The sequence below is a fragment of the Pongo pygmaeus genome, chromosome 3 (genome assembly GCF_028885625.2).
Source record: "Pongo pygmaeus isolate AG05252 chromosome 3, NHGRI_mPonPyg2-v2.0_pri, whole genome shotgun sequence".
In the NCBI taxonomy this organism is placed as follows: domain Eukaryota; kingdom Metazoa; phylum Chordata; class Mammalia; order Primates; family Hominidae; genus Pongo; species Pongo pygmaeus.
Genome location: NC_072376.2, coordinates 130,785,493 through 130,857,581, shown reverse-complemented (window position 1 = coordinate 130,857,581; position 72,089 = coordinate 130,785,493). Strand labels below are relative to the sequence as shown.

General features: G+C 36.3%; 2 long non-coding RNA genes across 2 annotated transcripts; one reads left to right on the top strand and one right to left on the bottom strand.

Moving 5' to 3' along the window:
* Nucleotides 1-19,231: 19,231 nt before the first annotated feature.
* LOC129035821 (uncharacterized) lies at nucleotides 19,232-54,826 on the bottom strand. Its single transcript, XR_008502344.1, has 2 exons — nucleotides 54,741-54,826; nucleotides 19,232-19,710 (listed from the first exon to the last, which is right to left on the bottom strand). It is a non-coding gene; the product is annotated as an uncharacterized LOC129035821 (long non-coding RNA).
* On the top strand, nucleotides 27,110-71,654 carry LOC134739382 (uncharacterized). Its single transcript, XR_010125978.1, has 3 exons — nucleotides 27,110-27,174; nucleotides 60,985-61,120; nucleotides 71,570-71,654. It is a non-coding gene; the product is annotated as an uncharacterized LOC134739382 (long non-coding RNA).
* Nucleotides 71,655-72,089: the final 435 nt, after the last annotated feature.

Genomic DNA, 72,089 nt, shown 5'->3' with positions numbered 1-72,089 from the left:
CTTTGTATTAATTTAAATGCTGATAATTATAATACATTGTAAAGTGGGCCTACAGTAGCAAACGAGAATGGTTAGAGATGTGATCACCCCCACAGAGATGCCTGCAGCACTTGGAGATTTCAGAATGAAAGGCTTGCCTCGTTCTTTGCCCTTTTCAGAAATGATGGCAGTTGGGTTTGGGAACTTTGCTGATGTGCACAGAATGTTAACCTAAAGAACCAGAGGAATTAAAAAAGAGTCTCTGACAAACATAAATTTCTCAACTTTTTTTTTTTTTCATTTTTCTGCATCTTCTCCTGGCCTTGGAGTCTGGAACACCTTTCATTTTTTTTTCCTTTAATGTACAGATTGGCAGACCCCTAACCAGAAAATATTTCAAATTTTATGGCTCTATTTTTTCTGGAGCTGATCTCTTCCTGCCTGAGAGAGACTATTCATCATCCCAACCAGCTTCACATTGCACTACTCTCTCACACAGAGAAAAGAGCAGAGGAACACTGAGAAAGACAGGCTAAAAGGAAGAGACCTTTTTTTCAATGATGTTTGTTTAATTAAAACTTTAGATTTTATTTCACAAATATTTTAGTTATTTATAGAATAGGTAATGTAAATAGTACAAAGTATTTATTTCAAAGACAACCACTAATACCAGTTGTTTTGTAAATACTCTAGACATATTATATGTGTATGTGTATATATATATCACTATGTATCATAATATGCCTATAGTATATGTAATATCTAGTGGTATTATATAATGTTATATATAAATGCATATCCAATATGTAATCAGTAATAGTAACATATATGCATACCGTTCTACCTGCTCTGTTTCTTGTTTTTTCCACTTAGGGTATCTTAGAGATTTTCCATAGTAAAAATATGTAACACTATCATTATTTTTAATGTCTTCATAGTACCTAGTTTAGGAATATGCCATTAAATGTTTTTTACCAGCCTTCAGTGTAGGAGTTCAGTATGGATCTTTGCATTTTTTGTCAATCTTTTTCTAATGGAAACAATGTTATAACAACTATCCTTCTCTGTATCCCATTTTCCCTATATGTTACCAAATCTGCTATAAAGTCCTAGTAGAATTGGTGAAAGAAAGAGTTTGGAAATTTATAATTTTGATAACAACTATGACATCCCTATTCTTAGAGTGTTATTAATTTCAACTCTTATAAGTTATGTTTGAGTTTCATTAATTGATTAGTAAGATTCTTATACATAAGGAAATTAACTTTAAGTTGGTGATATAAGTTGTAATTTTTTCTTGTTTCCCATTTGTCTTTTGATTTTTTTATTATTTCCAGAAAATGTAAATTTGTATGCAGTTAAAAGTATCTTTTCTTTTATGTTTCTGAGTTTTGCAACATCCTCCAGAAAGGCTTCTCTTTTCTAAGATTATATGTTTATGCTTTCTTTTAGTACTTTTAGGGTATGCTTATGTTGAAGTCGTTGAGCTATTTGGAATTGACTTTGTGTAAGGCATGAGTTAGAAAAACATCTTAATTTTTTCTATGTATTTGGCAAGTGATCTGAACTCCTTTATTAAATAATCCATATTCCCCATATGTATTTGAAATACTATTTTTATTATACTAAATTACTGCATGCATTAGATCTAATTATAGATTTTGTTATCTCTCTTTTATTGACCTATTTTGCTCATTGTGCATAAATATACATTTTTAATTACTATAATTTTATAAAAGATTTTAGTATCTAGACAACCAGTCTCTCCCCAATCCTTACTACCAGCCTTATCTTGGTTATTCTTGCAACACACACACACACACACACACACACACACACACACACATTTTAGAAGTGCCTGGTTTTATTTTTTTAAAGTGATATTATTGGGGTCATATTATTTGTTAATTTAGATAAGGGATATCCTTATGATATCAAGGGTTGTAATTCAAGAATGGTATTGTTTTTCATCTTCTGTGTCCCTTGGTAATATTGTAAAGTTACCATTTTATTCAGATCTCACATATTTCTTAAGTACATTTCTAGGTGTTTTATCATTTTGATAGTAGTTATATTTGGCATTTTCTTCCTTCAGCTTCTATTTGGTTGTCTGACTCTATGAAGACTATTGATTTCTGGATATTAATTTCATATTCAGGTGTCATAATAATTCCTCATAAAATTTGTAATAGTTTTTCAGTTGATTTCATTGGCCTTTCCCAGCAAATAATAATATTATCTACAAATAGTGACAATTTTATTTATTCTTGTCCAATTTTTATGTCTCGTGTGCTTCTTTCCCTGAATTCGTTGGCTGGTAGTTGTAGAATAAAGCTTAAAAATAGAGGTGAAAAGGATATCCTTTTTCATATTGAGTATTTTTTTTCTTTCACTTCTTTTTTCAAATTTTTTATTCTATGTTTTTGTAAATAATTCAGAAATAATTTTTTTTTTTTGAGATAGAGTCTTGCTCTGTCACTCAGGCTGGAGTGCAGTGGCACCATCTTGGCTCACTGCAAGCTCCGCCTCCCGGGTTCACGCCATACTTCTGCCTCAGCCTCCCGAGTAGCTGGGACTACAGGCACCTGCTACCACGCCCGGCTAATTTTTTGTATATTTAGTAAAGATGGGGTTTCACCATGTTAGCCAGGATGGTCTCGATCTCCTGACCTCGTGATCCGCCCGCCTTGGCCTTCCAAAGTGCTGGGATTACAGGCGTGAGCCACTGCGCACTGCGCCCGGCCTTTTTTTTTTTTTTTTTTTCCATATTTTTAGTAGAGACGTGGTTTTACCGTGTTAGCCAGGATTGTCTCGATTTCCTGACCTTGTGATCTGCCCACCTCAGCCTCCCAAAGTGCTGGGATTACAGGCGTGAGCCACCACACCCAGCCAGAAATAATTTTTATAGAAAATAATTTTCTTCCTAAAACATAGGCATCCTTATCTTATTGAGGTCTTAATTAGATATTAGATTTAAATTTAACAAACATTAAATTTAAAGTTTATTTAAAGTTATGACTCTACCGTAGACCACCAGTTTTTACTGGTAACATGGTAACATTTTGTTAGTAAGCACATTTTGTTTGGCATTTTCTCCCTGTTTCTTCTGTTCTCTGTTTTAGAAATCTTTCCAGTATCTTCTCTGGTTTGTTTCTAATTAATATACTCTTGTGAATGAGGTGAAGTTTTTTTGTATCAGCTACTTGCAACATGTCCATGTGGAGATGGGGACAGGGTTGTATTCCCTGTAGCAGGAATTTTCCCCATAACCTATGGTTATCCATAGGTGAATTCTTTTCACTTGTATGTTACCCCAGCTCACTGATATTGGCACTTTAGGCACCTCCTAACGCAGTCTTTCTCCTTCCCTGTCCAACTGACAAATGGTGTTCTGCAAATTGGTTATATTATTTGGATCCTTGTTCAGTGCCACTTTCTCTGCTTCTTAAAATCAGATGACAGACTATATACAGGTAGTCTCCCTCCACCTCCTTGCTTCCCTGTTGTTCCAAACAAAATATTATGGATCTTGAATATCAAACGTTTCCCTTGTTTAGAGAGTCACGGTCTGAAACTTTGTCTCAGCTGCTTTCTAGCATTCTCTCTCAAGTTTTTCTGTATCCTACTTGAACTTTGCTGCTTTCAACAACCCTTCATCAAATTGTGTAGTTTTAGTTTGTGGAAATCTTCTAGTTTCATTGAAATTGGAGTTTGCATTTCTGTTTATCTTTTTCATTATTTTGGATGATTTCTAAAACAGAATGGAGAGGGGGGAGAAATTATCTTATTAATGTGTTGTTATAAAAATATCCAGAATCTACAAGGAACTTAAATGAATTTACAAGAAAAAAACAAACAGCTCCATCAAAAAGTGGGCGAAGGATATGAACAGACACTTCTCAAAAGAAGACATTTATGTGGCCAACAAACATATGAAAAAAAGCTCATCATAACTAGTCATTAGAGAAATGAAAATCAAAACCACAGTGAAGTACCATCTCAGGCCATTTAGAATGGCGATCATTAAAAAGTTAGGAAACGGCCAGCCACGGTGGTTCACGCCTGTAATCCCAGCACTTCGGGAGGCCAAGGCGGGTGGATCACGAGGTCAGGAGATCCAGACCATCCTGGCTAACGCGGTGAAACCCCGTCTCTACTAAAAACACAAAAACAAAATTAGCCGGGCGTGGTGGCAGGTGCCTGTAGTCCCAGCTACTCCAGAGGCTGAGGCAGGAGAATGGCATGAACCTGGGAGGCGGAGCTTGCAGTGAGCCAAGATTGCACTGCTGCACTCCAGCCTGGGTGGCAGAGTGAGACTCCGTCTCAAAAAAATAAAATAAAATAAAATAAGTTAGGAAACAACAGATTCTGGAAAGGATGTGGAGAAATAGGAATGCTTTTACACTGTTGGAGGGAGTGTAAATTAGTTCAACCGTTGTGGAAGACAGTGTGGCGATTCCTCAAGGATCTAGAACCAGAAATACCGTTTGACCTAGCAATCCCATTACTGAGTATATACCCAAGGAATTATAAATCGTTTTACTACAAAGACACATGCACACGTATATTTATTGCGGCATTATTCACAATAGCAAAGACTTGGAACCAACCCAAATGCCCATCAATGATAGACTGGATAAAGAAAATATGGCACATATATGCTGTGGAATACTATGCAGCCATAAGAAAGGATGAGTTCATGTCCTTTGCAGGGACATGGATGAAGCTGGAAACCATCATTCTCAGCAAACTAATATAGGAACAGAAAACCAAACATCGCATGTTCTCACTCATAAGTGGGAGTTGAACAATGAGAACACATGGACACAGGGATGGGAACATCACACACCAGGGCCTGTCTGGGGTGAGGGGCTAGAGGAGGGATAGCACTAGGAGACATACCTAATGTTGATGATGGTTTGATGGGTGCAGCAAACCACCAGGGCACGTGTATACCTATGTAACAAACCTGCACATTCTGCACATGTATCCTAAAACTTAAAATATAATGAAAATGAATAACTAAATAAGTAAATAAATGAATAAATGTAAATAAAATCAAATTTTGAAATAAAAAATAAAAATAAAAATATCTATACTATTTTGGAAATTCAATTTTTCTAAGGACTTACTACTTCATAATATCTACTAAGTCCAATTTAACTTATTTCTTTAGTTTCTCAATCTTGGCTATAATCAAATTTCAGGACCAGTTATGTTTAAACCTAGGTAAATGTAAAGACATACTTTAGGTGAACAGTTGCAGGACAACTTGGAGGCACCGTGTTGCACGTGGGAGAAAGAATGTGTAATAAGGAGAAGTAAGGGGTGTATACTATGTTGTTTTCATTCCAGGATTAAACTAGAACTTTGATATTGTGCATATATGTATGTAATTTATTTGGTTACAATAGTTTTATAATTTTGTGATGTTATATACTGTAATTTATAATATTAGACTTGTTCAGAGCTGTTCAAATAAGAAGAAAAAGTGATGGTTCTTTCAGTTAAACAAAAATCAGAAATAATGGCTATAAAAGTCACTATCAAATAATAATTTAATGCAATTGCCAGTGTTTCATAAGTTCAGTTCTCCAGGCTGAGAAAACATATTATCAGGAATTATTCTGAAGAAGTTATCAGATTAATTGTGCCATTGTTACCTTTATTGGTGTCTCTAAATTAGTACATTAGATGTTAATTTCAAAAGCAAACTAAAATTAAGTGAGTCCTTTGTTGAGGCATATCCAACCCTTTTATTAAAAGTTGAATCTAAACTATTCTAAGTTCTAGACTGAATTTCTAGTCACATTTAATAAGGCAAGGCTAAATGTTGCCTTAATTTCTGCTCTTTTGATAAAGTTATCTAATCTTATTAAGCACACAAAATCTGCTTACTGGTGGAAAATACTTTTAAAAAGCAAAATGAAATACATTTGATGAAAGTACTTATCAGGAATTAGTTGGTAAATGTCACCATAGAATTCTACACATATTACATGAGTAATAGAAATTACTTTGCAAAGAATCCCCTAATAACACAATTACTTATTGACAATTTGACTTTAAACACTGCTTGCTGAATTGAAGTAAAAATTTACAATGTCAGAAAATGATAGTTAGAATTTATTAATAATTTCATCTCGATGAGAAGTAAATTACAAAATATAGCCATGATATCTACCAAAATATGAATAAATTATTCTATAATAGCAATAATCCATTATGTACAGAGCTAAAAGAAGCAATATACAAACTGGAAAGAACATGGGCTTCTAATACAGATTTATCTGTGCTCAAATTCCCGCATCCTGCTTCATTTCCTATAGGGAATGTGACCTTGGTGAAGTTACTTGACAGTCTCTTTATTTTTGATTTTGTGATAATAGTTGCCATCTAACAGCATTCTTAGGAAAGGTACAAATATTAGACCATTCCAGTTTGAAAACAAGGTTTGGGCAAAGGAAGGAGTCAAGTACCTATCACGATATGTTGACATTTACATTATTGTGGGACTCAGTATTACAGGGTTTTACAGTAATTTATTTCCCATTTGTCTTTACTATTTTATCTTCATTCTTCATTAGTTCAAAACTTTAGCAAAAAAGAAGTGATATTTATGAGACCCCTGAAAAGCTAAATAGAAAAAAACAGCAACAATTAAAATTAGGACAATAGGCTGAGGAGGCTCAAATTCTGGCTTTACCACCCACCACATGGGGCAGTTACTTAACAAATGTGTGCTTTAATTCCCTCCTCTATCAAATAGGGATAACAATAGTAGCTATCTTCTTGTGGCTTATTACATACAATAGTGAACAGTCCTAACTTACAAAGCTTATTTGTTCTGTGAAAAAGTTAGCAAAACCATTAATTGTACTGCGAATATTAGGAGAGCTTTAGTTTTACAAAGAGGAATTCGACCATGGGCCTCCCAGGACAAAGTTGTAAGCAACAATTGTATGGATGTTCATTTAATGTTTGAGGCTTTGCAGCACTGGACCACCAACCACAGACTAATCTAAAAGTCCTCTTTTAGATTAGAGAAATTTTGGAGTTTTGGTGCCAGGGAGACTGTCAAAGCAGTGGATATCTGCTTCACTAATAGTTTGACAATTCATGAGTTAGAGAATAGCAATAACCATCATAAAAAGTACTATTCCAAGAAAGAAGAAGAAAAAACAATTCAGGCAAAATAATAATTCCGGTCATCCAGATTCCATCTGAGCGTCTTGTACTTGGATTGTGTTAAAGAGCACTTACTAACGGAAATGACAATAAGTATTTTGAATAAACTACATTGAAGTTCTACTATGTCACAGCAAGAGTAGAAATGAAGGAAATATTCCACTTGTTAAGTATCTTCTCATCTAAAATGGTAAACACACATGCCAAATGTAACACAATATTTCACTAGAATTCAAAACTAGACATATAATACTCTTTATTCCTGGAAGTAAAGTGGTCTTTATCATTATTCAGCTTTCATTAAACAGAGAAAACTCCACCTGAGATCTCAATTCAGCATCTAAAGAATATGTCCTGTGGATATTCTTAGGGCCTTAAGATCTCAAGTAGGTCTTAGAGAAATATCTACCTTTTAATTTTAACCTGTGTATTTGGGATATGAGTCCTTTGTCAGATTTATGTATTGCAAATATCTTCTTTTAGTATGTGCTTATCTTTTTATTCCCTTAATGATGTTTCTGATGAGCAGAATTTCTCTTTAAAAAGTTCGTAGTTTTAATGATGTTCAATTTATTATTCTTTTTTTTATGATTAGTGCTGTTTAAGAAATTGTTGCTTCCTCAAGGCAAAGGAAGAGAATGCCAATATGAATTCATCTGAAGCATAATTTTGTCTGATATATGACATATAAGCAAAAGTACTATCATTTAATCAATCTTGTTGGCACCACATAATTCCCATTTTATTAGAAACAAATTATCAATGTAAGAAGTCATGAATTCTATTATTTTGCTGACAGCATTACACACTTAAGTAGCTAATATGCACAGAATACTCTGAAAATTCATATAAAATATTTTATTTTTATATTGAACTAAAAATTGGTCTAAAAAGTTTTAGAAAGTTTTAATATATATAATAATTAAAAAATCTACCTTTCTGAGCCTTCTAACCTATTGGTGCTGGCTCTTTTCTGCGATACTTCATGAGACATCTAGTTTTTTTCTCTATGTACCCATTCTCCAGGTACTTAGAGGTGGCTATCATCTTCTTACTACGGCTTTGCTTTTAAAGAGCATCACACACCTAAGTAAAAGAGAGCCATTAGTTTTGAGGTGATCAGGGAAGAGAGCCAGCAGGTACAGGAAACAAAAAAACAGACATCACCTTCTTTATTTCTAACACATCTCTCATATAGAACTCTTTGCAAATTCATTTGGTTTCCTGTTCTTATAGACACAGTAATCCATTAATACCATGGATTTGTGTAGAACAATACCAAATCAGATCTGGAGCTTAGAGGTCATTTCAGAAATTTAAGTGATTTAAGAAACCCTGGAACTCATCTGATTTAGAAATGTGTAATCACTAAGCACAAATGTTTGAAGGATGTTTTCTTGGGAGGTTTCCACTTTTATATAAGGGTGAAAAATGTACAGGGTTAATGAAGCCGAGGTGTGAGAATCCCTTGAGCCCAGGAGTTCAAGGCTACAGTGAGCTATGATCACACCACTGCACTGTAGCCTGGGCAACAGAGTAAGAAACTGTAAGAAGAAGAAGTAGAAGGAGAAGAAGAAGAAGAAGAGGAAGAAGGTAGAATCATTAAACTCATACAGGAGAGTTTATAAAAACAGCAACAACGTCAGTGGCTACAGAGAGTCAATTGAGTTAAAGCCTGACAAAAGGTCTCAGTATTTGTTGACTTTTAATTCATTGGTGCAGGTATACAATTTTAGTAAAGTGAGGAATTAAAAACTATATATTAGTGGGTTAATAATAAACTAGAATAGTTATCATGGGTATAAAAACCTTTTCTTTTTAATGGTAATGGAAAAATCTTGAAGCCTGGAGTGTCTAAAAGTGATAATGTGAGGGCTGTTAGCTCACTTGTAAGAGAAAAAGTGTTGAGATCTGTGGTTGTGTTGAGAAATTTGTGCTTAAACATGAAAAAAGTGATACTTAAATTGTAGAAAAAGATTGGCAATGATGAGAAGTGTTTTTATATTCACTCGAGGGTGCTGTCTACTTTGTGGAAGGTTGCCACTTTACATTTTGCCAATCATCTGAGGAGCTGCATACAGAAACCTGAGCTAACTTCTACAAATTTCTGATATTCACACTGTGCTTTGTTGCCCTTACAGATCAGTTTGGCTGAAAGTTTCCTTCAGTTACCCCTGGACCATTTGTAAACATATGAATAAAAAATAGGGTATCCCAGAAAAGGAAGAGGTTCAAGAAAATATGGGAAGATACGGTACTTAGAAACCAGGAAAAGTAGGGCTTGGCCTTAGAAAATAAACTTTGAATCGGAAAACACATGGAAAACAAGAGTAAATGAGATAAAGATTGAGCTACAGAGATACGTAAAGGTGAGAAAAAGAGGGAAAAATATAACTATTTAATAGCACCAACCTCCTTGTAGAGTAAGGAAACTTGATAGTTAAAAATTTAAGAAAAGAATGATCAGTTATATTTAGTTTGGAGAAAAGTGAAGATAATAATTTGCAGTAGTGATTTTAATGATCATAATAATCATGTTATAAATAAAAGGACATAAGTAACAATTATATTAGTGATTAAAAGAAAGTACATTAATACCATGGATTTGTGTAGACAATACCAAGGCACACACACATGTAATTAGGTAATAAAAGGATTATTCTGTTGGACCCTAGGCATGAAAGCATTCTGTTTTCTGCCAGCTAACCCTGAGTCAGGATTTTCTGTGATGCATAATCAATCCAAGATTGAAGATCGATTATTCAGGAGAGCCCAAGTTTCCTCACAGCAGGAGATATTTATGTTCTCCAAATATGGTGAGGTTTCTGGAAGTATTCCTCTTCTTACCATCCAGTTCTTTAAACTTGGGGACTTTCTAAAATGTCATCAATCCAGACTAGGAGTCAGTCCTTCCTTATCAAATAAGGTGGTATTTAAAAAAAACAGACATCACCTTCTTTCTTTCTAACACATCCCACATATAGAACCCTTTGCAAAGTCATTTGGTTTCCTGTTCTTCTAAACGTATCATTTCAAATTTACATTACTTCTTTTAAGAATTACTTAGAATAATTTTTATCCTTTTATATAGTGTATAGAGAGGGGACCTTTCAGAAGTTAAGAATTTAAGTGTTAATTTGAGAGCCCAATTCATGACTGTTTCCAAGATACTAGAAAGACTGAATTAAACTAGATACTAGAAACTAGATAGACTCTGGTTTATTTTATGTAGGCCTACAATATGTCACTGAGTTGGCTTACAAGTGAAACAACTACAATCTTCAGGGAAATTTGGAAGTCAGTATAATGTTTGCTGACATTTTTCATGAATATGGAAGGAGGATACTGCCTCACTTCTTCCCTGATCTTAGTGCTGAGTGGTAGCTTTTCCGAGGCCTAATTTGATGTTCTGTACTGTGGCTGTCCTCCATGCCTATTCCAGAAAAGGGTCCCATCCCTGTAGAGGAATGAGATTTTTTTTTGTTCACTATTCTATGCTATCTATCGATAAATGTACAGGTGAGATTTTAAGCAGTTGGTTTGGGCTATTTACTAAGAATCCAATTAATCACACAACAGACATTTATGGAGTTCCTGTTATATCTCAAGACTAAGGAGCAACTAGGTGGAGAGAAGAGGTACTAGTCTAGGTGGGAAGCATGACAGACAAATCATGACTTTCTTGGAACTTAATAGAAAACGGGCCAGAGAATTTTAAATGATTGGTATGCTATGAAGACAATAAACAGGGTAATGGAATAGAGTGAGTGGGAGAAGCTATGTTAGATTTGGAAATCTGAGAAAACCATTCTATGAAATTGTTGAAACCTGAATGATTAGGAGTCAGTCCTGTGAATGTCTGAGAGAAGAATCTTGTGAGATGAAGGAAAGGTGAGTGCACATGCCCTAATGTGGGATCAAGTTGGTATATTCCAAGAACAGGAAGTGATTGGTGTGGGTAGAGGAATGCGGAAGAAGAGAAAGGTATGAGAAGGTTCGGCAGGTGAGCAAAGGCCAGTTCTCAGTGCTTATGAAAAGTTGGAATTCTATTCCAGGTGCCACTGAGAACCACTGTCAAATTTTGAGCAAGAAAATTGTATGATCTAATTTTATTGCAAAATGATTATTCTGGATGCCATGTGCAGAATGCAGGAAACAGCTGGTGCAGATAGACCAGTTCAGAGACTCTGCCTATAGTCTATGTGATCAAATTATGGAGACTTGTACCAGGAAGGTGGTAATGCAGATAACAGACAATGGTAGATGCAGAATTTATTTTAGAGTTGGATTGGATTGCTTTGCTAATTGATTATATAGAGAGAATGAAGGAAAAAGACAACTCAAGATTGATTCCTGGAATTTTGGCTCTAGAAACCAAGTGAATGATGGCATGTATTCCTAGAGACAAGGATTCAGGATGACTTTCTAATGATTCAAGATTCTGATTTTTGTGGATCTAAAATATTATCCCGGGAGTAATCTCAGGACTCATGGACAGCCTACTCCTCCAGCTTCTCTAATCATTTGGACAGCACATAATTCCTTGTATTACATCTCCTTATCTTTCAGATGCCACAGTGATTTCTGTTTCTTGCACCTGAACTCTGATAATGTGAACTTGAGGAAAAACAAGAGTGTAACTCCATTGAAGACAAGAGAAAATAGTGTTTTCAAATTGTTGACCCTGTTGAATGCTGTTGAGAGACTAAGTGAAATAAATAAAATATGTGGTCTTTGGTTATGTAACGTGAAGGAAATTAGTGATGATGGTAACTATAGTCCAATAGAAGACTGGAAAGAGAAGCCCAAGAGGATGATGTTAAGGAGGAATAAGAAGTCTGAGAAAAGCTATACAAATTAAACCTTTTAAGTAGTTTTGTTGTGACAGGGAGCAGAGAAAGTTTAGAGTAGCTAGATGTGAGCAAGGGTCTAAAGAAGGACATGCTTTGGGTGAGATACTTAACGTATCAGTTATTTTACTGTTGGCTGTAACATACAATTGAAGTTGGCTTAGGCAATGAAGAATATTGAATGGTTCATGTACCTGAAAAAGTCCAGAATTGGGGGCTCCAACTATATTTTTCTTCAGCTCTCAGTTCTGCAGTTTTCGATATTTTTCTATGCACTCAGTTTCAGCTTTTATCATAATAACAAAACAATAGTATCTGATCTTTTTTATCTTCACAGCATACATTTCAGAGTGAGAGGAAAACAAAAGTCCCAACATTTACCCTGATTGGAGCCACATAAATTGAACATAATTTCCAGAGGGATTTCATGAACTAAAATGGCTGAGGTCTTGGTTCTTTTCACACCCCCAAACAATAACTGTGTATAAGCGAATAATGTGACCTGAATTGCTTACACTGTGAAGGTGAAGGTAGGGTTCAATCTCATCCAACATTTGACTGATGGACAACGGGGGTGGAAAGAATGATTAAGTTTCACAACCCAGTACATTTGTTGTGTGTGGTGGAAAAGAAGCTACAGGAAGAAATTAATGATAGAATAGACAATAGACGTCATTTGTGTGTAAGGCCTTCGAAACCTAAGAAGGGTGCTCCAGAACATAGGGGCAGGGGCTGGCATGGAATGGGACAAGACTTTCTTTATTCACTGGGTTAGGAGAAAGGGAGAAATGGTGGCTGGGGAAGAGAGTAGCTGGCTGCATGTGGGAAGACGGAGTTCCTATATGACGGCTTTTATTTTCTCAAAAAAGCGTGAGACAAGATTATCAGTTGATGGTGGAGGAGGCAGAGAGGCAGAGGAATGAAGAGGCAAGAGGAGGAGGTGTCAAGTCATCATCTTGGAGAGTGTGAAAGTGAAATGTGGGGGATACACAGAATGAGGGAACAACTGAGAACCACTATCATATTTCTATTTTTGTTTAGGAGGACTGAAATTCTCCTAGAAACTCACGTTAGCAAACTTGAAGTGATTATTTATTCTGTCTTTTGATTTTTATTTTCCTCACTCCTAATTTCTAAAAATGATATTCCTTAAGATTTTATTTTTTTAGTATCTATTTTTTGGTTTCCCATCCCACCCTCACTCCTCTGGTACAGGCTGTCATCATTGCCACAGGGGGATTATTGTGGCAGCTTCAGTAGAAATCTCATATTCAGACCCTTTCTTCCTTGATCTAATCACGCTGCTATCAGAATAATCATTCTAAGCACAGCTTTTGTCATGTTGTTTCCTTGCTCACCACACCTACCCAGGTTTCAAAGGTCTTCAGATTAGGTCTTCCTTATATTTTTTCCCTCTATTTTCCAATATAAACATTTCTAGTTCTGTCAATCTAGTCTTTTCCTTAGAATTTAATGTCATATCATTTTCTTTTTTGTTCTGTGTTCACTCGTGATCTCCTTGCTGGAACTCACAAACTTGATGTTTTTACTATGTCAAATTACATTCATCCTTTAGGACTTTATGTAGTGATGTAAATATTCTATATCTGCGTAGTCATATGTAACTATCAAGTACTTGAAATGTGACAAGTGAAGAAGTTATGTTTAAATGTTATTTTATTTTAATTAAATTTAAATTTAAATGTAAGCAGCCCAGTGTGGCTAGCAGCTACTGCATGGACAGCACACCTTTAGGATCCACACCTTATCCCACTGCTTCCCTAAAGCCTTTCTGGACCACTTAACCACTTAGCCTTTTGTAGCCACCCTTCTTCTCAGAAGTCCTGCAGCTTTCGTAATCTATGCAGAACAATTTTGTATTTATTTCTATATTTTCTTACTTTCACGCATTCACATTTACTTTATTTCTCTTTTTTTTTTCTCTTTTATTTACAACATAGAACTCATAGCATAACCTTTGGTATATGCTTACTGAGGTTTGAGTTATTTTTATGTAAGGGGATGCTTGTTTCCTATTGAAGCAAAATAAAAAACCAGAGATCAAAAATAGAAGCATTCTGCCAGGACAACCTTCTAGCAGGAACGGAAATTCAAAATGGCCTCTTCTCATTCTTGAATTCTTTTCTCTCTTTTTGGTTGCTCCCACATTTATTCCTGCTTGGATAAATTAAAATATCACTGATCTTGTTTGCTTTGCAAAGACTATTTTCTGATATACAGTGCAATAATACTTTATTACTATTAAGACAATAGTGTTTTTACCACTGCTCTGTGGGATGTTAAAAGTACATTGTTACTTTTCCTCTGGAGTTACTCAAATGTGTAACATTTTCCTGGAAGTTGTGGGACTATTTGATCTTAAGTTACTAGTCTAAATTGTACTCTAGCAATTAAACCTAAAAGTCTTTTAATATGAAGACATTCAGCTTTGTAAGCGGGAAGTAAAGGGGTAATATTGCTGGTCTGGAGTGAAGTTAAATGGATTATTCAGTCATTCTGTTACTACCCCTCTTCTGAAGGGTTATTCAAATCTACTCACATAATACATGTATTTTTCTGCAGTGATTAGCCCACAAGCATTCAGTTGAAAGAAATGTAGCATTCTCCTTTTCCCTCCAATGGGAAGCTGGCCTTCATTTATGCAAATGATGGCACTCATGCTGGGGGCTCACCAGAGACCCTGACACAATTGCATCAACAGAGATATAAATCCCCCCACGTGCCTGCCTTTCCTATTCATGAAGCTGCTTCAGCATTCAGTAATGTTCATTTGCATGTTAACACTAGCAAAAAGTATTCCAAACATAAATGTCCAAATTTTCAAATGGGAGAAGGGCAGGCAGCCAGGAAGAGGAGAAGGGAGGAGGAGAAGCCTAGGACAGACAATTGAGTTTGATTTTGCTTTCTTAATAGTGAGAGCCTAGGAACAAAATCAACTTGCCAACTCACCTTTTCTGAAAAATAGAAAGGAGTCAAACCATTTGCCCCCTTCCAGATTAGGCAACTTAACTTTCTCCCAGTGTTTCCTTAAACTTGGATTTAAACTCTGTCAAACTTGTTTATAAGGTATATCAACTCAGATACTCACTGTGGTTAGCACATATCAGAGTTCATTCCTAAGAATCAGAGTTTTAACTTTCTCATTTGCTTCCTCATGGGCACTTCCTTATTATCCCTTCACACACATACATGTAAACCCTCTATCAAGTAAATAATGTAATATGCTATATGCCATACATCAGTGTTCTGCATATTGACAAGGTGACGTGACTTGGCTAAATTCTATTTTATTTATAATGACTAATACTACTCTATGGTATACGGAGCCCTCTGAATGATTTAAATGCTTTCACTTCTATTACACCATATGAATATAGATGCAATGAAACAATAAGAGAACATAAAATGCAATAGTTTATTTACTTAAATGCAAAAGTTTGGGGGGCTTTTAGGAAAAAAGGGATACTTCAAGCATAGTAGAGCCAAACAGCATATTTAGTTGAATTGTTTAAAAAAACTCTGGAGGAGAAATCAGGACAAGAACAACAAAAAAGAATGTTAAAAGGACAGTAGTTGAAGAGAAATCTGACATTTAAACCTAGGCCCCTAATGGTGCCCATGGCAACTCTTCTGACAACTGGGTTTAAAAAAAAAAAAAAGACAAAAAATCTATTCTCTTCTTTTCTTTCAAGGATAATCCTTGCTTTTTATTTTTTCTTCCTGGGAACCATGACAATTTTTTTTTTCTCTTTTGGGACCATGCAGAACTTTCTGTTATAATCGACCTAATAAATAATGGAGGGTTAATGTCCTTTAGACAACTAGCTGGGAAATTTTATCTTCCCAGAACACATTTTTACACTGGTGTACAAGCACAGAATTATGTGATCTGTGTGCTGAGAAGCGTAAGTAAAGTTAATTGTTTTATATTTAGGATTTATGCTACTTTACTATTATCAGGTTGACTAATACAGCATGAAGATGAGGAATATATTTAAATTTTTCTTTTGAATCCAACAAGTGGAGGTAATTATTCTCTCTCTTTTTTTTTTTTAAAGATAAAGTTCTTATCTATTCTTCTGGCATTCAGGTATCTCTAGTTGTATCATTGCCCAGGATTAGATAAAAATAGTAGGTGTACATTGAAGGTATGACATTTACCTTCTCATTTCAAATATAATTTCCAAGATGAGACTCATTTTTCAAGAATTCTATCACAGCATCAGAATTGCTTCTCATTTAGAGCTGACACCATGTGAGCCTAAACACTGGGGTGGGAACAACTATTTGCAGGAAGATGGTGTTGCTACTGCCCAATGGGCCTTACTGCTATTTTGCACACAACTTGCTCAACATGGTTTTCTTTTTTTTTTTAAGTAGAAAATGGAAAGGATGGTCACATTTTTCACCATCTTGTTTGCAAAGCACAAGTCTGAATTTTAGGAATGCCAGTTTACCCTTAAACTTGCTTTTGCTTTTAAGATAAAAATGCTCATACTCAACAAAATTAGTACAGTTTAAGAATACAGATTGCCCATTTTATGTTTTGAAGAAAAATTTCCAGGAAGATTTAATGTCTGTAAAGTATCTTCCAGGTCATAATTTCCCAAAATATTGAGATTATTTTCTGAAAAGATTAATAATCCTTTAGCGGTAAGGATGTTTATTGAGTATGGATTCTGTGCCAGGGCCATTTTACATAAATTATTTCTTATCCTCTTGACAGATCTATATGATAATATTTTATGCTCATCTTTAGGTGAAGAAAAATAATAAGGAAGTTGTCCTGTCACATAATTCAAATGCAGTTGAGTTGGCATTCAAACCCAAGCCTATCTAAATCCAAATCCTCACACCCCTTTCTATACCTCATCTGACATCTCAGAATCAGCATTATAAATCCCATCTCTTTTCTTGAGCAGATAAATTAAAGCACACTACCAAATAGATTAAAAAGGGCATTGCTTTTTGTTTTCTTTTCCTCTACAATTTTGTTGTTGTTACTGTTGAGTTCATGACTGGAAAAGCCTAACCAATCATAGGGTGTGGAAATGGCAGTTTTCTTCATAAAAATGTCAATGACCAATTTGCCTCTTCATCTCTGATATCAATTGCACCTGACGTTTCCTAGCAGCGAGCTAAAAATTAACTAGTCACAACTATGAAAATGAGAGAAAGATACTGGGCCTTGAAAAGTTGAGCAGCACAAACAGAACAGGTTTTAATGATTATATAAAAATATATACATTGCAAAATAAATGCTGTGTTTGGAAATGGCCATAGAAATGTGTTGCTCAGATCACTTGCTTTGGCGATCACAGGTGATCAACAACCTCAGTCATTGCTGCTCTGTATTCACCACTCTTTCATGCTGAGGTGATACTTTCTCCAGGTGGTCTCAATAATTAACTGAGCACTGTGGGGATACTAGTGCAGGTCCATTCCTGCAGGACATGGGACTCCTCTAATGGCTGGCTGTAGCTTGAGGACTCCCCATGGGCCCAGTTGAAACATTCTCTGAGCTGCTATGAGATTCTTTATAACCAATCTTGGCATCTGCTTCTTGGAGGACTCAAACTGACATATGCGCCAAAGTATTTGAGCTTGGAGATTACACACATTGAATATATGTTTACATCTCATGATACTACTGTTTCTAGGTGTTGCCAGTATTATCCTAATGATCTAAAGAACCGTAGATCTTTTGTAACTAAAAGCATATCAATGAATTTAAATCCTGGTCGTCATCAACATAAGTGCCTTTAAATAACTGTCTATTTGTATAAAATCAAATTTTGGATGAAAGGATTAAGGTTTCTTAAAGGAATACACCACAGTGTTTACTAAATTCTCCATAGACTATATATGTAGAAATATATGACCATGATGAGCTGAATAAATATTCGATAATCAAACTTACCAGTAAACAAGGCTTTAGCTCTAGAGTTATTTAAACGATACACTGAGATTTTTCTCATTTGAACTTCAGTGTCACTATCCGTTTGGCCTAAGCACTGTCTGAGTGCCTTCCCTATTGGAAATCATATTTCTACCTGATCCAGTTAATATTCTTAACACTAGCCTGTTAGTCCCCAGTACAATTCTTCTACTGAATTTCTTTTAAATTTTAACCTTAAATCTAATGATCTTTCTCTATACTAATCACTTACGTAGTGTCACTAACTCTGCACCTAGCTGATTCCTCAACCACTATCTTTTTCTCCTGAAGGACTGGGATAGGAAGGCGTAAATTTTCCCCTCATGAGGAATTGGTTGACTAAATTGTTCATCAATCCAGGGAAGCAAGTACGTTCAGTTCTGTAGCTGTAAGTTTATAACAGTTATACTGACAGCTGATAGGTGCTGTAGAATAATGTCTCTAAAGTTATACAACCTGGTAATTCTAACTCTACCACTTATTAGTATTGTGACTTTAGAAGTTTATAAATCACTTTAAGTCTTAGCCATCTGCAAGTATCTGTTTGTAATAGCATCTATTCACAGAGTTGTTATAATGATTGCATCATGAGCTACATAAGTAAGTAAATCTTACACATACGAGATCTTTACTAAATGTCAATTATTATTATAATATGTTATAGTTCAATGTGTCCAAACATAAATACTTGACTTTCCCTGATCCAGATTTTTTTCCTTCAAAGTATGCTAAAATGAAAACACATCTCCTATAAATTAGGAAATTAAGTAACCATAAAACTATGAGTTTGCTATGTTACTTATTCAAGTTCTGGGTTTGCACTGAAGTTTTGCTTTTTACTCTTGTTTATAAGTGTATATTCCTGTAATGTGATTGTCTTTAATTAAATGCACATTTCATCCATTTTAGTAAAAGAAGGTAAATAAGTACATTAAAACATGGCAAAATCTACAAGTGGTTCTACCTGAAAACCAGGCTGAAGATAAGATGGTATCTGGGATTCTTCAGCTCTCAAAATATAACATGTGCAACTTCTTTTAGTAATTATACTAATTGTGGAATTTAAAATACTTAGTAATCTCTTGTTTAAAATGAATGTAATGAAAAATATGATTGCCTCTCACTTGAATTTCTTATGTCTTTTAAAATGTGTCTTTTCCTCATTGCATTAAAATGTGCAGTGAAGCTTCAATGTTTTCTCAAAGCAAATTACTTTTCAATTATGTAAGAAAGAAATAAAACATTCTGGTTGTGCAAAGTTTCTTGTCCACAGCATTTGAGAATAAATACTGGGCTGAATGGGACTTCTGGTTTGTATATTGTACCTTATTTGGGGGCTCAAGATGTCTTTTTGTGACACCACTCATACAAAAGTATCCAAGTGATCTCTCTTTGATAAAGACTGTTGAATATCAAGTGGGCTACAGGTAATCAGTCAATAGAGCTGGAGTGAAGACAGAGTGAACTTTCAAGAGCAGTTAAGAGTTCAGGTTATTTTCCTCCTTCCCAGTTTATAGACTCCACCTCCTTCACATGGTCCTCTCTTATCTCAATTTCTCTCACATTTTGTTTCTTTCTCCCACATCTCCTTTGTTACCTAATCTTTGGGGTGGAAAATGAATCTACAAGAAGTATCAGAATTTTTCTTTGTTGTAGTCTTTCCAAAAGGTTTTCTGGGTTTTTATTTTTACTTTCGTGTTAACTGGAGCTGTCCTTAGAATTCCAATGAGTAAGCTAAAAGAGAGAGAATTAAAGAAAAAAAGAGGTTAATATTTTATTTATTTTTTGTTTTTATTTGTTGGTCATGGAAGCATTCAGACATACAGAGTGGAGAGAATAGTACTATGAATCTGTGTGTTGTCATTACCCAGGTTAAACAATCACCACTGTGAATAATTTTTGTTTCATTTACCTTTCTCTATTTTCCCTCTGTTTTTGATCCTGAAGTATTTTAAAGTAAAACCCTGACATATTATTTCACCATTTAAGTACATCAGTAAAGATTTCAGCAGATAAAGACTTTTGCTTCTGTCGATGATGGTACTCCGAAAAGTGGAAAACAGTCAGTATAATATTCTTCCATATTCTATGATAACCTTTCACACTAAATATATTGCATATAGTTGTGAAAAAACCTTGCATTGTTCTCAAATACTGACAGTAAGGTTTTCCTACTACTTATCATGCTAGGTGTATTTACTACTTAATGAGAAACCATTTAGAGGACCTGAAATTCTATATTGATAAACTCCCTATAGGATAGATATGGTTTTCTTGTTTTGTAGTTATAACTATTATAATTTGGGGTCCTAGCAAATGCAATAATGCAGGTGTGAAATGCAGCATGCAGCAGCATGTTAACTCTTCAAGTCCTAATGTCATTAGTAAGATGTTTTAAAAAATCCTTCCAAAGAGTTGAACCTCAAGAGGAGAGACAAAAAGAACAGGACAAATGATGTGTTCAGAGACACAGGATCCTATTTGGTGGGCTATGTAAAGGGTTCATGTTTTACTCCTAAAGGTAGAGGGGAGAAGGCTGTCTTGGAGGAGGGAAGACTAACACTAGTCCTAGGAAAGATGTCACTGTCATGCTTTCTCCAGCCACAGTTAGTACAACTAATTCCCAGCTATGGTATATATAATGACCAATTGCACATAAGAAAACACAGATGAGGTTTTGATCTGTTTTCTTTCTGAGTTATTGATAGCACGTGTTGGTAGGTCAGTAAACCGACCCCTGACCATTGCACTCACTCTAAAGAAAGAGTTATAGCACATGTAACCTCTGGGCTAACACATGTTAATCTCAACCATAACTGCAAAAATGCTGGCATTTCTGTGCCTGTTCAGGATCATGTTCATTTCTATGAGGGCAAGGATTTTATCTCTTTTTGGTACGTTCATCTAATCTTGAGTCCCTACTGGATGCATATTTTTTACTTTATTACTTCTTAATAATAAATTAAACTTCTTAAAAGAAGAAATTTATTACTTCTTAATAAATTCTTTATATTAAGTTTCTCTTCACTACATATCTCTTCAAAGGATAGTAGGGTGTTTATCCTGTGGCTCTATTTTTCTATTGCCTTTTGCTCATTTGTTTAGTTGGTTATAAGCTTTTATAGAAGATACATTTTCTTGACTATTTTATTCATTCCAAATTCTACTCAAGAGCCTTTTCCATAAATCTATTAAGATTAGAATTAGAATTAGATTTGATAAAGAGGACATTCAACTCTCTTCTCCTTTCCCTAAGGATACCTCTGATGTCCTTGACTCTTTCGCTAAAATATTTCAAATGTGCCTTTGCTTAATAAACTCAACTATGAGAAGTTTTTCAAAATAGTCTATTTCATTATTCAAAGGCTTAATTTAGTAGAAAATTATATTTTTTATATAAAACTGCCTCTCTAGCTTATACCCATTCATTTTTTTTTCCCTTGGGAAAACCCTTTTGATATCTGTAGACATTTAAAATATCCCTTAACTCAGGGACGTGTAATACAGGTTAAAACTCCTACTAAGTTTAATTACTGAAAAGGATCTTTTCGTGCAAAGCTACTCTCTTGTCTGACAGATTAAGTAAAATTAAATTTTTTTGTACATTAAAAAAGTAACTAAAACAGAACAGAGGGGAAAAAAAGAAAGAGAGAAAGCTTAAGTTTCATCCTTCTATGCATCTCCATAATGCTACCTGAGTGTATTCATAATTGAAGTTAGATTCACCAATATAAATATGCACATACAAAATAAATGTCTTTGGAAAGTCGGAACATAAAAGTAGATTTAAAATACCAAGAAGTAAAAAAAAATTTAGAATGCTGGCTTTGTGTAGATTATTTATTTCTAAAGATAAAAAAGAGTTATACTCTATACAAACCACACATCTGCTATTTCTTTTCTTTCTAACTTCTGAGATTTAAAAAATTTTTAATATTTTATATCTTTGTCTTTATATTTTCTCATGATACCTTATATAGGGATTGAAACATTGGCATTTAATGCTGTTTTGTAAATGATTAGTGATTGATCATTGTCCAGCAACAACAACAAAAAAAATGGCCATATTTAGCAAATCATGACTGCATTACATTTTGATTCTTAATTTAAGAAATATCTATACTTATTTTCAAGGGAGAAAGCTAGACTTAATAAAGTTTCAAGAGTTCTAAATCTTTAACAAACAGAATGTTTCTCAATTTCAAACTGTTTTGAAAGAGGTTGAATGTAGAGAAGTTTAATAAAGTCTAGATTCTTCTGTTTTCTTCTTTTTTTGTAACTAAAGAGGAAAGCTTAAATCACATCTTAATATCAACATGTGGCTCAAGGGGCCAAGAACATTACAATATTTGAAAAATAACGTGAGCTCAATCTATCCTTTTCTTTGTAGCTTCTGATGCAATCAGGAAATGATTTAATGTGTTCCTGTCATTAATAATATAACAAGCTGTAACTAGAATGTACTGAACAACAATCAATTCATTTTGTTTTACTTCAAAATAGGGAAGAGAATGAAAAATAGAGCTCTCCAAATTGCTTAGTAAAATAACTACCCTTTCAAAGTAGCAGCTTTCATTAATTCAGTACATTGGCACTGTGGAACTGTGGTAACATTTAGTAGCTCATTACCTTTCTTGAGAAAAAGTAAAAAACAGTGCGGTTATGTTTGTGTTCTTTTTCACTTGGCCAGCAAGCTATTGTTAGTGTAAATTATCCATAATACAAATGCATATCTTTAATCTTTGTCTACTTTTGCACACTTGTATTGTTTATTTATATATTTCATTTATAACATTTCCTTGAAATCTTGGCAGATATTTGCTTTCGGGACAAGATTTATCAAATTTATGAACTCAACACTCTATCCTCTGTTAAGGTAAAACCTAGGAGGAAAGACAATTCATACTGGGTGAGAGTGATTAATTTGTTAACAAGATTTAGTGACCATTTGTCTATCTTTACTTTGTCTCTGGTCAGAGTTATAAACTAGCATAAGATAGATTTAGTGACTATTTCTCTTTTTCAACTTGACTGTGTTTGTCATGAAAATTATTTTATCCTAAGGGAGCCTATGCCTTTTCATTATACCATACAGTACAGAGTGTTTAATAATATTTCATAGAATAAATAATAAAATATCTTTAGTAAATAAGTGATGAAAGTACTTCATACATATATTTGGTTTATAAAGAAACGGGGGCCTAGAAGGAGAAAGAGTGAAAGAATTTATCCTTAGACTTCATCCTTTGAAGACATCACTTATGGTGTCTGGCAATCTGTTCAATTATTTCTCAGCCAGTACAAGTGTGTCTTCTACAGTGAAGACAATAAGTGATTGAACAGTTCTATTTAACAATAGTCCTCTTAAGTTACTTTCTGACAAACTGGAGCTATGAATAATTTGTTGAATTTTTCAGTACATCACAACATGATTACTCCTTAGCGATAGTGATTCACATATTATTCCCTCACACACATATCTTAAAGGAAATACTAAGGAGAATGCGTTTTTTAAACTTTATTTTATAGTTTCAACTCACACACAACTTGGAAAACTTAAATTAATGATGCCATATCTAACATAAAATCTCTAACAAATGCAGAAAATATTCTACTTTTATATCTAGAGAGAATCTTCCTATATGTTTTTTTAAAAGATATTTCAGAAGCTGCTTCAGTGTGTGTGTGTGTGTGTGTGTGTGTGTGTTTAAATACAAGAGGACTTCAAAAAGTTCATGGAAACTGAAATTAAAAGATAAAAATAAAAAAAATAAGTAACTTTACTTCTCAACATAAGCTCCATCAAGTTAAAGACGCTTTTCGTAGTGATGATATCAGTCATTTATTCCATTCCTAAAGAGCCGAGGGTCCTGAGAATTCTACATGTCAATGGAGTCCTTTTTACATTATTAACAGAGAAAAATGGGTGCCCATTAAAAATTGTTTTCATATTATAAAACAAAAATAACTCAGAAGGAGCCAACTCAGGACTGTAAGATGAATGCCTAATGATTTCCCCTAAAAACTCTCTCAAAATTGCCCTTGTTTGATGAGAGAAATGAGTATGTGCATTGTGGTGATGGAGAGGGACTCCCGGCAAAGCTTTCTAGGGCATTTTTCTGCTAAAACTTTGGCTAATTCCAAACACTTATAACAAGTAGATGTTACTGTTCTTTGGTCATCCATAAAGTCAACAAACAAAATGCCTTGAGCATCACAGAAAACTATTGCCATGACCTTTGTTTTTGACTGGTCTGCTTTTGCTTTGACTGCACCACTTCCATCTATTGTTAGTCATTGCCTTGATTGTGCTTTGTCTTCAGGATCATATTGGTAAAGCCATGTTTCATCTACTGTTACAGTTCTTCAAAGAACTACTTCAGGATCTTGATCCCATTTGTTTATTTTTTTAATTTAAATTCAGCGGGGTACATGTGTATATTTTTTACATGTATATATTGTTTTATAGTGGAGATTGGGCTTCTAGTGTACCCATCACCCAAATATTGAACATTTTACGCAATGTGTAATTTTTCAGTCTTCACCCCCATACTGTCACCTGTTTTGGAGTCCTAGTGTCTATTATTTCCATCTTCAGGTCCATGTGTATCCGTTGTTTAGCTCCCACTTATAAGTAAGGACATGTTGCATTTGATTTTCTGTTTCTGAGTTAGTTTACTTAGGATAATGGAGTCCAGCTCTAACCTTATTGCTGCAAAGAACATGATTTCATTCTTTATAATGGCTACATAGTATTCCGTGGTGTTTATATACCACATTTTCTTTATCCACTTATCTGTTGATCGACACTTAGGTTGGTTCCATGACTTTGCTATTGCGAATAGTGCTGGGATAAACATATAAATGTATGTGTATTTTTAATATAATGATTTCCTTTGAGTTGATATAAAAATAGAAAATTGGATTTAAACTAAAATGCTTCTTCACAACAAGAGAAATAATCAACAGAGTAAAAAAACAACATGCATAATGGGAGAAAATATTTGCAAATTATCTTTCTGATGAAGGATCAATATCCAGAATCTACAAGGAACTCAACTCAACAAGAAACAAACAACTCCATTAAAAACTGGGCAAGGCATTGAACAGGCATCTCAAAAGAAGAGATACAAGTAGCCAACAAACACATGAAAAAATGCTCACCATCACTAATCATCAGAGCAATGCAAATTAAAACTTCACTGAGATATCATCTTACACCATTCAGAACAACTATTGTTAAAAGTCAAAAAACAACGCATGTTGGTGTGGATGCAGAGAAAAGGGACTGCTTATGTGCTATTGGTGGGAATGTAAATTAGTTCAACCTCTATGGAAAACAGTCTAGAGATATCTCAAAGAACTAAAAACAGAATAACCATTTGACCCAGCAATCCCACTACTGGGTGTCCACTTCTTTAACATTTCCATTGAAAACTCTGGTCTTGTCTGCAGCTGGTCTGGGTGCAAAGATTTTGGCACCCATCAGGTGGAGTTCACGCAACTTTAATTTTTTTAGTCAGAACTGTGTAAGCTGATCCAATTGAGATGTCTAAGGTGTTGGCTATTGTTTCTGCTGTTAACATTGGTCCTCTTCAATTAGGGCACAGCCAAAATTAATTTTTTTTCCTCACAAATTGATGTGGGTGGACTGTAGCTGTAGTCATCCTCTTCAACACTATCTCATCGCTTCCTAAAAATGAGTTATTCATTTGTAAACTGCTGATTTCTTTGGGGGCATTGTCCCAATAATCTTCTTGTAAAGCATCAGGGATTTCACCATTCTTTCACTTAAGATTCACCATCAATATGCTGTTTGTTCTTGCTTCAATTTTAGCAGAATTTCTGTTGCCCTGATAGAGGCTGTTTTCACACTGATGTCTTTTTCTTCTTAGTGCTTCAAACTAGATCTGGTTCAGAAATGTGATAACAATAACTTGTACAAGTTATTTTGGTGCAAAAAATTGAAATTCATGCACTGTTTTTTTTGTTGTTGTTTTTGTTTTTGTTTTTTTGAGACGGAGTTTTGCTCTTTTTGCCCAGGCTGGAGTGCAATGGCACGATCTCGGATCACCACAACCTCTGCTTCCTGGGTTCAAGCGATTCTCCTGCCTCAGCCTCCCGAATAGCTGGGATTATAGGCATGCGCAACCGTGCCCGGCTAATTTTGTATTTTTACTAGAGACGGGGTTTCTCCATGTTGGTCAGGCTGGTCTCGAACTCCCGACCTCAGGTGATCTGGCTGCCTCGGCTTCCCAAAGTGCTGAGATTACAGGCATGAGCCACTGCGCCTGGTCCCTGGGTTTTTTTTTTTTTTTTTTTTTTTTGTTGAGACGGAGTCTCGCTCTGTCACCCAGGCTGGAGTGCAGTGGTGCAATCTCGGCTCACTGCAACCTCTGCCTCCCGGGTTCAAGCGATTCTCCTACCTTAGCCCTCCAAGTAGCTGGGACTACAGAAGCATGCCACCATGCCTGGCTAATTTTTTGTATTTTTAGTAGAGATGGGGTTTCACCGTATTAGCCAGGATGGTCTTGATCTCCTGACCTCATGATCTGCTCACCATGGCTTCCCAAAGTGCTGGGATTACAGGTGTGAGCCACTGCACCCAGCCTGTTTTTTTATAATACACATTTTCCATGAACTTTTTGAAGACCCCCTCATATATCAGCTTTATTGCAGCATAGTAAAAATGCTTTTAAATGTATTTGCAAATGTGACAACAATGGGAGAGATTTTCATAGACTTTCTGTTCCCTGCTGAGTAGGGATGTAGGTGGAAAGGATGGTCCTAAAATTCAAAGCTTTTAATGTTATTGTTTAAAACTAGGTCAATTATTAACTTACGCTAAACAAAGCAAGACTAATGAAACTGAAAAATTCCCTGAAGACATTAATAAAGTATTTTTATTGTATCATTTTGTTTCAACTCCACTCTTCTTAACTTTCCAAGAGATTTTCAGGAAAATGTTTTTCTTTTCTGTATAACGCATATTAGTAGCTTATAAATTCTCTACCACTATTTAAATGGAGTACACGTATTCTGGATATTAAGCTTAAAAATAATATTTTCAATAACTTGTGTGTGGTCAAATGAATATTCATATGACAAAAATGTCTCTACTCTTTCATTTCAGTTGCATCTTTTCAACAAAGTTGACTCTCTCCCTACAAAGGAAAGTTTATATCAGCTACTGAGAAGGTAATATGTTCTCCATGATATTTTCTAGTATTTTCAACTATTAATGTCAGTAATATGCATATATTATATGCTTCTTAAAATATGGCTCTGATTATGTTATAAATTTTCAGAATTTGAATTGCTAGGTTAGTAATATGCAAGCTATTCTTCAAACAAGTCGAATAATTTACATTGCCAGCAGTAAAGGTGGAGCATGCCTGTTTGCCCGCAGTCTGATTAACACTGGTTAATATTCATTTAAGCCAATTTTGCAATTGGCAGATTAGAAATGGTATTTACTTATTTCAGAAATTATATTTTGAGCTTATTTACATTAATAAATTGCTCCTTTATGGTATTTTTCTATTTTTTTCTCTTGAAAATCTATTTCTTATTGACTTGGAATTTATACGCACACACATACTTTTTTTACATTTTTTTTTTTTTTTTGAGATGGAGTCTTGCTCTGTCGCCCAGGCTGGAGTGCAGTGGCACAATCTCAACTCACTGCAACCTCTGCCTCCTGGATTCAACAGATTCTCCTGCCTCAGCCTCCTGAGTAGCTGGGATTACAGGCACACGCCACCATGCCTGGCTAACTTATTTTTAGTAGAGATGGTGTTTTGCCATGTTGGTCAGGCTGGCCTCAAACTCCAGACCTCAAGTGATCTGCCCGCCTTGGCCTCCCAAAGTGCTGGGATTACAGGTGTGAGCCACTGCGCCCAGCCACACACACAATTTTTGATTGCTTTTGAATTTGATGGTGTTATTAAAATTGTATACTATTTAGAGATCTTGACAGCCACCCCCAAATTTATCTTCATGTACTCTTTCAGAACCTGAAAAATTACTTGCAAATAAAGTCACAGGAACTGGTATATCTCTACAGATTCCTCATGAAACATTCAGTCATATCTGTTTATGAGATACACAGAAGTAAAGAGAATCATTATACTAATGTTTAAGTAAGCTTTTATTGAAGAATAATATACATACGTTGTGCACAAGTCATTAGTGCACAAATTCATAAATTTTTCAAAAGTAAACTATCATCCAGGTTAAGAAAAAGTACATTTCACATTTTTAGAACCTTAAAAGCCCCTTTTGTGCTTTTTCCAGTCACTACTTCCATAAGGAGTCATCACTATGGGGCTTATGGTATCAGAAACTGATTTCCCTTTAGCTTTACTTAAGTTAAATAATAAAGTGTGTAATCTTTCGTGTCAGATGTTTTTCATTTTATGCTATACGTATGAGATCCATCTTGTTCATTGATTGTTATGTGTAGTTAAAATTCTTTTATTTTTATTGCTATAAAGCATTCCTGTAGATTACTATAACACGTTTATATATCTCCTATGCAGATTAGAGATAATTGGTAGGTCTCAGTATTGGCTTTGTGAACAGAACTCTTAGAAACATTGTTGTATATGTTTTGTGGTAAGGATATGCGTGGGTTTGAGTTTTATATATACTTAGGAATTAAGCTGTGGAGTCAAAGCATTCATGTATATGTTTGGCATTAATAGCTACTGCCAAATCGTTTTCCAAAATGGTTGTTATCAGTTTACAGTCCCTGATATGAGAGATGCAGTTTCTCCATATCTTTCAAATTACTTTATGTATTCATTTGCAGTTGTTGTGTAACACATTACTGCAAATTTAGTGGTTTAAAACAATATATGTTTGTTATTTTACAGTTTCTATAGGTCAGAAGTTAGAGAATGGCTTAATCATATTCTTTTTTTAGGGACTCACAGGCTGAAATTAAGGTGTTTGACAGGCTGTGTTCTCATCTAGGGGCTTGACTCGGAATGGATTCTTTTCCAAGCTGTTCACATTTTTGGCAGAGCTAATTTCTTTGTAGTTGTCTAGTTCTTGACAGCTTGCTTCTTCAAAACCATCAATGAAGAGAGTTTTTGCTCTTACTTCTAGACCTTTTTCAAAAGGCTCACCTGATTAGATCATATCCATACAGAATTATCAACATGGTGAAACTCTGTCTCTACTAAAAATACAAAAAATTGCCCAGGCGTGGTGGCGTGTGCCTGTAATCCCAGCTACTCGGGAGGCTGAGGCAGGAGAATCACTTGAACCTGAGAGGTGGAGGTTGCAGTGAGCTAAGAACATGCCATTGCACTCCAGCCTGGATGACAAGAGTGAAACTCCATCTCAAAAAAAAAAAAATTAGGTTTGGGGGTACATGTGAAGGTTTGTTGCATAGGGAACATGTGTTTTAGGATTTGTTGTACATATTATTTCATGACCCAGGTATTAAGCTCAGTACCAACAGTTATCTATTCTGCTCCCATCCCTCCTCCCACCCTCTCTGATCAAGTAGACCCTGGTGTCTATTGTTTCCTTTGTGTTCATAAGCTCTTATCATTTAGCTCCCATTTACAAGTGAGAACAGTTGGTATCTGGATTTCTGCTCCTGCGTTAGTTTGCTAAGGATAATAGCTCCATCCACGTTCCCACAAAATACACAATCTCATTTTTTATGGCTGCATAGTATTCCATGGTGTATATATACCACTTTTTCTTCATCTAATCTGTCGTTGATGAGTATTTAGTTGATTCTATGTCTTTGCTGTTGTGAATAGTGCCGCAATGAATATTCACATGCATGTACCTTTATGGTAGAATGATTTATATTCCTCTGGGTATTTATCCAGTAGTAGGATTGCTGGGTCAAATGGTAGTTCTGCTTTTAGCTTGTTGAAGAATCACCATACTGCTTTCCATAATGATTCAACAAATTTACGCTCCTACTAATAATGTATAAGTGTTCCCTTTTCTCCACAACCTTGCTGGCATCTGTTATTTTTTTGACTTTTTATTAATATCCATTCTGACTGGTGTGAGATGGTGTCTCATTGTGGTTTTGATTTGTATTTCCCTAATGATCAGTGATATAGAGCTTTTTTTCATATGCTTCTTGGCCGCATGTATTTCTTCTTTTTAGGAGTGTCTGTTCATGTCCTTTGACCACATTTTAATGGGGTTATTTTTCTCTTATAAATTTGTTTAAGTTCCTTATAGATGCTGGATATTAGACCTTTGTTGGACGCATAGTTTGCAAATATTTCCTCCCATTCTGTAAGTTGTCTTTTTATACTGTTGATGTTTCTTTTGCTATGCAGAAGCTCTTAAGTTTAATTAGATCCCATTTGTCAATTTTTGTTTTTGTTGTGATTAATTTTGGTGTCTTTGTCATAAAATCTTTGCCTGTTTCTATGTCCAGGATGGTAGTGCCTAAGTTGTTTTCCAGGATTTTTATAGTTTTGGGTTTTACATTTATGTCTTTAAAATCCATCTTCAGTTGATTTTTGTACATGGTAAAAGGAAGGGATTCAGTTTCAGTCTTCCACATGTGGCTAGCCAGTTATCTCAGCACCATTTATTGAACAGGGAGTCTTTTACCATTGCTTGTTTTTGTCAGCTTTGTCAAAGATCAGATGGTAGATGTGTGGCCTTATTTCTGGGCTGTCTATTCTTTTCCACTGGTCTATGTGCCTGTTTTTTACCAGTACCTTGCGGTTTTGGTTACAGTAGCCTTGTAGTATAGTTTGAAGTCAGGTAACAAGATGCCTTCAGCTTTTCTCTTTTTGCTTAGGATTGCCTCAACTATTTGGGCTTTTTTATGTTCCATGTGAATTTTTAAACAGTTTTTCCTAGTTCTTTGAAGGATGTCATTGGTCGTTTGGTAGGAATAGCATTGAATCTGTAATTACTTTGGGAAGTATAGTCATTTTAGTCATATTGATTCTTCCTATCCATGGGCTTGGGATGTTTTTCCATTTGTTTGTGTCTTCTCTGTTAAGAGGAAAATTTATAGCCTTAAATGCCCATATCACATGTTAGGAAGATCTTAAATTAACAACCTAACTTCACAGCTGAAAGAATTAGAGAAGCATGAACAAATCAACCCCAAAGCTAGCAGAACTAAAGGACATAGAAACATGAAAAACCATTCAAAAGATCAACAAAACCAGGACTTGGTTTTTTGAAAAAAATAATACAATAGATAGGCCAGTAGCTAGATTAATAAAGAAGAAAAGGGAGAAGATCCAAATAAACACAATTAGAAATGACAAAGGCAATGTTACTACCAACCACACAGAAATAAAAACAACTATCAGAAACTACTCTGAACACCTCTACACACATAAACTAGAAAACCTAGAAGATATGGTTAAATTCCTGGACACATACACCCTTCTGAGACTGAGCAAGGAAGAAATTGATTCTCTGAACAGAGCAATAACAAGCTCCAAAATTGAATCAGTAATAAATAGTCTACCAACCAAAAAACTCCTGGGACCTAATGGATTCACAGCCAAATTACACAAGATGTACAGAGAAGAGATGGTAGCATTCCTACAGAAACTATTCCAAAAAATTGAGGAGGAGGCACTCCTCCCCAACTCATTCTATGAGGCCAACATCTACTTGATACCAAAATCTGACAGAGACACAACAAAAAAAGAAAAGTTTAGGCCATTATCCTTGATGAACATCAGTGAAAAAATCCTCAACAAAATATTGGCAAACTGAATCCAGCAGCACATCAAAAAGCTAATCCACCATCATCAAGTAGTCTTCATCCTTGGGATGCAAGTTTGGTTCAATACATGCAAATCAATAAATGTGATTCATCACATAAATAGAATTAAAGACAAAAACCACATGATTATCCCAATAAACACAGAAAAGGCTTTTGATAAAATTCAACACCCTTCATGTTAAAAACTCTCAATAAAATAGGTATTGAAGGAACATAACTCACAATAATAAGTCATCTATGACAAACCCACAGCCAACATTATACTGAATGGGCAAAAGCTGGAAGCATAACCCCTTGAAAACCAACACAAGACAAGGATGCCCTCTCTCACCATTTCTATTCAACATAGTATTGGCAGTCCTAGCCAGAGCAATCAGGCAAGAGAAAGAAATAAAGGACATCCAAACAGGAAGAGAGGAAGTCAAGCTATCTCTATTTGCAGACAGGATTCTTATCTAGAAAACCCTACAGTCTCGGCCCAAGAGCTCCTCCAGCTGATAAACAACCTCAGCAAAGTTGAAAGATACAAAGCCAATATACAAAAATTACTATCATTCCTATACACCAACAACAGCCAAACCAAGAGCCAAATCAGAAAGGCGATCCCATTCACAGTTGCCACAAAAGGAAGAAAATACCTGGGAATACAACTAACTAGGGAGGTAAAAGATATTTGCAATGAGAATTACAGAACACTGCTCAAAGAAATCAGAATAACCTTTTCTATTAACTTAAAGTAAACAGATTAGAGACCTTAATTATCTATGCCCAATCCATTCACTTTTGTCATATTGTATTAGAACCAATTTACAGATGCTGCCCATACTTTAAGGTTGGGGATTACACAAAGTCCATAGACACAAAGATGCTGAATTCATGGATCTTAGAATTCTGCCTTCCACATTTAGTTTTGTTTACTTTTTAATTTTAGCCATTTTGGTGACATTGAATTTTGGTTTTAATTTCCATTTCCCCGATGTCATGAAATTGAGCACATTTTCATATTTCACTGTCCATTTGTGTATCCTCTTTTGTCAAATGTCTGTTAAAGTCTTTTGCCCGTTCATCTATAGGTTTGAGTCTATTGCTTATGGACTGAGAGGATTTCTTTACTGTTTCAGTGGCATGGTATAGTTAATAATAATACTTAACTTTAATGTAGTTTTTCTTATAATTTATTCTTTATGCTTAGTATGTTTTGTAGCTTATTTAATTAATAAATTTTTGCCTAACCCAAAGCCATGAATTTTGTCTCCTATGTTTTCTTCTAAAAGCTTTCCCTTTTGCTTTCCATAATTCATATTAAACAATCTAGAATTGATTTTACAATATTGTGTTAAGGGTTACTTTTACTATGCAGATATCATCTTATGTGTGCACAGAATCAGTAAATGGCACCAGAGGAATCAGGGTTGTAGTGTGTCAACTCACATTTTTATGTTTTTCTGCCTTCTGATACCTACACTCCTGTCATCCTCAAAGCTTTTGCAACTCTCTAATACCTTTAAACAGATAATTTTTGAATTTTATTTTGCTTTTGTAATTGTTCTAGTGGGAGCCATGTCTTTTTGTTTTATTATACATTCATAATATTTTACATATTTATAAAGTACATGTTATTTTGTTGCATGCATAAAATATGTAATTATGAAGTCAGGGTATTTGAGGTATACATCATTTTGAGTTATTTCTCATCTCTATGTGTTAAGAAAAATTCAAGTCCTCTCTTCTAGCTAGTTTAAAATATACAATACATTGTTATTAACTATAGTCACTTAGCTGTTGAATGATAGAACTTATACCTTTCATTTAACAGTTTGTTTATATGTGTTAACCTACCTGTCTTCATCCCATCCAACCACACTTCCCAGCATACAGTATCTATCATTCAACTCTCTATTTTTGTGAAATCAACTTTTTTAAACTCATAAAAATGAGTGAGAGTAGTGACAGTTTTCTTTCTGTGACTTGATTATTTCACTTAACATAATAACCCCAGTTTCATTCATGTTGCTGCAAATAACATGATTTCATTATTTTTTAAATGGCTGAATAGTATTCCATTATGTGTATGTACCACATTTTCTTTATCCATTCATCCATTGATGGACATTTAGGTTGATTCCATGTCTTTGCTATTGTGAATAGTGTTGCAATAAACATGCCAGTGCAGGAATCCCTTTGATATATCGATTTATTTTCCTTTGAATAGATAACCAGTAATGTGATTGCTGGAGCTATGGTAGTTGTAATTTTAGTTCTTTGAGAAATCTCCATATCATTTTCCATAGTGGTTGTACTAACTTAGATTGCCACCAACAGTTTATAAGAGTTTTCTCCACATCAGCACCAGTATGTTGTATATTTTTTGGCTTTTTAATAATAGGCATTCTGACTGAGGTAAGATAATACTTCATTGTGGTTTTGATTTGTGTTTCCCTGATGATCAGTATGTTGAGCATTTGTTCATATACTTGTTGGCTATTTGTATGTCTTCTTTTAAGAAATGTCTATTCATGTCCTTTGTCCACTTAAAATTTGTTTGCTGTTGTTTGAGTTCCCTGCATATTCTAGATTATTAGTCCTTTGTTGGTTGAATAATTTGCAAACATTTTGTTCCATTCAACAGATTAGTACATCACTCTGTTAATGTTTTTTTTTTTTTTTTTTGCTATAGAGAAGTTCTTTAGTCAATATAGTCTTATTTGTCTATTTATGTTGTAGTTTGCTATGCTTTTGAGGTCTTAGCTGTACATTTTTTTTGCATAGACCAATGTCCTGAAGTGTTTTCGTTATAATTTCTTCTAGAATTTTTACAGATTTGAGTCTTACATTTGAGTTTTTAATGTATCTAGAGTTGATTTTTGTATGTTGAGGATAGGAGTCCAGTTTCATTCTTCTGCATATTGCAATACAACTTTCCCAGGACAATTTAGTTAAAAAGGTGTATTTTCCCTAGTATATATTCTTGGTGCCTTTGTCAAAAATCAGTTGGCTGTAAATACGTGATTTTATTTCTGGGTTCTATATTCTGTTTCATTGTTTCTATATTCTGTGCCCATTATTATACTAATACCATGCTGTTTTGGCTGCTATCTCTTTGTAATATATTTTGAAGTCAGGTAGTGTGATACCTTCAGGTTTGTTCTTTTTGTTTAGGATTGTTCTGGCTCTTTGGGCTCCTTTTTTGTCCCATATTAATTATAGGATTATTTTTTATATTTTGGGGAAAAAGACATTGGTATTTTGATAAAATTGCATTGTAGCTGCATATTGCTTGAAGCAGTATGATCATTTTAATAATATTAATCTTCTGATTCATGAGCATGGGATAGCTTTCCATTTGTTTGTGTCCTCTTCAGTGTTTTTCATGAGTATTTTGTAGTTTTCCTTATAGAGATCTTTCACCTTGGTTACATTTATTCCTAGGTTTTGTTTTTCTTACCTATTGTAAGTGGGATTGCCTTGTTGATTTCTTTTTTGTCTATTTTATTATTGTGTATAGAAATGCTACTAATTATTGTATATTAATTGTAAGTGTTCTGCAGCTTTATTAAATTTGTTGCAAATAGGGATGATTTGACTTCCTTTGTTCCAGTTTGCATGGTTTTTTCCTTTCTTTTGCCTAATTGTTTTAGCTAAGACTTTTAGTACTATGTTGAATGGGGATGGTTAAAATCGGCATCCTTGTCTTGTTCCAGTAATTAGGGTAAATGATTTCAACTTTTCCTCATTTAGTTTAATGTTGACTGTGGGTTTGTCATATATAACCTTTATTATTTCGAGGTCTGTTATTTCTATGCCTAGTTTATTGAGAGTTGTTATCATGAAAGATATTGAAGTTTGTCAAATGCTGTTGCTGTGCCTATTGAGATAATCATATGGTTTTTGTCTTTCATTCTGCTGATGTGCCATACCACATTTATTGATATGTGTATGTTAAACTATTACTGCGTTCCTCACATAAATCTCACTTGATTATGATGTATTATCTTTTGGATGTGTTGTTGAATTTGGTTTTCTAGTATACTGTTGAGGATTTTTTGCATCTATGTTTATCAGGGATATTGGCCTGTAGTAGTTTTTGTTGTTGTTGTTGCTGTGTCCTTCTCTGGTTTTGGTATGAAGGTAATATTGGCTTCATAGAATGAATTAGGAAGAGTTCCCTCCTCTTTAATATTTTGGAATAGTTTGAGGATGATTGGTGTTTATATGTATGTTAGAAAAGGCAGTGAATCCATCTGGTCCCGGGATTTTCTTTGTTGGGAGATTTTTAAATTACTATTTCAATACTACTAATTATTGGTCTGTTCAGGTTTTCTATTTATTCCTGATTTAATCTTGGTAGGTTGTATGCATCCAGGAATTTATGTGTTTCTTCTAGGTTTTCTAATTTGTTAGCATATAGTTGTTCATAATTGTCTTTGATGAGCTGTTGTATTTCTGTAGTATTAATGTCTCATTTTTGATCTCTTTGTCTTCTCTCTTATTTTCTTGGTTAGTCTAACTGGTGGCTTATGAAGTTTGTTTATCTCTTAAATAACCAACTTTGTGTTTCATTGATTTTTTATTCCTTATTTTTGTATAATTTTAATCTGATTTTTATTATTTCTTTACTCTGCTAATTTTTGGTTTGGTATGTTCTTGCCTTTTTAGTTCTTTGAGTAGCAATGTTAGATTGGTTATTTTACCTCTCTCTGTTCTTTGGATGTAGGTGTTTATTGCTATAAATTTCTTATATTACTGCTTTTACTGTATCCCACAGGTGTTGGTATGTTGTATTTCTATTTTCACTTGTTTCAGGAATTTTTTTGATTTCCATTTTAAATTCCTCATGACCCAGTGGTCATTCAGGATCATGTTGTTTAATTTCCATGTAGTTGTATAGTTTCCAGTGTTCCTCTTAGTATTGATTTCTAGTTTTATTGCACTGTGATCTGAGAAGATATTTAATATGATTTCTATTTTTAAAAAATACCTTTTTAAAAAATATTATTTAAAAAATAAAAATAGACTTGTTGTGTGGCCTGACATATTATTTCTCTTAAATAATGTTATATGTGCTGATGAGAATAATGTGTATTCTGCAGTAGGATAAAATGTTTTGTAAATGTCTATTAGGTCCATTTGGTCTAAAGTCCAGTTTTAATCCAATGCTTTTTTTGATTTTGTATCTAAATGTTCTATCTAATGCAGAGAGTGAGGGTATTGAAGTCTATCTCTCTCTTTAGATCTAGTAATATTTTCTTATGCATCTGAGTGCTCCAGGGTTTGTTGCATATATATTTAGAATTGTTATTTTATTTTGCTGGATTTATCACTTGATCATTATATAATGACCTTCCTTATGTTTTTTTTTAAATTTTTTTTCTGTTTTTGGCTTAAAGTTTGTTCCATATAAGTATAGCTTCTCTTGCTCACTTTGCTTTTCTTTTGCATAAAATACCTTTTTTCATCCTTTTACTTTGAGTTTATATGTGTATTTACAGAGAAAGTGCATTTGTTATAGGCATCATATAGTGGGATTAGTTGGATTATGTTTTCTTATCCATTCAGCCAGTATATCTTTTAAATGGATAATATAATCCATTTACATTTGAGGTAATTATTAATATGTGAGGTTTTTTCCCAGTCATACTGTTAATTAATTTTGGTTGTTTTTATATTTTTTGTTGTTTTTTTCTCTTATTATCTGTCATTTTGTATTGGTAATGACCTGTAGTTGTAGCATTTATGTCTCTTTCTCTTTCTCATTTGTGTGTTTCCTTTACTATTGAGTTTTATACTTGTGTGTGTTTTTATGTCGGCAAACGTTATCCTTTAGCTTCCAGATTTAAGCCTCTCTTGTGCATTTCTTTTAGGACTGGTCTAGTGGTGATGAATTTTCTGAGCGTTTGTTTGTCTGGAAAAGACTTTATCTTTCACTTATGAAAGATAACCTTGCTGGATGTAGTATAATTGATCAGCAGTTTTATTTTTTCTTTCTTTCAGCACGGTAAATATGTCATTCCGTTTTCTCCTGTCCTGTAAGGTTTCTGCTGAGAAATCTACTGTTAATCTGATGGAGGTTCCTTTATAGATGACATTTTTCTCTTTCTGTTTTTACAGTTCTTTCTTTCTTATTAACTTTAAATATTTTGACTGTAATGTGAAGTGGAGGCCTTTTACATTATATCTGTTTGGGGATTGTTGCCCCTTCTATATCTGGGTGTCTTAATATCTTGCTAGACTTGGGAAGTTTCATCTATTATTTTATTATTTTATTAAACAGGTTTTATAATTATTTTGTGCTCTCTTTTCCTTCTGAGATACTGATAATTCATACATTTGGTCACTTCATGGTGTCCCATATATCACAAAAGTTTTATTCATTCTTTTTTTCTCATTTATTTATTATTATTTTTTTTTTGCTGATACAGAATCTCACTCTGCCACCCAGGCAGAAGTATAGTGGCATGATCATTGCTCACTGTAGCCTTGACCTTCAGGGCTCAAGTGATCCTCCTGCCTCAGCCTTCTGAGTGCCTGGGACTACAGTCATGTATCACCATGCCTGTATAATTTAATATTTTTTTTTTATAGAGACAGAGTCTTACTATTTTTCCCAGGCTATCCTCCAACTCCTGAACTCAAGCAATCCTTTCTCTTCAGCCTCCCACAGTGCTAGGATTACAGGCATGAGCCACCATCCCCGTCCTCCTTATTGTTGGCTAACTGGATTATTTCAAAAGATTTGTCTTCAAGTTTTGAGATTCTTTCTCTGCTTTATCCAGTCTATTGTTGAAACTTTTGAATGCATTTTACATTTCCTTCAGTGAATTCTTCAGTTCCAGAATTTGTTTGTTTTTATTTTATGATATCTATCTCTTTGTTAAATTTCTCATCATATCCTGAATTGTTTTTCTGACTTCTATTGCATCTGGTACATCAGTCAGTTCTTTCAACATTTTGAGTATGCTTTAATAGGAGAGGACTTTTTCCTGAAGATCTATCTGTGATGTTGGTTGGGTGGGTCACTTTGTCTTTGATTTTTGTTATGTGCAGTAATGTAATCTCTGTACAATTTCTTTGGCTGTAAAAAGTGTCAGTGGTATCTGAGATTTCCTCAGTGGCTTAGGGTGCGTTATTAGTGGAGGCTGTGGTGAAGTTTTGTGGGAATTAGGATGCTAGGTATACCAGAGTTCAGGTTTCAGCAGTTGCAGCAGTGAGCTGTCTTTTGGGCTCAGGGTGGTTTACACTGACACTAGTGTTATTGTACCCAAGTTGGTTGATTCTTGAATCTCCAAGTGGCTTACTCTGATGCTTGGTAGTGGCAGCCATAACCTTTGCAGGTTGGTGGGTTATTGGGCCTCTGTTCAGATGTTGTGGTGTGGGTGATCACACTGGCAGTGGCAGGATGACCCTTTTGGTTCTGAGCAGTGCTGCTGTTGGCAGTGGCTACAGTGGGTTTTGGGCAGCCAGTCTCCAGGCCTGCAGGTAGCATGTGCAGGTAGATGACTGTTGTGGTAGTAGTGGCTGGGTGGATAGGCCCAACCTCGGTTTCTCAGGAGGAGTGTTCAGATGCCAACAGTGATTGACTTTGCTGGGCAATCACCTGGCTTCTGGACTGTGCACACTGGCATAAGTGGGGAGAGGGGCAAAGTTGGGCTTTGTTGGCTTGTCTTCAGGCATATGATGGTGTGTGTAGGTGCTGGCTGTGGTAGGCAGAAGTTGAGTAATCCCTAGGCCACCAGTGAAATTGTCAGGTTGATGGAAATAGCAGCTGTGCAGTGCCCTTCCCTGGGAAAGAGCAGTGCCCACTTCAGTGACAGAAGTGTAGGCTGGCAGGTGAGGAGTATGCATACCACTTATACCTCATCTGAGGGGGTGGCAGTCACAGTCTCTCATGCCTAAGCCCTGGAGTTAATAGCCAGCTCTTCTCTTGCACCTCAGTCACAGCATTGCTGGAATTCAAGACAGTGCATAGTCTGTTGGGGGAAAGGGCTTTAGAATAGTGTCTCACTGACACCTCAGTTCTGAAAACAGCAGTCTGTGTTTCAGGTGTGTCTCTGCCCTTCGTAGGATAACCTGGGGTCACTTTTGCCTAAGCCCCAGGAGCAGCAGCCTGTGCTTCTCTTGCATCTCAGTGGCAGCATTGTGGGGCTCCAGGACGGTGCACCATCTGTTGGAAGTGGAGTTATAAAATGGCACTTTGCTGTAGCAGCTTAGGTCTCAAGAAATATCAGACACCCAGTGTGAGCGTCCTTCCTGGGGCAATGACATAATATAATCTCCCAGCCACACCCTCTATTAGTTTCAGAATCTGTGAGGGTAGAGGGCTGTCTTGGTGGCTAGAATTGCAGGAGTCTATGGTGAAAATGTGGACCACTGAGAATCTTTCATTTACCCTTTTCTTGTGTTGGGGAGTCTCTCTTGGTTCCCAGCTGAACGAGGTTGAGCAGACTGCCTTGATTCTTTTTCTTTCCTTGCTTAGGTATTGCCTATTCATTTCCTGTTGAACTCCAGTGTTTTCTCTTGGATGATATCTTCAAAGTGTGATTATCTACTTGCTATTTTAGTTCTTTTTAGTGGAGGAAGCTAGTACAAAATGTCTTTAGTCAACCATCTTGAAGAAATGGATACATTTCTAGACACATACCACCTACAAAGATTGAAACATGAATAAATCCAAAACTTAAACAGGCCAATAAGAAGTAACAAGGTTGAAGCCATAATGAAAATTCTCCCAGAAAATAAAACCCTGGGAACCAATGGCTTCGCTGCTTAAAACTACCAAACATTGAAAGAACTATGACATGTGGTGTTTGGTTACATGGATGAGTACTCTAGTAGTGATTTCTGAGATTTTGGTGCACCCCTCACCTGAGTAGCATACACTGAACCCAATATGTAGTTTTTTATGCCTCGACCCCTCCCACCCTTCCCGCGGAGTCCTCAGAGTCCATTATATGATTCTTATGCCTTTGCGTCCTCACATCTTAGCTCCCATTTATAAGTGAGAGCATAGAATATTTGGTTTTAAAATACACAACTATGTTAGTTCTCCATCGCTACATAACACATTACCAAAAATTTAGCAGCAGCTTAACACAATATATCTTCATTATCTCATGGTTTCTGTACATCAGGAGTCAATGCAGGCATGGCTTCACTGGGTTCTCTGTTTCAGGATCTGCAATCAACGTTTCAGCTGTGGTGTGTTCTTATTTACAGGCTTGATCAGGGAGAACCTGCTTTCAAGCACATTCAAGTTGTGAGCAGAATTCATTTTCCTGCACTGTGTGACTGAGGGCACTGGTCTTTTGCAGCGTGTTGGCTGGAAGCTGTCCTCAAATCCTAAAGACAAATCAGTTACTTGCCATATCCATGTGGCCTCTCATTTGGCAGTTCATGCACGGGTGTTTGCTTCCTCATGTCAAGCAGGAGAGCCTTTGTCTTCAGTTGGCTAAGATGAAGTCTTACATAATAAAACATAATCTTGGGAGTGACATCTTATCAGCTCTGCCATATTTGTTTGGCTAGAAACGAATCACAAGTCCCACCCAGACTCAGATTATACAGTGCTTAATACTAGAGAGTGGGGATCATGGGACCATCCTAGAATTCCACTGATCACAGCTTCCTAAAGCATAAGTACTATAATAACCTTAGTGGAGTTTATGATTAAATTACCCTTCTGTAACAACTTTTAGCAGTATGTGTACATGTAGTTTTAGTACAAGCATACCTCAGAGATATTGCAGGTTCAGTTTCAGAACATAGCAGTACAGTAAATATTGCAATAAAGCAAGTCAGACACAATTTTTGGTTTCCCATGCATATAAAAATTATGTTTATACTATGCTATATTGTGTTAAGTGTGCCATGGCATTATGGCTAAAAAATGTATATAACTTAATTTTAAAAATACTTTATTCCTAAAAATTGCTAACACTCATCTGAGCCTTCAGAAAGCTTTAATCTTTTCATTGGTGGGAGGTCTTGCCTACCTGTTGATAGCTGCTGTCAGGGTGGTGGTTGCTGAAGTTCAAGGTGTGGCAATTTCTTAGAATAAGACAACAGTGAAGTTTGCTGCATCAATTGATTCTTCCTTTAATGAAAGATTTCTCTGTAGCATGCAATGCTGTTTGAAAGCATTTTGTCTTCTATAGAACTTCTTTAATATTTGGAGTTAATCCTTTCAAACCCAGCTGCTGCTTTGTCAATGAAGTTTATGGAATATCCTAAATCCTTTGTTGTCATTTCAACAATGTTCACAGCATCTTCAACAGTAGTTTCCATCTGGAGAAACTACTTTTTTTCCCTCCTCCATAAGAAGCAATTCCTCATCTGTTCAACTTCTATCATGAGATTGTACCAATTCAGTCACATCTTCAGGCTTCACTTCTCATTCTAGTTGTCTTGCTATTTCCGCCACATCTGCAGTGACTTTCTCCACTGATGTCTTGAACCTCTCAAAGTCATCCATAAGGGTTGGCATTAACTTCTTCCAAATCCCTATTAATATTGATACTTTGACTTCTTCCCATGAATTATGAATGTTCTTAATGAATGTTCTTAAACGTCTAGGATGGTGAATACTTTCCAGATAATGTTTTAAAGTTACTTTGCCAAGATCCATCAGAGGAATCACTATGTATGCTGGTTATTGCCTTATGAAATATATTTGTTAAAAAATAGGACTCGAAAATTGAAATTGTTTCTAGATCATGAGCTGCAGAATGGATGTTGTGTTAGCAGGTATGAAAACAACATTAAACCCTTGTATATCTCCATCAGAGCTCCTGGGTGACAAGGTGCATTGTCAGTGAACAATAATGTTTTGAAATAATCTTTTATTTTCTGAGCAGTAGGTCTCAACAGTAGGCTTAACATACTCAGTAAACCATGTTTTATAAAGCACAGGCAAAGATAGATTTAATATCATTCATAAGGGCTCCTGGGTTTTCTAAATGGTAAATGAGCACTGGCTTCAATTAATGCAGCACCAGTTGCATCAGCCCGTAACAAGAGAGTTCGTCTGTCCTTTGATGTTTTTCAGCCAGTTATTGGCATCTCTTCTCTAGTTATGAAAGTCCTAGATGGGATCTTCTTACTTACAAGCCTGTTTTACCTATACTGAACATCTATTGTTTAGTGCAGCCACCTTCTTCAATAATCTTACCTAGATTTTTTGGATAACTTGCTTCAGCTTCTGCATCAGCACTTGCTTCATCTTGCACTTTCATGTTATGGAGATTCTTTCCTTAAATCTCATTAGCTAATCTGTGCTGGCTTCCAACTTTTCTTCTGAAGCTTTCTCACCTCTCCTAGCCTTCACAGAATTGAAGTTAGGTCCTTGTTTTGGATTAGGCTTTGGCTTTAAGGGAATGTTGTGGTTGGTTTAATCTTCTGTCCAGGCCACTCACATTTTCTCCATATTAACAATAAGGCTGTTTCGCTTTCTTATCATTCGTGTTTTCACTGGAGTAGCACTTCTAATTTTCTTCAAGAACTTTTCCTTTGCATTCACAACTTGGCTAACTATTTGGCACAAGAGGCCTATCTTTTGGCCTATCTCAGCTTTCAAAATACCTTCCTCACTAAATTTAATCATTTCCAGCTTTTAATTTAATGTGAGAGACATGTAACTCTTCTTTTCACTTAAACATTTAGAGGCCATTGTGAGATTATTAATTGACCTAATTTCAAAATTGTTTTTGTCTTAGGGAATAGGGAGTCTTTGGGAGAGGGAGTGAGATGAGGGAACAGCCAGCTGGTGAAGCAGTTGGAACACACACATTTTAATGATTAATTTCATTGTCTTGTAGCATTGCAGTTCATGGTGCCCCAAAACAATTACAATAGTAACAGCAAAGATGACGGATCACAGATAACCCTAACATATATAATAACAATGAAAAGGTTAAATGGTGCAAGAATTACCTAAATGTAACACAGAGACATGAAGCTAGCTCATGGTGTTGTAAAAATGGACCAATAGACTTGCTAGCTTCAGGAGACCACAAACCTTCAATTTGTAAAAAGTGCAGTAACAGCGAAGCATAATAAAAGCAATGTGTAATCAAAGGAGAAGGCACGCCTCTATTTACTTTCTCTTCTCTGCACTGTGTTGCTGTCATCAGTCCAAGTATCACTTGGACCTTGTGCAAGATGTTTCTTTCTCCAAGATATTTAAAAAATATAACTCTGCAGTAGATATTGTTGTCGTCTCATCCAGTTTGCTTTCACTAGGCCAATGCACTCATCCCTTTGGCCCAGTGAGAGCTAGTGTGCCTGGATATAACACCCACCTCTACTTCCACTCATTTTAATGGGCAGTAGCAGTGATTTGATAATACGAGAGTACAAAGAACTGGTCCCTTGTGCCAAAGCACAACCAACTAGGTTTAATATGTACTCCTGAGTGCCCACGTCAGGCTAAAGTGAGGCTCCAACCAAGACCACATCCTTGTTCATCCTTTCCTGCCCTATCCTACTTCACACACTCTGCCTCCTAAATACTATAAATCACTTTCATGAGAATCCTTGTCTTAGAGTTTACTTTTAGGCAATCCTTCTTGACACACTCTCTTAGGTTTTTATCTTTAGATATGAAAGTCTGTAGGTGTTTACATGTCAAAATTGTTTTAGTAGTAGCTATTCCTTTAAGAATTCTCTTTGACTTTACAAGAATTTAAAATGCTTGTTACATTTGAAATGGTGATTATGTGAATACTTAAGAAGGAAAATTCCAGGAATTATATTTGTCATGCAGCTAGAAGCCTTGTTGAGTTTTTACTACTGCTACATAGGCAGGCATGAAATTCTGGCTTTTGGATACTTAGAAAGAGACTGTCTACAGAAACCCCCTAACTTTTCCTTAGCTTGTTGTTGCAGTTTGAATTAAGACAAGTTATATAATTATCTTGAAAACCAAATAAAATTAATTATCAAAGGGCACAAAAGACAGACAAATCCTTAAAAGAAAGACAGTGCAATTCTATTTACTGATATTTTAATAAACTAAAGCATAAATAATTCCTCAACAACTCAATTTTTTCTTTTTTCCTTTTTTAATAGAAAAAACATTTAGACACAGTTAAGTATTTTTTTTTCTGATTTGTTAACTCATTTTCAGAGTGCTATTTGATCCTTTTAGAGATTTTTGTTAAATTCGAGTGTCACATTAATTATCCTCAGCTCTTTCCTACTTTGTGCAATAGGTAGTGCTGACATTCATCGTATCCACAACCATGCAGTGTGACCACTGACCCGTCACAACAGCCATGAGCAGTGAACAGCCAGTACCCCTGTTCTGCTGAAAACCAGCTGTCCTATTCATTAATACGTATATATTTATCTATTTTTTTTTACTCGTAATCTTACTTTAAAATCATTAGAGAACATTCTATTTAAGGTAACACTAAAGAAAATTTCTTTTTGAGGCAAATATGTCATTTTTTAAAAGAGAAAAGAGTAACATTAATCCTTTACATAAATCCCAATTTTATTGTATCAGGTTTGTTTAAGGAAGGAAATCTTTTATTAATTTATACAAGTATGTAATATAAGTAATGAACCAAGTAATACAATTTAAATCATATCTATGATCTTGAGTTGGCCTTAATTTTCCTTTACTTGCCAATATGTAAATCTTCAAGAGAAGACTGAATGTATGATTTAGACTTGGAAACAATATTCAAGTTCAAATTAGATATTTTATCAATCTCACCATGATATATTCTTTGTCTCCATAAACCACTTGGTCACCCAAGCATGACACTTGGAAATGAATTTTCACTTTATCTTCTCTTTCTTTGTCATCTTTACCTCATACTATATTATTTGTAACTAAGTTCAGCTGATTCTAATATCTAAACATTTCCCTGACCTTTATTTATTTGTCTAAAATATAAATGTGAGTATGCTACTGATTTTCTTAAGACTCATGAAGGGCTCCATTCATTCAGGATTTGTTAAAGATCAAACTCCTTGTGTGGCTATAAGACCCTTCACAGTTCAGTCTCTGCCATCTGCCTAAGTTTGTGCTCTGTTCCAGGTTAACAGCCTTTTTGTTCATGAGGACTGGCATGCTTTCTCATTCCTCTAGACTTCAGCTCATTGAGTTGCATCTTGCTGCAATTTCTTTCTTTGATTTCTACACCAAGACAGGCACTGCCTATCAAGCATGACACCATTTAAAGGTTAACTCTTGAGTGAGTTCTCTGTCATCTCTAGGCAGAGTTAGGGGTTTCTTTATGTTTTCTTTGCACATTGTGAATACATCTCTCGTAGCACAGGATTGTGAGTTCCTTTAGGATCTAGTCTGTGTTCTCCTTATCTTTTATTACCAGCATCTAGCCTAGCCAATTGCTTATCACACAGCACTCAATAAATTGTGACTTTTGAGTGAGTGAATAATTATATGTTTATAGTCTACTTTATTAGTAGTATTATTTTTTAGTTGGAGTCTCCCTCTGTCACCCAGGCTGGAGTGCAGTGGCACAATCTCGGCTCACTGCAACCTCTGCCTCCTGGGTTCAAGAGATTCTCCTGCCTCAGCCTCCTGAGTAGTTGGAATTATAGGCATGTGCCACCACGCCCAGCTATTTTTTGTGTTTTTGGTAGAGTTTCAGCATGTTGGCCAGGCTGGTCTCGAACTCCTGACTTCATGATCCACGCACCTCGGCCTCCCAAAGTGCTGGGATTACAGGTGTGAGCCACCATGCCTGGCCTAGTCTACTTTAAATTACTAAATTGTTTCACTGAATCTAATTTTTTTTAACACTTTGAAAAATAGACTTCTCAGTCACCTATAATTTACTATAGGTTCTTACAATATAAGACATGGTAAGTACTAAATAATCAATACATATTTTTGGAATAAATGAATGATTTAATTGATGCAGTTCTGAAACCCCACAAGCAAGGAAAATCTGTTAGATTTCCTTTTTGTAACTATCTCATTGTATCATAACTTTTAAGAATCTTACACAATTTTTGCAAAAATCATGTTTTACTGATTTCATTAGTTTTTTTTTGAATGTTGAATATGGACCTCAAACAAATATACTATTATAATGACAAAATCTGAACCTATTCGCTGCTCTTTTTAAGTTTGTACCTCTTTAAAATAATAGCTTTAAAGTCAGAATATAACATTTTTTAGATGTCATTTTTTCATGCACTATTGTGTTCATAGTAAAACTGTGAGGTACAGAAATTTCCCATATACCACTTGCTCCCATACATGCATAACTTCTTCCATTATCATCGTCCGTCACTAAAGTGGTATGTTTGAGGATACAACATTCTTTATCTCGACTTGAAGTAATCATAAGTATTGTCACAATAATTATTGCAATGTATATGTTTATTTAGATAAATGTCCTCTAAATAGGCAAACTATGCACAATACTACCAAATACCACTAATAATAGCATTGAGTAATACCCTGTCCAAAAGAAAAAGACAAAGAAGAAAATATAACAGTTTATGTTCAAGAGACTCTTTGCTGAAGACAATGTCATTACAACATTTGGTGTTTCTTTCGTATGTTAACATTTACCTGTTGTTTGCAATGTTCTTGGACAGATACTATGGTGGTTTTAAAGATAAGGGTTTAATCCCTGACTTAAGAGTTCCCAATGTTTTAGGAAAATTTGGATAGGATGGTAACTATAATGAAAGGCTATGTGTCATAAATGTATTAGTGGTCAAGGACAATGGGCATTGGGAGGAAATAAATCACTTCTGGTTATAGGAAAACCACAGAGCCAATGAAATATGATCATATCTTAAAAATGAATAGGATTTCAACATTAGGAAATGAACAAGTTTCATAACTGAAAGTATATCAGGAGGGACAGTAGAGGAGGGAAATAACTTACGCTAGTGTATAAGGGTTCTTGTCTCCATTATCCCCAAATCACCACCCAGACTAGGTACATCTTCCTCCGTTTCTGACCCTCATCCTCTAAGAGAAGTTCTATTTTTTTCCAGACTAAGTGCTGAAGGACATCAGACAAGGAAAAATTCTTACCATTATGCAGTTTTGTTTACATAAAGAAGCTACATAGTAAGAAGCTGAGAAACAGTGAGGAGTGGGGAGAGAGAAAGGCATGCTTCATGAGCTAAAGCAGAGAGGGTTGTTGGGGATTTGGTTTGCAGGGAAGTCCAGAGCAGTGATGAGCACAAGAGAACTGGGCATTAGTGGAAGAAGTTGAGATGAGTTTCTACGGTTTAGAAATGGGATTTCCTTTAATGTTCCTAAAGACAGGAAAGCAGAGTGGATTTCCATGACCAAATTTTGGCTGCTGGAGTAAGTTTCCATAGATATGACTTGAGAGGCTTTTGCATGAGGACCTGACTTTTATTAGGTTTATTATCATAGACCTTATCTCAAAGATCTATAGAGAACTCAAACAAATATACTATTATAATGGCAAAATATACTATATAGAGGCACTTGGTATGTTTTAGGTGAGGATAGGTGGTTACATTTCATTGGGATGATGGGATTATGAAAATGAAAAGTGAAATTCATGCCTGGAAAAATAGTGTGTTTCATGTGTGCATGTTTGGAGGAGGGGATGGTCGGCTTGTGATTGCCTTGAGGGTCATGTTATTGAGGTGAGTTTCACTGTGGCAGCAAGTAAAAGACATTAAATAGCTTTGTTCAGAAAGCAAGGTGACCACTGTTATTCCTAGGAACCTTTATTCTGGCAGTTATGTGTACACAAGGTAGAGGAGAGACACTGAAGGTAGGAAAGCTAATTACTTTAGGAGGCTATTGAAATATTCTTGTGAAGGAGTGTCCAAAACTTTTTGATTGTGCATCTCTCATGAGAGAAATTTGAAGCACACTAGGCACAGTGGCTCGTGCCTGTAATCCCAGCACTTTGGGAGGATGAGGAAGGAGGATCACTTGAGGCCAGAAGTTCGAGACCAGCCTGGGTTACACAGTCGGACCCTGTCTCTACAAGAATTTAAATGATTAGGTGGGTGTAGTGGCACATGCCTGCAGTCCCAGCTAGTTGGGAGGCCGAGGCAGGAGAATCACTTGAGCCCAGGAGTTTGAGGCTACAGTGAGCTATGGTGACCCCACTGCATTCCAATCTTATTGAGACAGCAAGACCTTTTTTCTAGAAAAAGAAAAAGAAAAAACACACCAATTTGGAACACACACTACTGCACTATGATATTGGATTGTTCATAGTATCTATCTATCTATCATCTATCTATATCTATCTATCTATCTATCTATCTATCTATCTATCTATCTATCATCTATCTATCTTATAGATATTATAAAACATTTGACCAGGCATGGTGGCTCACCCCTGTAATCCCAGCACTTTGGGAAGCCAAGGCAGGCAGATCACCTGAGTTCAGGGGTTTGAGACCAGCCGGGCCAACATGGTGAAACCCCGTCTCTACTAAAAAAAAAAAAAAAAAAAAAAATAGCTGGGTGTGGTGGCACGTGTCTGTAATCCCAGCTACCCAGGAGACTGAGGCAGGCAGGAGAATCACTAGAACCCAGGAGGTAGAGTCTGCAGTGAGCCGAGATCTCACCACTGCCCTCCAGCCTGGGCGACAGAGCAAGATTCCTTCAAAAAAAACAAACAAACAAACAAAAAACCCAAAAAACACATAGAAATACAAATGCTCTAATTTATTGACATATTACCCTTTTTAGTATATTCTGACCGTTTTGAAAACTGCCCATCTAGAGAGAAGGTGACAAGGATCTTACTACAATTGTGGAGGTAAAAATAGCCAGGGTTGGGGACAACTGTAAAGGTTGTCATATTTGATCAATGATTTGGGCATAAGGGAGAGAGAGGTGGAATAATGACTCCCACATTTCAGACTTGTTACAAAGGTAGAATAGTAGTTTAGGTAACAGAAATGTGTTGTTGGTGTAAGAATATTGTTTTGAGGGGAATATAATAAAGCTGGTCTTGGCAACATTAATTCAGATTTCTAGTGAATGGTAAGGCAGAACAATCTGGAAGAAAATTGGAATTTCAGCATTGGAACCTAGGAGTGACATTGTGTGGTTGGAGATTCAAACTGTACATCCTCACATTAGATGTAATATATATAGCTGAAGTAAAGAGTTTAAATAAAGAAAAAAATATCCTGAGAAAAGAGGATGAATCTCTGAAATCTGTTTCCACTCTTGAAGCAGGTTTAGATTTAGGGCAGTAGGTAAGCAGAAAAGGAATGGTGTAAAGAAACAATGGAGAAAGACACCAAGAGAAGATAGACTTTTTTTTTTTTTTTTGAGACAGAGTCTTACTCTGTTGCCCAGGCTGGATCTCATCTCACTGCAACCTCTGTCTCCTGGGTTTAAGCCATTCTCCTGCCTCAGCCTCCTGAGTAGCTGGGATTACAGGCATGTGCCACCACGCCAGGCTAATTTTTGTATTTTTAGTAGAGACGAGGTTTCACCATGTTGGTCAAGCAGGTCTCGAAATCCTGACCTTGTGATCCGCCCGCCTCGGCGGCCCAAAGTGTTGGGATTACAGGAGTGAGCCACCGTGCCCAGACGAGAAGATAAATCTTTAATAAAGTCTAGTGTGCTCAGTAATATCAATGGTTGCAGGGAAACTTATGAACAAAAACTGAGAAGTCTATTGAACTAGCAATTAAAAGCCAGCTTCTTTGGGGTATTAAAAAGCTACCATCTTTTGTAAATCTTAGAGAATATATATGTCAAAAGTCTAAAGATGGTACTGACTTAATTTTCTGAAAAGAAAAAAAAATTCTATTAAATGTAGACTTCAATAAGACATATTTCTAGAAAACAGCTTTATTTTAAAGTTAATACTTTTAAATGTCAACTTTAATTAGGAGACAATATTTAAGTATCTTAAAAAATGTAAGTAAAAACTAAAGCCAGAGGCATGTCATTCTAACATAACTTTTTACTCTCATTGTTCTTTTATTTAAATATACATTTTGTCATAATTAAACAGTTTTGTTAAACTAATACAAAATGTACTTACAAATTTACATATTTATTAACATTGTGCATGATTTTATATTTTTATTAATAATTTTATATTAATAATTTTGTTTTAATAGTCATAATTATTATTTTAATGGATGTATGATACTTTATCGCAAGACATACTACAATTTCTTTTGGTTCTTGTGGTGATTTTCTACGTATAAGAGTGAAGGACCATCAGTCAAGAGGGACTGCAGAAGGGAAATAAGAATTTTCCTTATTTTCTTTGAATACATTGAGACTTGGTTTTTACCTCACATTTACAGTATTTATTTTCTCTGTTGGGAATTATTTTCTGCTTGTACTGGATGAAATAACATTTTTCCCTGAAGTCCATGATTTACTCCTATACTTGATTAAAGTAGTGCATTTAGAACTTTATAATCATATACTGACATTTTGTTTAAAAACAAGATGCATCTCAAAAACAAATTTTAACACATTTAAAGATGTTTTTTCATCTAACTTATGGTTTTGCACATGTAGAAAATTACTTCATGTTAGTGCTCTTTATGCTGTCTGATTTTGAGATGGACATCAAATAATGTGCCTAGAAACAAAATTTTGTAGATTCTTAAAACTGTGGTGGAACTTTTAAAGCCATTTAGTTTTTCTGACTTAGAAATGAGTCATTTGAGAATCTAGTACCAACAGAAATCAGTAGAGGAGAGTGTCTCCACTGAAGTATTGACAAATCTCCATTCAAGATATTGGTAAAAGTATATAATATTTTTGAATTAAAATTTTTAGCTTGTAATAATTTTGATTGGTATATCAAATTGACCACACTGATGGAGGAAATCATCAAACTACTCATATAGGATATAGTCATTTCAGATCACGTAATAATTATAGCCATCTCTCTGTATACTTGGGGATTGGTCCAGGACCTCCACATATGCCAAAACCAACACATATTCAAGTCCCAAAGTCAGTTCTGTGGAACCCATGTAAATATAAAGTCAGTGCTCCCTATATGGGTTTCACATACATAGATCCAGTACATACATTTTTTATCCACTTTGGTTGAAAAAAAATCCATGTAAAAGTGGACTCATGCAGTTCAAACCTATATTGTTCAAGGATCCACTGCACTTTATCCTCAGGAAATGGATAAAATCTTCTTTGTTATGGCTAGAACCCATTTCCTCTTTTTTGATCTTCAGAAAGTAACTTTCCTAGTTTACTGATGTGTATTATATGTAACAGAATTACCATATTTACTCTAGTAAAGCAGAGATCACATCAACAACTTGTCTTCGGTCCATCACCTCTGTCCTTTAGTTATAGAGGCAGAATAATCAGATAGTATGATATTGAGTAAGCACTGTGTGTGTATGCATGTGTGTCTTTATGCATACATAAACCAGTTAAATATAGGTATTATAGAAAGCAATGAATCTATAGTCTCTGTCTTCAAAGGACTTACAAGTTCATTTGGCAATAAGGTACCTAGACATAAAGAACTACTTGGTACAAACTACACAATCAGGTACAAACCATGTAAGTGCTTGAGGTATTAAGTAGTACAAGGTGGCTTGGAGATCAAGGGAAGGCTTTGCAGAAGTGAGTGTGGGGATAGGTCTGGAAAAGATCTTATTATGTACACATAAACATACAGAAAACAGGAGGGAGATAAAGAAAACGGAAGAGAGAAGTATCTCCTGCCTCCCACCTGGGTGAATAAGCTGGAGATCAGCATTATTATATATCTACCATGTCCCAGACTCTATGTTTCACGCTTTATAGATTTTCTCGATTAAGCATGAAGCAAATAAGATTAAGCATGAGGCAAATAAGACGTTAATGTGTGTTTTGTTTTTTGTTTTTTGTTTTGTTTTTTTTTTTGAGACATGGTCTCCTCTGTTGCCCTGAGTAGCTGAGACTATAAGCACCTGCCACCACAGCTGGCAAATACTTTTTTGTATTTTTTGTAGGGACTGGGTTTCACCATGGGGTCCAGGCTGGTATGGAACTCCTGGGCTGAAGTGATCCTCCCACCTTGGCCTTCCAAAGTGTTGAATGTGTATTTAATAAATTATGCTGATGTTTTCCCACTCATAGAATCTTAGTTGTCTTTGTTTTTCACGTAGCTTGCAGATTGACTTTTCTTGTTATTTTTAGCACACACAAGTAGGATCATATGTTTAAAACTCTTCAACACTGCTTTGGGATTCAGGTTCTCTACAACTTAACAGTGATTCCATAAAATGTCTAAATACTTTTCTCCAATTCCTGTTACATAAACATATTTTATATAAATAAGTTTTGTAAAATAATCATGTCTGGAAATAATACATTAATAATATTCCCCCTTTCACTGAGGAGAAATTGGAGACATGGGAAAGAGGTCTAAACTACGCAGTGAAACAGTGGTAAAGTCTATACTAATACCCATAAACTGTCCAAAAATTCTATTTAAAAAATGTTAAGTGCTTTTAGATTCATGGTTCTGATACGGGAGGCAGGGAAGTGCTGGGAGGAGAAAAGTGGGATCCCTAGCAAGGGTTCCACCCTCAGGCCTGTGCCCACAGTCCTAGGTGAGGACAGGCACTTCTGTTTTCATGCCGAATGTTGCATTTCCCAAGACCACCCTGGCCTGCCATGCCCCCATCCTGTGCCTATAAAAACCCCAAGACTCTAGCGGGCACAGACACAAGTGGCTGGACGTCGAGAGGAACACACTGGCAGAAGAACACACTGGCAGACACCAGTAGACACCACAGGCCGTCCATAGCGGCATGACGCTGAGGTCGGCCGAGGGCGGTGGGAGGAGAGGCTGGCAGCTGAGTGGCCCGACCCCCAGGGGAAGACCACCTTCCTACTGGCTTCCCCATCCATCTGCTGAGAGCTACTTCCACCATTCAATAAAACCTTGCACTCATTCTCTAAGCCCATGTGTGAGCTGATTTTTCCAGTACACTAAGGCAAGAACCTGGATACAGAAAGCCGTCTTTCCTTGCGATACGGCAGAGGGTCTAATAGAGCTGATTAACACATGCCGCCAGCAGATGGCAAAACTGAAAGAGCGCACTGTAACACACGCACACTGGGGCTTCGGAAGCTATAGACACTCAACCCTAGATACTGCTGTGGGGTTGGAGGCCATACTCCCCATCATCTCCCCATATGCATGTTCTCCCTGGTGGTATGCGCAGCAGTGCACTGAAAAAGTGAGCCACGCCGTCATTGCAGGACCTGTGAGGGATGTAAGGGAATTTTTCTCATTTCAACTGGGGGCTTGTCTGGGATCCTGGAAGGTGAGTGTGAATGCACAACTGTCAGATCTGTCTCTTTTCCAAAACCCTGCCATCTCTCTCTCTTTCCTGCAAGTAACAGGCTCTGTTTACCTTCACGGAGTTTTAAACTGCCCTGACCGGGCTGGTCAAAACACCCAGACTTCGTCTATTTTCTCTTTCTTATAGTTTGAAATAGCTCTTATCTCTTCTTTTATAATGTTAAGGGTTTTGCTACAGGCTGCAGCCGTGTTACTAAGTAAAATGAGTGTTTAGCTCAGCAATAAAAGGTGCAAATCAGACCAATTGCTCCTAAAGGTGCCATCTTCACTTCCACCCCAATAGCTGCAGAGCCACGCAGCTCAAGACAGCTCCCCTTACCCTCTCCCCTCCCAGCTCGGGTGCCTGAGCACAGCCACAGGGGTTGGGGGGCGTTAGAAAACCGCGGTGGTGGCCAGGACCCCATAGGGCACATCTTGTCCACCGTGCCAACAGAGCATTTCTACACTGGCCCAGGAATTCACCCTTGTCTGAACTGGGGAAGGATACAGGGATTAAAGTGACTCACTTGCACTGAACAAGGGGTTCTTCCCCCAGGACCTTCCCTTTTGCCCCTTAAACTGTTTTTCTCTTTTTCCCTTTTCTGTGAGAGGACTGACCCCTCCCAGCACAATGTTTCTGATAGGGAAGTTGATGGAGGAACAGCCCCTTCTGGCTGATAACTGCACATTTGGCAGGGCTTATTTGACACACTCTAAACAGATACAAACAGCCTCTGAAATACCTTTTCAGTCCCAAACTCGATTCCAAGCTTCAGGCTGTGGCCCTAGAAAGAAAAACCCCATGGCATAAACAGGCCCAGGGAACTCAAAAGTTGTCCACAGCAGGAAAAAATGGAGGTGTAGGTGATGGTGGTTAATTCCTATTCTCTAGGTTTTCCCTGCTTTGTGGGCAGATACCTCACGGGTATCTGTGGCTAGCACCTGTCAAGGTCACCAGGACTCAGGGATAAGAGGTGGAAGGGAAGGGAGGACGCCTGCTTTGCTTTCTCTCTTCATCACACCCTGTGTTTTTGCTGAAAGAAGGAAGGGAATGAGGTAAACCTCTATTTACTGTCTTTCAGAATGGGCAACTGGCTGTCTTCACCACCCCCAACTTATATTCCTCTGGAGTGTATCCTGAACTATTGGGACTGTTTTGACCCTCAGAATCTGTAGGAAAAATGATTCATAGCCCTCTGAACAAAGGTTTGGCCAAATTATGATTTACAGCAAGGACAGACTTGGCCTCAGGAAGGAATCATTCATTTCAATATCATCCAGCAGTTGGAACTTTTCTGTAGGTGTGAGGACAGATGGTCCGAGGCCCCAAATGTGCAGGCTTTCTATGCTTTGCAAGGCAATCCAGACCTTTGCTGATAGTGTAGAACTGATCCAGACCTCCTGTTTGCCATCTCAGGAAAGACTGCAAGGGGTAAGCCTGGGGAATTAAAGAGCTCTGGAGGCACTCCCAGCAGAAAAAGCAGCTCTCTCAAGCCCTGCTCCTCCGGGTCCACCTCGATCTCCCTATTCAGCTTCAGCATCTCACTCACCCCCTCCTAAAAATCCTCACCCTAAACAAGCCCCAGTCTCACTCTTGCCCCTTCAACAAATGCCTGGTGAATTTGGACCCAGTAAGGTCCAGGTCCCCTTCTTCCTACAGGAGTTAAAGCAAATTAAGGGGGATTTTGGCAAGTTTTCAGATGACCCTGGTAGATATATAGAGGCTTTCCAGAATTTCACCCAAATATTTGAACTCTCCTGGAGAGACGTTATGTTACTTTTGAATTAGAAGCTGACAGACACTGAGAAACAGGCCACTCTGCAAGCAGCAGAGAGATTTGTTGATGAGCTTTGCACCACATACAGCACCAGGGAAGGGAGCAAACAGTATCCAACTGGAAGAGAAGCAGTACCAATGAATGACCGTAAATGGGATCCCAATGATGAGACGGGAGACAGGAAGAGGAGACACTTTCAAATGTTCATAATGGAGGGCTTACACAGGACTAAGACCAAGCTCTCAATTATACTAAGTTGTCTATGATTGACCAGGGATTTGATGAAAATCACACTGCCTTCCTGGAGAGGATAAGAGAGCCCTTGGTAATGCCCACCTCTCTATCTCCTGATTCAGTCCAGGGAAAGCTAATCCTATAGGATAAATTTATTATTCAGGCAGCTCCTGACATCAGGAGGAAGCTACAAAAACAGGCCCTGGTACCAGGCAGTACATTAGAAGACCTCCTGAAAGTGGCCACCTCAGTCTTTTACAATAGAGAAAGAGAAACACAAGAAAGAGGCAAAAGCTTGAATGGCCACCGTGCAAGGCCACAAAAGAATTCTCAGTGTACACCTGTTAACTGCTACAGATGTGGCAAGAACAGTTATCTTTCTTCTAAAGTTTAATCACTTCCATACAAGGTTTAATTTCTTTTTTTTTTTTTTTTTTTTTTGAGACGGAGTCTTGCTCTGTTACCCAGGCTGGAGCGCAGTGGCGTGATCTCAGCTCACTGCAAGCGCTACCTCCTGGGTTCACGCCATTTTCCTGCCTCAGCCTCCCATGTAGCTGGGACTACAGGCACCCGCCACCATGCCTGGCTAATTTTTTGTATTTTTAGTAGAGACGGGGTTTCACGATGTTAGCCAGGATGGTCTTGATCTCCTGACCTCATGATCCACCCGCCTCGGCCTCCCAAAGTGCTGGGATTACAGGTGTGAACCACTGCGCCCAGCCATAAGGTTTAATTTCTTTCACTAGGGTGAAACAGCTCTGGGTACATTGTTGTTGTTAGTATATTTCACTTCTTATCTCTGTAATCTTTGGCACTAAATTCTTTCCTTGTATAATACACATGTTCAAATCATGCATACTTAACCTTATAAAACATTTTTTTCTCTCTCTCATGCCTAGAAGCCATCAAACTCCACATGGTCAGGCAACCAGAGCCTCAGATGATGGCACCCCTTTGCGAGGAACCCTTAGATTAACCTCTGGGAGGAATCTGACTGCCATTTTACCCAAAACAATGCCCCTGTCAGCAGGAAGCAGCTAAGACTGATCATCATCCATATTTTAATGGCAGTTAGATGTACCTCTTCAGAGGAGGGAAATGATACAGGAGAGGGGCTGGGAAGTGCTGGGAGAAGGGCAGGATTCTTGGAGAGGGCTCCATCCTCAGGCCTATGCCCACAGTCCTAGGTGAGGACAGGCACTCCTGTTTTTGCCCCCAAATGTTGCATTTTCCAAGACGACCCTGGCCTGCTATGCCCCCATCCTGTGCCTATAAAAACCCCGAGACCTTAGCGGGCACAGACACAAGTGACTGGACGTTGAGAGGAACACATCAGCAGAACACACCGACAGACATGAGCAGACGCTGGCATGCCATCTACAGTGACACGACGTGTCCTCCGGCCAAGGGTGGTCGGAGGATAGCCCAGCCACTGGGTGGCCTGACCCTAGGGGAAGACCACCTTCCCACTCCATTCCCCTTCTGGCCTCCCATCCATCTACTGAGAGCCACTTCCACCATTCAATAAAACCGTGCACTCATTCTCTAGGTCCACATGTGATCTGATTTTTCCGGTAAACTAAGGCGAGAACCGGGGATACAGAAAGCCCTCTGTCCTTGCAATAAGGCTGAGGGTCTAATAGAGCTGATTAACACATGTCACCTGCAGACAGCGAAACTGAAAGAGTGCACTATAGCACGTGCACGCTGGGGCTTTGGGAGCTGTGAGCACTCAACCCTAGACACTGCTGTTGGGTCAGCGCTCCCTATGAGCTGCCTGTTTGCATGTTCCCCCAGGGGTATTAGCAGTGGGGCATGGAAGAAGTGAGTCACACCCCATCACATGCCTTGTGATGGGGATTAGGGAACTTTTCCTGTTTCAGTTCCTGTATTATATTGTTATTTTCAGGGACAAAGGACTTCTGACTGTTAATTAGTACTATGCTTCATGAGCCTTCTGAAGTATGTTGAATGCAAGGCTGGTTAATCATATGACTTTCTAACATGCCCATAGTGTCCCTGATTGTTGAAGCACACATAGTGAAATAGGAACAGATTCCAGTTGCCATTGAGGTACTGAAACTAGCTAACCCACGTTTAATGAACAAGAGTTGTGCAAAAAAGAAATTTTCTTTTTTAGTTGTTTGTTTCTACAGTAGATGATACTAAAAAGAGGTATAGACAACAAAAGGAATCATATGAGAAGTACATAGAATGAGATAATTGGGTAAAATTTCAAGATATTTCCTAAAAATGTAGACGTTGTTCATTTTGTAGGCTGAAGGAAAAATGAAGTAATGGTGGAGATTGTCTTTGAGTATTTTTGCATTAATTTCATTGAACGTGATGACTGATCTCTGTTAGAATTTCTTTTTGCTGTTTTATAGCTAAGGGAGAAAGCACTTCTCTCTCTCTTTTTTTTTTTTTAAGCACAATATAATGTCTCTGCCATTGGGTTGAATACGTCTCTATAATCTACCCCTATAGTCTATAAAATTTCCTGGATAGTAGTTGACAGTTAATTGTTCAATAATGAGTGATCGGTCCTGGAACCTACATAATTAGATTTCATTTTGCTTAGTATATATTAGGTTGGTGCAAAAGTAATTGCAGTTTTTGCCATTACTTTTAATGTAAAAAACGCAATAACTTTTGCAACAACCTGATATATAGTTTTCACTTGGTCATTTAGACAAGCTACGTTAAATATTGCTTTTTGTTTTAGAAGTCTTTGCTTTTCAGTCTAGTAGTCAGTTTCTTTCACATTAGCTTTCAAAAAATGAATCTTCATTTCAGTTCTAAACTTAATTTCAATGACTTTACTATCTGTAATGTTCTCTGTCATTATTGCTAAGTAAATCACAAGAACCTTGTTTCCAAAATAATAATTTTGAGAAACAATTTGAGAGTTTATATAGAAATTTTCTAAGGTTTGGTAATAGAAAAAAATGTAAAGCTCCTGGAAGGATTTCTATTTATACTGTTTCCAGATAGGGAACTAGTAACTTGCCGATGTTTTAATAAAGAAAAATCTTGAATGCCAAACATTGATCAATGTTCTCTCTATTTTGCTTGTACTGAAATGAGGACATTTATTTAAAAATCAGTCTGAACAAGCAGCTGTCTATTATTGTGTCCTGTGTAATCTCACATATGTGATTAAATACAAAACCTATGTATTTATTTGTTCTTTTGGAAACCTATTTATTTTTGCTTTTGAGGCCCCTAAAAAGAATAGGTAAACTTTTTTTTAATGTTTAACTCATATTTCTTATCCAAAGTATTAACATATTAAAATGCAAACCATCTCAACAAAATTTTTATCTTTTCCTTGTAGTTAATACTTGCTATGAAAGTTACAGGTCTGAGAGAGAGAGAATTATGGAAAAAATGTATTTAAATAGAATGTGTTATGCTGCCAAAGTCTTAAATCAATCATGATGACACTGTTCACAGTGACTTGTTTCTTTATTACCCCAAGGCTTGTTGGTTGATTTTTGACCATTCTAGCACCTTTCCATATGAACACATTTCCATTTGATTTCTACTGTTAAATGTCTATTTAGACTGCAGTTCTTGCGATTTTATAAGATGATTTCCTGGATGATTTCTTCATTTTCTTGACATAATAGGTACCACATTCAGCTATTTTACTTTTCTCTGTAGCTTCCTTGTGGGTCCTTGGAGACAGGGGTGGTAAAGAGAATTTCCCACCTTTGAGGTCTAACTTTTCATGGCTAGTGTAATTCTATTTTCTCAAGCAACAGTTTCACTGAAAGTGACATGTTTCTTCTTAGTTCTTTGTTATTTGTGTCTTTTCAAATTCCCAGGAAGTGAGATTTCTAAAGCATGGTCACTAAGTAGGTTACTATTGTTCCTAAAGTGGAAATTACATTAGTGGAGGAGAAAGTCAGACTTTTCTTGTAGTTCCTACCTCTTAATTCACTTTGATTCAAAAAAAGCATTTAGCAGATACGTAGTTCCAGGTCTTCATAATCCAGAGATGAGCAAGATCACCTCAGTGTAAAAGCCATAGCCCATGGTCAGCAGAAGACAAGTTAGAGGCTGATGACTGGCTTTCTAATTCACAGTCATTGAAGCATCTCCACACTGACCATAACCCTTTAGGAAAATTAGTTGGTATATATTTTGCTTAATTATCTAAAACGTAAATCTGTAATTAATTTTTTTTAGGTTTTTGATTGGATGAATGAAAAGAGATAAAGCCAAAATGTTATTCTATCCTTTAGGATAATCTGCTAGTAATATTCTTAACTTTTGTATGTGATTTGGTTTTGAGGACTCGAACATAGTAGGTTTGCAAAGTTCTTTCTTTCTTTTGTTCATAAATGGAATAAAAATCTAAGAAAGCTGTGAATGAGTATGACCAAAAGATTTTTCTATTTTGAAAGATAAAATCATGACAATATAGAGAAAGAATAACATAGTTTAAAAAAAAGACCAGTGAAAATGGAATGTAATTACGTGTTATGTTGTGAATTGTTATTCCTGATACATGAAGTGTGCACACCAATTCAAACTGAAGGTCCAGCTTGTGAAAGTCTTGACCTAATAACATCAAAAGCTATATGTCAGTTACATTCTTCCTTTCTGCTCCATTCGTTCTTGTTTACTATTCTCTGCAGATTTGTTTTTAAATGTATTTCACATGTTTCTGAATAAGCGAATGTAATCTAGTGATGGTTAATTTTGTATGTCAACTTTACTGGGCAATGGGATTCCCAGATATTGAGTTAAACATCATGTTGAGTGCCTGTGAGAGTGTTTTAGGATGAGACCAACATCTGAATTACCAGGACAAGGAAAGCAGACTGCCCTCCCCGTGAAACTGGGGTGGGCTTCATAAGTCAATGGAAGGCCTGAATAGAGCAAAAAGGCTGACGCTGCCAGGTAAGAGAAATTTCCTCTCCTCTGACTCCCTTTGAGCTAAGGCTTTGATATTTACTGCTTTCAGACTTGAACTGGAACTTACTTCACCAGATCTCATGGTTCTCGGGCCTTCAGACTCAGGTTGGAACTATGCTATCAACTTTCCTTGGTCTCCAGCTTGCTGACTACAGAATCTAGGACTTCTCAGCCTTTGTAATTGTGTAAGCCAATTTTGTATAACAAATCTCTATCCATTTATCTAGAAACAATAAATATATATCTAATAGATATGAAGTCTTGTGCTTCATAATGACATCTCAATGAGGGACTGCATATACAATGGTGGTCTTGTAAGATGATAATGGAGCTGAAAAATTCCTATCTCCTAGTGACATCATACCTGTCATCATAGTGCAATTACTTTATTTAAAAATTAAATTTAGTATAGCCTAAGTGTAAAGTGTTTATAAAGTCTACAGTAGTATAAAGTAATGTCCTAGGCCTTTACATTCACTCTTCACTCACTCACTGACTTACAGTCCTGCAAGCTACTTTCATGGTAGGTGCCCTATACGGGTGTACTTAAAAAAAATCTTTTGTACCATATTTTATTGTACTTTTCCTTTGTTTAGATATACAAATATTTACCATTATGTTAGAATTGACTACAGTATCCAGTACAGTAACATGCTGCTCGGGTTTGTGGCCTAGGGACAATAGGCTACACCACATGGTCAAAGGGTGTAGTAGGCTGCACTGTCTAGGTTTGTGTGTGTGCACTCTATGATCTTTGCATAATGACAAAATTGCCTAATGATGCATTTCTCAGAATGTATCTTCATTAAGTGATACATTACTGTATATCTATCTAGATAAAGATATTTATGAAATATATATTCTATTATAAATATACAGATATATAGTTTAAAGAACTATTGGTTCTTTCTCTGGTGAACCCAGACTAATATATAATTATTTTCTTTAGAATCTGTTCAGAATCAGTTTAGTCAATGTTCAGCTTGGGTAAACCCAAATTCAAACTCTTCTCTCTCCCTACATCTATTATTATTCCCTTCATCTCCAGGTTTCCCTCAGCATAAAACAGTCAAATGTCAAGAGAAGGGTTAAAGATGTATAACATCTTCATGGGCAGTCACACCTTCATCTATATTCCAACGTATTTTCAATTATCACTGTAACATTGCTGTTAACATTAAGAGTATAGAAAGGTAAATGTACAGGTAAATCTATTTTTACCTTTTCTTTCTCTAAATTCGTCTAAATTTCTCTAAATTTGTTCATTAAGATGAATATATAAACATCTTCATAAGATAGATATGTTATCTATCTTCCACAGATAATGAGGATCAACTGTATATTGTGAATTTACCTACTCACTGAAATTTATTTGGAACCCTAAAATCAATGCTTGGTTGTTTGCAGACATGCACATATATGTAAAGAGTGGCCAAAAATTTGAGTCACCCAAAGCACTTGTTTCCAGCTGAAGGTGAACAAAGAGACACTTTGCCTTCCTGTTTCTGCTCCCCTATGGTAAACAAGTGGGTGTTTTGGTGGTTTATTTAATGTGTGTGTGTGTTTTTTCCTTTTTTTTGCATTTTTCCATCATTTTGTTGTTTAATAGCCCGCAGGCATAGTTCTGAAGTGCTCTCTAGTGTTTCTAAGTGCAAAAGACTGGGACACGCCTTATGGAGAATGTAGGTGTGCTAGGTAAATTTCATTCAGGCATTAATTATAGTGCTGTTGGCCATAAGTTCAATGTTACTGAATCAACAATATATACTGAATGTGATTTTAAACAGAAATATACATAAAGCAAAATTCTATATTGGTCAGTTGATAAAAATGTGAGCACAGGCTCACAGGAACCTAACTCTGCAATTCCCATAGAAACAATGGTTCAGTATTCATTCATTCAGTGTTTGTGGTGATTTTATATAACCATAACATACACAGTTACCATGATTAACAAGAATCAACTGTATGTGGTATGAGTAAGAAGAGAGAGTGTTAATTTTTCTCCAGGCTCTTTTGCATGTTCTTAGGTTTGTTATCTTGATTTAACTTCTAGGCTACAGTTTTCCATCTGTTTAATAAGAATGATAATTCCAAAGCCACAGTCTGAAAGTGTTGTTTTAAAGATTGAATAAAGTAATATGTATAACATTGCTTTGTAAACTGAAATGATGCAACAGGAGCAGAAAACATTATTTATTTAAAGGAAAGAAAATATGCTAGAGATTTTATAATTATTAATGTTTACCACCGTTTAGTAAGAGTATTCAGTTCTTTCTTGATTTAATAAGATGACAAATCACATGTTAAGCTGTTAAACAGTTTACATCTGAAATTCAAAGTTCATTTTAAGTAGAAGCATTGTTTCTTATTTTATCTATGTTTCCCAACTTGTTAAAATATGTTACATTGTATAGGAGCAAAACTGAATATCAAAGAATACTGTGGGCTTGCATGTACTTGTGTCTTTTGTTTTCCCTGGGGTAGCTCTGCTTAATTTACTAACACATAAATCTCTCCTACTCTTAGTGCTGGAAAGTCAATTTAGCTGAGGAAGAATGAAGTTGAATTCGGTTCTGCCTCATGCATCACCAACAAATTGCTAGGCCAGTTAAGTTTTGATTGCAGAATATTTATTTTTGGTGACAGATGTTGCTGATGTAAGAACCTAGATGATCACAGCTTGAATTAGCCTGGGTTGAGGTTGAAAAAAATTGAAATGGAAAGTGTTAATGGAAGTAAATATGCAACATCAGGATGACATTTTTAGTATTATATTTCTGATGATATTTTTGTGGTAAATAGGGTGTGACTACATTTGCATGCAGGCAATGAATTTTGGCAGAAAGATGGACATAGCCTTTTATGAAATCACATTCTTAAGGTGACAGTTTGGTTATGGAACCTAAGAGAGTTAAGTACTTGTTTGGATCAAAGCAGGTTCCAGAGTAGAGACTAGTGACTAGAAATCATGTAATTTTGGAGAAGGTTACCATACACCTGTGTTATGTCTATCAAATCTCATATCATATCTAATTATAATAGTTTTCTTTACCTTTCTTTTCTAGTGGTCCAGAAATCACTATGAACATCTTTGCATGTAATAGATTTTCAGTAACAGATGAAAATTAGCTGCGTAGGACATAATTCCCACATCTCCACACTGAATGCACACAGACTTTTACATGAGAGGAAAAGAATCATTGGGACTCTTGTCTCCTTGGCAAGATCATGCATAGTTTTATGCATAAAGGTTTTTGTGGCCCCCACATGAATCACTAATGGTGACATGTCTGGGAGGTGTCACAGGGAGGCCACTGACAAGGCCATGGCAGTAATTCTTTCACTAAAACCCACCTTTCCTCTTTGAAAACAGGCAAAAGCTGCTGACCCAATGGGTCTTTCATTCTTGCTGTGAAGTTGTTGAACATATAAAAAAATCATTAGAAATCCTGATTTTTACTCATTGCGAGTAAAAAAAGATAAGAAAAGGAATGATTCCTATTGATGCAGGATGTTTTCTTGACCCCTTTGTGGAACTCAAAACAGTGATGCCCCATTTACTCGGCTGCCCTGCTCAACCCCTCGTGGGAGGCAGCATGCAGGTGAACCAAAATGGGAAGCAGAGCAAACGAGTGAAAGAACTGGCCAGCTGCTTCAGTGCTGGCAGGATCAAACTCTGTACAGGCCCCGCAGCATCATCCAGGTGGGGGTGCCTGGTGACCCCAAGGCCCCAGAGGGCATGCTACAATGTTCCCTTAGCTCTGCTGCCCATGGACAGCAGTGTGTTATCAGCTCAGTGGGCCCTTTTCTCATCACATGGGCAGGCTGCCCTCTGCCAGCAAGGGCAAAGGGCCACTGTGACAGCCTTATTGAGTACTTGCACTTGGTGCATCTTGAATTCTTGTCTGGTGCCCAAGAGGAATGAGGTCATGCAGATAAATTGAAGGATGGTGAATGAGGATAATTTTATTGAGTGATGCAAGCAGCTCTCAGTGGAGAGGGGAGCTGGAAAGGAGATAGGAGCAGGTCACGCTCCCCTGAAGTCAAGCCTCCTCTCTGCCTCTCTCTTCCGAACTCAAGTTGCCTCTTTTCGACATCTAGCTGCCATCTCTGAAGTCAAGTCACCTCTCCCCAGCGTCCAGTAGCTTCTCTCCTCTATTGGCTGAATCTGATAGGCACAGGATGCGGGGGGTTGGGGGTGGCTAGGGGGGCAGAGTGGGCCATAGGTAGTTTTGGAAAAGGCAACATTTCATTTGTAAAAAGACATTATTCAGAAAGAACCAATCGGGAAAGGGTGGGCACACAGAGGTGGAAGTTCTCACTTTGGGCCATGGGTTTCAGGCTTTTTGGCTTGAATGAGGGGTTTTGCTGGGGACCCACCCCTGTCTGGCTTGAATTTCTCTGCCTCCTACCTCTATCACTATTAGTAGAGGAAAAAAAGTATTGGTTAAGTTAGTTTGATTGCTTTGTCTTTCCCAATAGTATATTAGTTTTTTATGTACTAAAAGGAAGATTTAGTTTTAACTTATGTTTGGCTATGAATTTTAAAATACAGTTTTTTGAAGATATATATGGAAGACAGCACAATTGGAAATATGCAGATCATATCTTAATTTTACAAAGTATATTTTTAATATTTAGTCTTTGTCCACATTATGACTATATGACAGGTAGCTTTGCCAACATCTTTTATTTATTCTTGGTAGAGGGCATCCACTCGTTTGCTCTTGGAAATCCAAGTAAATGATTAATGAATCAAGAGCAAAAACAACAATGAGATTTCTTCACCAAAGACAGTTTTCTGCTTTGTATAGTGTTTTTAAAAACAAATACAATGCTTTATCTTTGCTGAGACGTGGGGCAATTTTCTTGCAAATTTTGATAGTGAACTTTTAAACATAGGGAATGAAAATACACACACACACACACACACACACACACACAAGAGACAGGAAAGTCCTGAGTGCAGATAATAGTTATAATGATAATTATTAGACTTTCATATTAAATAGATATAGAAAAGTGATGGCTGTTACATTCCTGAGAGATTGTTTAGACTCTAAGTCATTTCAGGCAGGCAAAATCACTGATTTAATACAACACTTCTTGTTTAATGAATGGCTAAGTCCCAAATATCTGACAACTCCACATCTCTCTCATTTCTTTCAGAGTATGAAAGGAGAGGAATCATGTATTTTAATAATGTGAAAAGCTGACATAGAGCTGTCACATATTTTGGCTCATCCTCTTTTCCATAGGAAGTACAATGTTGAGTTGGTTCTAACTGACCCATGAGGTTACTGATTTTATGTTGCCAGAAAGACTGGTGACCGCAACTCAATAAGGCGGGCTCTTCCTGTGCAGGTAGAAAGGCAACTCCTAATGTCCAGGTGTAACTACTACTGGACCAAATATTTTATATGCATTTCTTATTTCCTATTGTTAGATGTTACTGATATGAATCCAAAGCCAAGAGTCATTTCTTGGGGCCTGAATAAAAGTTAGAATTTGAACTTACAGATAATGCCACCTTCATATATCTGTGGTTCCCTGATAAGCTTTTTTCTTTTCTTTTCTTTTTTTTTTTTTTTTTTTTTTTTTTGAGATGTGGTCTTTCTCTGTCACCCAGGCTGGAGTGCAGTGGCACAATCTTGGCTCACTGCAACCTCTGCCTCCTGGTTCAAGTGATTCTCCTGCCTCAGCCTCCCAAGTAGCTGGGATTACAGGTACCCACCACCACGCCCGGCTAATTTTTGTATTTTTAGTAGAGACAGGGTTTCACCATGTTGGCCAAGCTGGTTTTGAACTCCTGACCTCAGGTGATCTGCCTGCCTCGGCCTCCCAAAGTGCAGGGATTACAGGTCTGAGCCACCGCACCTGGCCCCTGATAATCTTTATAATGTCAATACATGTCACTATGCAATAAAGAAACCAAACATGTTTATTAAAGGTGTCGCTGATGGCCACTGCTTAATTGAATTGAGCTAATAGGGCAGAGTTTTTTAGAAACAGAGCATTGAGAAAGTGTAGGTTTTGCATATTTAAATGGATAACAATCCAGTAACAAATATTACATTACGTTAATATGTATAATTTAGTTCGTTAGCTTGAATTGTAAAGAAATCTCTTCACTGCACAAAATACATTGATTTTTCTGTGTGTGTGTCTATTAGCCAATTTAGCTTCTCTTGTCTGCCCATTCACTTGTAAAAGCTGCTAATTCATCAACAGAAAGTGGATACAATCTACATACGAAATGAGTTAGAGGCAAGGAAGCAGTTGATTGCAGACATCAAGTAACTTATTAGCAATGTTTTACATAGCTTTGTTCTTTAATGGATTATGCAGGTTCTTTCTTCATTGTGTTGACATTTAAGAGAGAAATTAAGGAAAAGTGAATGGTGGTTAAACATTTGGTACAAATACAATAGCATGATGAGTGTGGGTATTGAAGAAGTTATGTCAGATGAATGCCAGGTAGTGAGTTGCAGGCTTATGTATCACCTGGTTTCTATAAAATGAGCAGAAATGTCAAACATTTCACTTAAAAAAAAATCATTCCATCTGTTCTCCATTGCTCTGGGAGAGTAAGTTTAACTTGTAGTGCTTGCTTTAGCTAACTAGAAATTCAGGAAAACCATAAAAAAATTTTGGAAAACTAGCCTTCAGATGTGAAAAACATGGAATTAGCTATGAATCTTTGTTAGGGGGAGATAATTAAAACCAAAATCTCTTCCTAGTCCAGAAAAGCTCTCTACAATGGTAGAAGAGAAACAATTTTATTATTGAATAAACATCAAACCAGAGTGTGATGAACATCATGAGCAATTGGCAAAGAGGTTGAAGACAGAAAAAATATCTGTCTTTTATATAACTAAGCAGATGCAGACCATTATATATACATTTTCTCAAAACAAACAATATATTAGTCCACAAGAGGCTTGGACAGCACCATTTATCACACATAGTTTATCTTAAGTTCACCTCACAACTGGGGGGACCATATGTGTTCACAAATTGGTTGTATCCAAAGGAAAAATAAACTTCTCATATCTTTATGACAATAGGTACCTTTGGAGCTTGGAGCAAGCTACTCAATAAACTTAGGCTCCTACCCTCCCACAGAAGGTGAGAGGTAGGGTTCCTATCTTCTTTGATGATTACATTTCAAAAACATGTTTCCTAGGTCCTTGAGAAAGACATTCCTGGGTCCTAAAGCTGACAAGTTTATTTAGCTTTAGAAAAGATTTAAGTATATTTCAAAGAGACAGAGAGTTTACAATTATAAGTTTTCTAAAATAAATGCTCTAAGACATTAACTGAAATCCCAGTTTTACCACTGAGTAGTTGTGCTACCTTGAGGATACTATTAATCTTTATGAATCCTAAGTTTGTCATCTGTAAAGTGGGAATCATACTGCCTGTATCATAAGATTATTTTGATGATGAATTAAGACAATTTATATAAATCTTTAACAGAGTCTTTAACAAAGTGAATGGTTACTATGGTGGTTACCATTATGGGGCTAGCCCCTCTACTTATAATTTTGAACCTTCCCGTCAACTCCAGAATGATGCTTCATCAATTTTTCCTTCTTTTGCTCATATCAACATGTTTTTATTAATACAGTAGAATCTTTCCTTCAATCTTCAAATGCATTTACATCTTCTCTGTTACAAAGCAAATATTTAAATGTTAAATTAAACAATACACACTGCAACTTACTTTGATCTATTTTTTAAAATCAACATTCTAAAAGTATTATTTATGGATAATATAATGCACTTATTTTAAGCACAGCTTAGTTTTTGTGACAAACATATATGTTTATATAACCACTAACACAATCAATATTTAATTACCACAGAAAGTTCTTTAATGCCAATCTGTAGTCAATCCCCATCTGAAACCCTGCTAGAGGCAACCCCAAATATCTGCTTTCTGTCTGTATAGATGTCTTGCCTTTTCTGGGTTTTCATATACATGAAATCATGTAATATATACCATTTTGTGTTTTCCATATATTTTCAGCAAAGTAATTTTAAGATCCATCCATGCTGTTGTATAAGTAATCTACTCCCTTCTATTACTAAGTAATATTGCATTATATTATTAAATCATAATTTGTTTATCAATTCAATTGCTGTTGGACATCTGAGTTGTTTCCAGTTTGGGCTATTACGAGTAAAGCTGTTATAAATATTCTTGTGCAAATATTTGAGTGAATGTATGTTTTCACTTCTCTTGGGTAAATATTTAGGAGTAGAATTGCTGGATCAAAAGACAGATGTATGTTTAAACATACAGGAAACTGTTAAACTGTTTCCCAAGGTGGTTGTACATTTACATTTTCAGCAACGCATGAGAGTTTCAGTTTCCTTACCAATAGTTGGTATTGCCAATCCTTTTAATTTTAGGTGTTCTAACTGATGTGCACTTAAATCAGTTTGTAGCTTTGGTTTGCATTTCTCTTCCAGTTTCTCTGAGACTTGGAACTTGCTGCTCTATTCTGCTGGGGGAATAAATCACTCATCTCTTGCTTGGTTGGAAAGGATTATTTAGTTGTCTGTGTTGGGTGAGAGATGGAATCTAGGCAACCTAACCTCTATGTAGACTTTAAACTGAGGCTGGCCCCAACTCCTCTTGCTCCCAAGACTTCTGTGCCTCAAATTCTAAGCCTTTCAGAAAGATTTTTGTAGCCTAGAAAGCCTGGTTACTCTGGGCATCCTCCTCAATAGGCACTTAAGTCTCAACTTTCTCTGTACTGTAAGTCATTTACTTTATCTGCCCTCTAACAAGTCCAAACCTTTGATGGCAACTCTCACCGGAGAATATTTATCTCTAGCTCTATTTGCCCTTGTGAGTTTCTCCATTTTAAAAATTATTTAGAGAAAGAAAAAAAGCACAAATGATCAGTTTTTCATATTTTCAGTCATCTCTTTCCTATTTACCTTGCTTTCTCACTTTTTCTTCACTATTTCACACAGAAGTTAATGATGACAGAGCTCAAGATCTCTTTAACCTTAATTCTAGTTTATTAAAATTATTTCAACCAAAACTTTCTTCTTTCACCCAAACTCCTTTTGTCCTTGATTTCTGCATTAGTCAGGGTTCTCTAGAGAGACAGACAGAACTAATAGGATAGATGTATATATGAAAGGGAGTTTATTAAGCAGAGTTGACTCACATGATCACAAAGGTAAAGTCCCACAATAGGCTGTCTGCAAGTTAAGGAGCAAGGAAGCCAGCGGTGGACCAGTCCAAGTCCCCAAACCACAAAAGTCAGGAAATCTACAGGGCAGCCTTCAGTCTGTGGCTGAAGGCCCAAGAGCCCCTTGCAAACCACTGGTGTAAGTCCAAGAGTCCAAAAGCTGAAGAACTGAGAGTCTAATGTTTGAGGACAGTAAAAATCCAGCATGGGAGAAAGCTGAAGGCCAGAAGCCTCAGAAAGTCTGCTCTTCCATCTTCTCCTGCCTGCTTTTTTCTTGCCATGCTGGCGGAGGATTAGATGGTGCCCACCCAGATTGAGGGTGGGTCGGCCTCACCCAGTCAACTGATTCAAATGTTAATCTCCTTTGGCAACACCCTCACAGACACACCCAGAAACAATACTTTGCATCCTTCAATACAATCAAGTTTGCACTCAATATTAACCATCACAATTTCTGTGTCTCAGTCACAGTGAGGAAAGTATAACTTCCTTAAACTTCTATTTAATTTAATCGTTACCTCACTGAATGGTTCTCCTTTCTCTAAATTAAATTATGTGAACAGACCAGGAGTGGGGAGAGGTCAGCACATTTTTATTTCCAGTAGTTCCAGTAGTTCTACAATACAAATTATTTTAGTAAAACTCCACGAGAATTTGGCATTGCTACTCTTCAGTAGCAGCTTATTTCTCAAAGGGAAGAGAGTTATTGCTCTATATACATTGTGGCCTGTTCTCTGCCAGACAAAATGTATAGGGAAACTTTATGATAATTCTCTCTGAGATTCTCTGTTTTCTTTGATTCCAAGAAACTATCTCTAATATATAATGTGTTGACAGTGAGAAAATTGACCATTTCAAGCAACATCTAAACCTGGAGATTAAAAAGAGAGCGAAATGATCTTTTTCTCATTCTCTTTTAAGGGAGCACAATTCTAAAACTCTCCCAAGCTAAAAAGAGAAGATATTGGTCATGAAAATCTTATAAGAATGGTGATAAAACTGGCAAATATGCTTTAGAGAATAATAAAACTATTAGGTAGCTAGTCAACTGAAAAAATACCTAATGTATCATAGAATGTTTGTCTTAAAATTTATTTTCTGAATTCTCTCCTAATTAGCAAATTGAGAGTGCATAAAACAAACTTAAAATAATTTCCAAACATAAATATTTGAATCTGGATTGCTTTGCAATGTGTTTTCATGGCTTGATAATTCCAGAGAAATTATTATTATTATTTGGTCTTTAATCACAAGATCTTTTTCACAGGTATACTATTAAGACATTGAATCCAAAGATGCCAGTTAATTTGTATTAATAGTATAGTATTTATAGTACTAAATATAAAATACATTTCATGTTTAACATTTTCTACCATATATGTTAAGTGATCAATTCACACCAAGCTATTCTGTACTTAGGAGGAACAAATTGTTCTACAGAAAATGAAGGAAACTCCAAATGTTCAAGAGACTGGGGATGGTATATGAAAGCTTTCACCATTAGGTAAGTAATTTAAATCATAGGTGGTGGTGTGTAAGGTTTATTAGAAGTTTAATGATGCTCTCTGACTTATGCTCATTCTAAGAAGCACATCATTTTCTAAAGCAGAAAAAGCATGAGTCAGAGGAAGTTAAAAACCACACTAGAAAACATCTATTTTAGTTTATCATTTGATTTCATTCTTCTTCCTAATTGTAAGTCTTAAGAATTAGACAAAAATTTGAGCTGTGGTACATAAGAAAATATGGGAAGCATGCCAAGAACTGCATTAGGCTATAGCTTTTGGAGAGCAATAGAATGGTTTTTGCCGATATTTTTATTCAGCAACCAAATTTATAATTTACTAAAAAAAAAGTGAGAAGCATATTACGTAATTATTAATTCATAAATTAAACAAAACAATATAAATTATTACAGAGCTATGATTATTTTAATGAT